Source organism: Podarcis vaucheri, assembly GCF_965113315.1.
Source record: "Podarcis vaucheri genome assembly, chromosome: 4".
Taxonomy (NCBI): domain Eukaryota; kingdom Metazoa; phylum Chordata; class Lepidosauria; order Squamata; family Lacertidae; genus Podarcis; species Podarcis vaucheri.
The window spans coordinates 28,809,944-28,882,032 of NC_138762.1; the positions used below are offsets into that span (position 1 = coordinate 28,809,944).

A 72,089-nucleotide genomic window follows, 5' to 3' on the forward strand; every position below is an offset into this window, starting at 1 on the left:
CTCTCTGGGTGGCCTTGGGCCAGTCACAGTCTTTTAGCTTAACCTTCCTCACAGGGCTTTTTGTGAGGCTGAAATGGGGAGGAGGAGAATCGTGTTACACCATCTTCAGCTCTTTGGAAGAGAAAGGTGGTAAAAAATGATAAGTAAATAAAGCAGAAGGCACCAGGTTCAATTCCTGGCATCTCCAGGTTGGGCTGGGAGAGAGGTCCAGTCTCTAATCCTGAAGAGTTGCTGCCAGTCAGTACAGACAATATTCAGCATCGTAGACCAGCAGTCGGTATAAAGGCCGCTTCCTATGTTCCTGTCTTGGGATAAATAGGATGTGCAGGCAATTCAGAAATGAGGGTCATCACTTAGGTGTGGGCTGTAAAAGCAGGGTGTTACTACACAGAAGATCAAACCTCTCCATTCTTAAGGAAATCAGCCCTGAGTGCTCACTGGAAGGACAGATCCTGAAGCTGAGGCTCCAATACTTTGGCCACCTCATGAGAAGAGAAGACTCCCTGGAAAAGACCCTGATGTTGGGAAAGATGGAGGGCACAAGGAGAAGGGGATGACAGAGGATGAGATGGTTGGACAGTGTTCTCAAAGCTACCAGCATGAGTTTGACCAAACTGCGGGAGGCAGTGGAAGACAGGAGTGCCTGGCGTGCTCTGGTCCATGGGGTCACGAAGAGTCGGACACGACTAGACGACTAAACAACAACACTACACAGAGGACAATGCTTTGTTTTGAAATGGCAGAAGATGGTCCATTGGAGTAAATGGGGTGCTGCTCCACTACCATATTCTGCCAACATCCAGTCCAGAGGGTGGCGCTACTGGCCACCTTCCTCCTCCTTAGATTTAGTGTTGCCCTTCTAGGACTCAGCAGGAAGGAGGACAGAGGCCAAGCTAGAATTACCTGTTTCTGTCTGTTGCTGGCTACACCTGCCATTGGCTCCTTCAGCTTCTCCACCTTCTGCCCCACCTCTCCCAAGGGGCAGTAGCCACCACTGTTTCAAAGGGTTGTCGGAAGACCCTCTTCTATCTGAAGAGGTCCACAGCAAGAGGCAGTTGTGCATCTGAATATCGGTTTCTGGAAACTGCAGCTTACACAGCTGCAATCTGAGGACTGGTCCTTATGCAGCCAAAATGACACCAGCCATGAAAAAGAGGGAGGTATTAGCAGGCTTGAGGGAGTCCCAAAGTTTGCAGAAGTGCAAACATTTTTTATTTTTCTTAAATCCTAAAAGGGAAAGCCAAACAAACTTCAAAACAGCCCAAAGAGAATAGTGACGTGTTCAGTAAATGGAGAATGCCATTGGACGGCATGGCTGGAAGCCTAAGCAAAAGAACTCCATGCGGCAACATTTTGTTGCAGCTGGTCTCATAATCACTGTCATGGAGTACTCAGCCACATTTACCCCCTTCCACCTCCGAACTCCCTACTTCTCACTGATATAATTTGTGAGTTTCAGGCTTTTACTACTAGTAGCAGTAATAATTCTAGACCCTCTTCACCACTTCTTAGGGTATTTCATCTTTAAACCAGACTTGGGCCAGGTAGTTCTTCAAACAGAGGACTGCCCTCTCTAAAGTAGACTACCCTACATTGTTACCCTGCCTGAAGGAGAAAGTGAAAAGGAGCCGTTAATCATCAGCAAAGAACATCTCCTTTCATACTTGCAAGGCTGTTTCTGAGGAAACATGTGAGAACAGACTTTCCCCCTCTGTTTCAGTCTGCAACTTTCCGCAAATCATTCTTCGCTCCTTGTAAATTACTGTTCCCTCAGGAGATGGTGGAAGCTTCACCTGTCACTGTGCTGTGGTTATATCCACCCTGTTGAGGTAGCCAAGCCCTGGGGAGGAGGTGTAGGCCAGGGGATAGACCCAGGAGGCTCTGCTTTTTCTCCCAGTGGTTTCTGTTCTAGGGTAATCATTATTACAAAGGTTTTGAGACAGCCGATTTTCAGTAGAGAGGTGCTTGCCACACAATCTCCTCCTCCGGTTGTTTTTAACAGCTGCTGTCCTTTTCCTACAGCTCTCCTGTGGTTCTGGGCTCATGTTGAGCATTTGGTTCAGTAAAGCAAAAGACATTCTGGCAGCAGTTGCTGTGTGGCATGACTACGATGCCCTAGCAGCATCCGCTGTTTGTTTGCCATTAGCATCAATGCCTGAAAACCCAGAAAATGTGTTTGTTGTATGTTTTATTCATCTGCTTTAAAAATATATCTGCAGGAACATATATGCCCGTTTCCCAGTCTGGTGAAACAGACTATTGGCAACAGATATTCCTGTCCTAACAAGCCAATGAATTATGAAAATATTGGGTAGTGTTTAACTAAGCTTTGCTCAGAGTAAAGCCATTGAAATTTATAGACCTAATTTAGTCATATCTGTTAATTTTAATGGGTGAGTGAAGCGTAGTTTAATGCCACCCAATTGGTACATTCACCACACTTTGAGAAGTAAGATGTTCCAGGGACACAGGCCTGGTTTCCTTTGGAAGGAAATCACTAGATTCTTCCAGCATTTTGTGATATTTTGAGTTTATTTACAAACTGAACATAGTTGAGGCACAGTTTAAATACACTTCAACTTATAGCCAAAGTCCATTGGTACCACGTCAGATTTCAAGATCTCAGTTCTAGCTTTACGGTAACAAGCAAATTAGGCAGCTGTGCAAGTTCAGCATTTGGTCAAGAATGCCAGGGCAGGCAATGCTCTCCACCACCACTTTTTTGATATATTATTATTGTGTTGTTGTTTGCCCACCCTTCCCCCTACGGTCCCAGGGTGGGTTACAAAATTAAACCACAACATTTAAAACAGTTTAAGACAACTTACAATTGCAAAAATAAGGGGATCTGAAATATATACACCTCAAGCATCAAAAGCCAGGTTAAACAGGAGTGTCTTCAGCATTGACTGGAAACTGTATATCATGTGGTATAACCAGCCTCATATAATGAATATGCTTAAGTCTAACTGATGCATGAAGGGGTTAACACCACAGGATTTGCTGTCCTTCTAGGCTTACCTCACCTTGGGGGGAAATAGACAATCAGACCTGTTGTCTGTAGCTCTACCTGTTTACTAGAGAAATTCAAAGTGTGAGGAGGTCTCAGCTGGTTGCTACAGCTGTAAGTTCCTAAACTAGTGGTATAAGAACTCAAGAGTGGCTTGTAAGAGCCATGCTGTCTGAGATGGTTGCCTCTGTTCCATCAGGACTCTGTTGCTTCTCAAGTCAATTTCCTGTTGTTGTTTCCTGTGCTGGCAGATGGGCCTTCTTGGTAGTTCCGCCGTCCTTCAGGGGTGTGTGGGGAGGTCTGGGAGAGGGCATTCTCTGTGGTGGCCTCTAAGCAGAGGGTGCAGCAGCTGCAAAAAAGGCAAATTCCATGCTTGGGATCATCAGGAAAGGAATTGAAAATAAAACTGCCAATATCATAATGCAGTTATACAAATCAATGACGTGATTGCATTTGGAATACTGTGTACTGTTCAGGTCAACTCACCGCAAATGGATATTATAGACAGAGGCCGGGGAGCAAGTCCAGGGTGTCCACCTATCCGACTATGGAATGCATGGCATATATACATGTAACAATGCCCCATTGCTATTGTGGTGATATCAAATGCAAGAGAAGCTTCCTGTCCTTCTGCCCCCGTGGCCAGCGGCAGAACAAGCCAATCAGGCGCTAGGGGGCGGGGCCAGCCACCCACGGGGGCACCGCAGGGCCTCCAATGAGTCTGCCTGCCTACAGCTGAGGGGGAGGCAGTGGGTGGACTGTTTGGGGCAGGAAAGGCGCGTGGCTGGGGCACGCTGCAGGCCCCATGGTAAGTGCCACCCACCATTTTGTCACCCCCCTCAGTGAGGGCACCCAGGGCGATCCGCTCCCACTGCACCCCCCTTGCTATGCCCCTGCCCGTGGAACAAAGATGTGCAGATTTTTTTGCCCTTCCTCCTCGCTTCACACTCTGGATGTTTCGAGTACAGTGGATGCTCAGGTTGTGAACATGATCCGTGTGGGAGGCACGTTTGCAACCCGCAGCATTCACAACCGTCAGTGCCGCGTCTGCACATGCGCGGGTTGCGATTCGGCGCTTCTGTGCATGCATGAGCACCAAAACCCGGAAGTAAACCATTCCGGTACTTCCGGGTTCGGCGTGGTGTGCAACCCGAAAATGTGCCACCTGGAGCGTCTGTAACCTGAGGTATGACTGTACTTGGGTCATGTAAAATATAGTCAATTGTAATGTGGCCATTGCAGTAAAGTGATTCCCACGCCCCCACCAGGGTGTGTGTGCACGTGCGCATCAAAAAACTCAGAAATTTTCAGCAACTAAAATGATCAAGGCGGTGGGAAATGGTACAGTGTTTGGGTCTTTTCTTTTCTTTTAGCAAAAAACAAAGTAAGATACAAAAGGATAGAGGAGTATAAAATTTTGCATGACATGTGTGGGGAGTCTGACTCCAGCCTTACTCATTCTGTACCCTTAAACCTGACACTGGAAGCAGACAATAGTGATTCCTCCCCCCGTCCCACCAAAGGCTTGAAGGTGGCATGGCAGATGAATCAGGGCTTGTACACTCATCTCACTGTTGCCTGTGCTCACATGTTTTGCAAGGTTTTGGAGTGCTTGGGAAATAATAACAGCTGCAAATTTTGTTGGACCAGAAATGAAAGTGGAACAAAAGAAATAAATGTGTCTGCCATGGCAATGAATGATGGCTCTGCCGTGTGACTCTCAAGTCTCTTGAAAACCATTGTCTGACTCCAGTCTGAGTCACAGTAATCTCTGGTGAGATTGTTTGTGTTTTTTGGTTTTCAGGAGTGCGGTGGCTTGACTCTCCGTGCTTCATTTTGCACAGGAGCCTGGAACTGAACGAAGGGCTCCGTGGGTTTAAAATGAAGGGGCACCAAGCTAGGGTACCCATTTTGTATCACAGAGTTGGAAGGTAGCCCAGGGAAATCTAGTCCAACCCTGCAGTGCAGGAATCTCAGCTAAAGTGTGGACAACAGATGGCTGGGTATGTTTAGTCTGGTAAAGAGGAGGCTGAGAGAGGATATGGTAGCCATCTTCAAATATCTCAGGGACTTCCACATGGAAGAGGGAACAAGCTTGCTTTCTCTTGCTCTGGAGGCTAGGACCTGAACCAATGGATTCAAATTACAGTGGTACCTCGGATTAAGTTCTTAATTCGTTCCGGAGGTCCATTCTTAAACCTGAAACTGTTCTTAACCTGAAGCACCACTTTAGCTAATGGGGCCTCCTGCTGCCGCCACCGCTCAATTTCTGTTTTCATCCTGAAGCAAAGTTCATAACCTGAGGTACTATTTCTGGGTTGGCGGAGTCTGTAACCTGAAGCGTATGTAACCTGAAGCATATGTAACCTGAGGTACCACTGTACAAGAAAGGAAATTCCAACCAAACATCAGAAAGAACTTTCTGACAGCAAGAGCTGTAAAACACTGGAATGGACTCCTTGAGAATGTGGTGGATTCTCCTTCACTGGAGATTTTTAAGCAGAGGTTGGATGGTCCCCTGTCATGGCTGCTTTAGTTGAGATTCTTGCATTGCAGGGGGTTGGACTAGGTGACCGTTGGCATCCCTTCTATGATAACAGGAGTGTTAGTTTCACCTGCAATTGTCTCCATGCTGCTAATACAATCATAGCTCCAGGTGTCTGTAAGGTAAAACATAAAGGAACCCTGGACGGTTAAGTCCAGTCAAAAGCAACTATGGGGTTGCGGTGCTCATCTTGCTTTCAGGCTGAGGGAGCCAGTGTTTGTTCACAGACAGCTTTCTGGGTCATGTGGCTAGCTTGACTACAGCGCTTCTGGCTCAACGGAACATCGTGACGGAAACCAGAGTGCACAGAAATGCCATTTACCTTCCCACTACAGTGGTACCTATTTATCTACTTGCACTGGCGTGCTTTTGAAATGCTAGGTTGGTAGGAGCTGGGACAGAGCAATAGGAGTTCACCCTGTCGTGGGGATTCGAACCGCCAACCTTCTGAACAGCAAGCCCAAGCGGCTCAGTGGTTTAGACCACACCGCCACCCACGTCTGTAACCTTGTGAGGGCTTGATGATCCTTAGTAGGAGGAGCACTCCCCTTTCTGCTCTGTGATCCTCACAGGCATGCGGTGGAACCTGGGAGCTGCGCTGGGTGGCGAAAACATTGGGCCATCACTCAGTGGCAGAATGCATAAGGTCCCAAGTTCAGTCCTTGGGTAGGGCTGGAATGTCTCTGCCCTGAAAGCCTGGAGGGCCACTGCCAGTCAGTGTAGACAAGACTGAGCCACATGAACCAATTGTCTGGCTCTGTCTGAGGCATCCTCCTATGTTCCTGGCATTCTCCGTTAGGCTGGCCTGCCAAGATTTATGCCTGGCTGGGGGCAGGGCATGGGGTGAGTGATAGCACTAAATAACCCTTAGTCTGTCTACACATTACCATTTACTATGGCTCCACTGCACGCCCCCTGCTGGCAGGGTTTGGGGGGCAGATGTTACACACAGAATTTATATCCCGTTCTTCATCAAATGTTTTCATTTCCAGAGCAGGGAACAAGGTAACAAAAATAAACAGAGAAAAACAAAAATGTCCCTATTTTCATTGGAGACATGTTAGAGAGTATGGAGTTATCCAACCCCCAAGCCGTCTGAAGGCAATCTTGTATAGGGAAGTTTTTCTAATGTTTAATGTTTTATTATGTTTTTATAGGGCTTGCCGATCGAAAGGTCGGCAGTTCGAATCCCCGCGGCGGGGTGCGCTCCCGCTGCTCGGTCCCAGCGCCTGCCAACCTAGCAGTTCGAAAGCACCCCCGGGGGCAAGTAGATAAATAGGTACCGCTTACCAGCGGGAAGGTAAACGGCGTTCCGTGTGCGGCTCTGGCTCGCCAGAGCAGCGTTGTCACGCTGGCCACGTGACCCGGAAGTGTCTCCGGACAGCGCTGGCCCCCGGCCAATAAATGTGAGATGGGCGCACAAACCCCAGAGTCTGTCAAGACTGGCCCGTAAGGGCAGGGGTACCTTTACCTTTACCTTATGTTTTTATATACGTTGGAAGCTGCCCAGAGTGCTTGGGCAACCCAGTAAGATGTGTGGGATATAAATAGTAAAATTATCATTATGGAATGGGATGTCCTTATTTTCATCAGAGAAATGTTGGAGGGTCTGAGATTGAAAACAGACTAAACAACCAATGATCTTAGCAACAGTTCCCACTCGCTCCCACTGTGTCTCTCACACGAAGAGGGTTCCACTCCATGCCAGCAGACTCCCGCGCTGTGGCTTTTGAGGAACTCAACATCTTTCACACCCCCACTGTCCAAACCATCCAGGCTCTCAACCTTAGTTGTTGCCCACAAACATCCATGGCAATAATAATAATAATAAAAATCTCCCATCCCTTATCCACAACAGCAACAGAGTGAAATAAAATAAATAAATAAGTAACAAAACTCACAAAGGAAAATGGGGTGGCAAAAAGTCACAGCTGCTGTTTCTCTCCTTTGCAACCCTGAGGAAATTCACAGGCCTCAAGGTCAGGTAGAGAGACACACAGATGGATTTGCAGACCTCCCCCATCTCCTTATCAGCTGGCTCAAACAGCATTCATGGTTCTCCAGGGTGTTTGAAGTTGTGGACACCCAATGTTAGTTAGGCACAATCCGTATCTGTCCTTGACGAAGTGCCGCCATTTGAGGCAGTAAAGGTAAAGGTACCCCTGCCCGTATGGGCCAGTCTTGACAGACTCTAGGGTTGTGCGCCCATCTCACTCTATAGGCCGGGAGCCAGCGCTGTCTGCAGACACTTCCGGGTCACGTGGCCAGCGTGACAAGCTGCATCTGGCGAGCCAGCGCAGCACACGGAACGCCATTTACCTTCCCGCTGGTAAGCGGTCCCTATTTATCTACTTGCACCCGGGGGTGCTTTCGAACTGCTAGGTTGGCAGGCGCTGGGACCGAACAACGGGAGCGCACCCTGCTGCGGGGATTCAAACCGCCGACCTTTCGATCGGCAATCCCTAGGCACTGAGGCTTTTACCCACAGCGCCACCCGCGTCCCGCCATTTGAGGCATGTTCCCTCAAACCAGCTTACATCCGATTTGGAAATGCAGGCCACATACGCTTCGCGGTTAAGCTGAGGTGTGTGCACCAACGAAAGAACAATGGCAAGGGAAACTTATGGAATATGCAGAACTGGCAAAATTAACAAATAAATTACATGAAAAGGATAACAAAGACTTTAAAAGAGAATGGGAACCATTTACAACATATATGAAGAGGCACCATAAAGAATTGGACTCACTGGCAGGGTTGAATAAACAAACACAATTGTATACAGTTGTACCTCTGGTTATGAACTGAATTCATTCCGGAGGTCCGCTCTTAACCTAAAACTGTTCTGAACCTGAGGTACCACTTTAGCTAATGGGGCCTCCTGCTGCTGCCGCACGATTTCTGTTCTCATCCTGAGGTAAAGTTCTTAACCTGAGGTGTTAAGTGACCTGAAGTGTTTGTAACCAGAGGTGTAAGACTATATGTATTAGGGAAATTTTGGGAAACAACACTCAGGGTGAGTAATATGGAAATAAAACAAAATGGGAGTATGAAGGAAGTCCAGGGGAGGAGCGGGGGTAATATGAAAATTGTTAGAGAAATATTGTTACAGGATGTACACATGGAAAAACCAATAAAAATAGTTTTTTTTAAAAAAAAAAGCTGAGGTGTGTACATTTGAGACCGCTATTGCACATGTGCATGCAAGGTAACAGACTCATGAAGAGGAGTTTCAGGGGTGGGGGTGGGTTAGTGTCCAGGTGTTAGGAAACCAAACAGGTAATGTGCATTGGGTGAAGACATCCCTGCCTCTCTCTAGTGTGTGTACAGGAATGTGCAAATGTGACTTGAAATGCCAGAGGGGGGCAGACACAACCTTGCTGTGTTTTAAACCCCTAATGTACTTCTGCTTCTACTGAATCTTAGGATACCTTTCCACAGTTATATTCATAGGCCCATCCCATATGTTGTCTTTTATGTAATCCTACCCCACTGTACTCTGGGAATGGGATCTTCAGGGCTACCAACAGGCCAGGGGTGGTGATGGGAGCCTGGCCTTTGTGCCTTGAACAGCAGCCTGATATGCTGAAATCAACAGCTGAAGTTTTTTCATATCATGACATGGAGATTCCCCTTGTCCTGGACTGGATTATCTGCTCTTGTCCCTAAACACTGGCAAATTGCGACTTGAAACCAGTTTTTGAATTCTGGGGGAAAGGGGTATTAAATTCACAAGCACCATCCCCAACTCCCCAAAATGATAGTAAAATAATGTCCCCTAAATTTCCCCTTCTGGCCTCCTGATAGATTCAAGCACTGCCTCCACAAGTCTGCAGTCCAAACCATATTTACTAGGGCCTTAAGTTAGCCCTCCTAGGTAGGGAGAAGTCTCATGGATACAGTGGGACTTAACAGGCGAAGGATTACACTATAAGGAACCAAGATGTAAGAGACTTCCCCCTCCCTGAACTAGGTGAATCCCAGCACAACGATTTTTCTAAAGCTCAAGAGGAACGGAATTTAAGTTATGACAGGTATATCCTGAGCCTGAAGGGGAATCCGTTAGGGAGATTTATTGCAGCACTCATGAAACAGGCAATGCTACTTTTGTGTAATTGGAAGGAGTCAATGTAATTGTCTGCCACGAAAATTAATCATCTTCCACAGGGGGGATTTTGGAGAGCATATTCCGCCCTCCAGGTAGTTTCCAAATACAAAGGAAGCAGCTGCCTCCAAATACCTTGGACATGTTCCCACCTCTTTATTCCAACCAGAAGACAGGGAATGGCATTCTGCATTGCTGAACTTTCGAAAGCACCTTCAAAGCCAGGCCCCACATAGAGGATTTTATACCAGCCAGTCCTTAGGTTTACAAAGGTGTGATTGATGACGGCCAGGAAAATGTCTTCAGCTGGAATATTCCATCTCTTGCAATAAGAATGGCTTCACAACATGGAGTTTTGCAAACTTTTAGTTTCCAAAAGAACAAAATCCTGCTGGTTTTGGATCATTCTTACTCCAGATTTGCATTTCGTACACCAAGTGATTGAGAAGACCGCGAAGACTTTTTGTTGACTTAACGTTTCCAAGGCTCAGTTTCCTCCCATTACGTTCAAAATATGTTGAATGGTCATGCTGTTCTTTGCCTGATTACAATACAACAGTTTTCTTTTTAGTAATGTGTATATTAGGTTTCATGCTGGATAGTTCATGGTGTGCCTAAACTACTTTGGCAGATAAAAGCCGGTTCTCTCCCTCTGTAATAGAGCAGCAACTGTGGGACTTGATTGCATTAAACCAGCAAGTCTTATAGAGAATGGCCTCATTAGACGTACATTATGGACTCATTCCCGGAGCCCCATTGATTCTCTGCTGCAAAACGGCAGGAGCCCCATGGGACAGGGTCAGTGGTCATGATGATACGATTGGAAAAAATTCATTTCTCATAAAAGAAAGAAAAATAGTTGTGTTTTTTACTTTTTGGAAAAGCAGGCCATAGAGTGACTTGGAAGTGGTGGGGGTGGGTCTTCTTGATCTGCCTTGAGATGTTTTTTTCATGGCACGATTCGTTTTGGAACTGTGAGATCATGACCAAAATCTCCTCGGTGTTCAGGGTACACACAGCTGATGGACTCCCGACCTCTCTCTCACACACACATCACCAGATTTTTCGTTGTGTGCATGCAGACACAGATTTAATGATATATCTCATTTGGGCTATGTTTTCTTGTGTGTGGTACCACTTGCATAGTGAGCCTGTGAAATGCCCCGCTACAAGACGTGGTGTTGGCTATCAACTCAGTTTCTAAACTGGATTAGACAAATTAATGAAATATATGATTACCAAAGACCTTAAGTCATAATGGCCACATGCTACCTCTAGGAAACAGCAGGGGGAGGAGAGGGCTGTTGTTTTTATGCCCTCCTTGCGGACTTCCCAAAGGCATCATGCTGGCCATTATCGGAAGCAGGGTACTGAATTACACAGGTCCTTGGTCGAATCTGGAGGGTTCTTTTGTGCTTATAAAGAGCAAGGTCGGTCCTACCATGAGCTACGTCTCAAGCAGTAGATTGGTCGGTCCTACCATGAGCTATGTCTCAAGCAGCAGAAAGACAAATGTGCTCAAACAAATGTTCCCCCTTGACCGCCACTGCCATGGCACTTGAGCACTTAACTACCAGCAGCTGCCTTGCTAGGCACTTTGGTGAAGTGTTGCTCAACTTGCAATGGTTTCTCTGAGACAGAGTAAGCTGCAACCACCAGTGCTGCAGTGGCAGGAGTCCTGGCTTGTTTCAGGCAGCAAAATGGCTCGAGCTGGCCTTGATTAAAAATCTTGGAACCAAAACACTGGCATTACCTTCAACAAGATAAGTCATCATCTGCCGGCCTCAGTTCCCTATTTGCAAAAAAGATGGTGATACAGGGCCTATCCTACAGAAGAGAGGAGGAATGTAAGTCGCAGAATCCGAAGCATCACATGGATTATTTGTAAGAGGCTCTCAACCGGCCTCTTCAAGCCAATTAGCTAGCGGCATTGGATAGCATTCCTAACATCCCTGCTTCAGAAAAAATAAGCAAGCACAATGCACATGCCTCTCTTTTATTGCTTTATGTTGGCTTTGCTCTCTGCTTTGCCTCAATCCCATTTCCTGTTTGTCAGCCAAATGCTACAAATGGAGAGTTGGTACATCCCCAATTGACACTTCATGGTGCAATTCAGCTTGTCCAAGATTAGCTACTGCCGATACTTATTGCCAAGTGAATGACTGCCCATCCCTCCCCTGGTTCCAGCTTGTCTGGGTACATATTACCATCTCATTATTCTGAGGTTTGAGGGCACTTATCAAGTCATTGATAGTTTGAACAGTTCTCCATCCAGCACCTTAAGCATCAGCAATATTCTTTCAATGACCCCTATGGATTAGGATGGTGTCCCTGTGACTCAGTGTCCTGCTTTCCATACAGGTAGTCCTCAGTCTCCAGGTAGGGCTGAGAAAAACTCTGGTTAAAAGCCTGGAGAGCCGTTGCTAGATGAACCAATGGTTTGGTTTCATATGAGACTGTTTCATAAGCATTGCCTTACTCAAGAAGAAACTTACTTGGAGCATGGGCCTGCCAAACCCTCCCATCAAACAAACATAGCAGACTAAGTAGGTATGAGGTTGCTCCCAGCTCATGTGCCAAGGACCATGTCAGAAGCTGTAGTCCTTATAAGGCACATGTGGCAAACCTGGGGAAGGAGGAGGATTAATAGGGGAAGGGTAGGTGATGGTAAATTAGTGGTCTTCAGTTTCCAACAATTAGTGAGGTTGGTAGCTTACTGGAAATAAAAGACTACTGGAAATAGACCATTCCACCTACTCACCTCCAAGCAGCCCGGTAACACACAATCTGCAGCATTCCTATGACCGCACTCAACTTTTTGGAGTACTGATGTACTGATCATAGAGCAGACATGGACAAACTTGGCCCTCCAGCTGTTTTGGGACTACAGTTCCCATCATCCCTGAACACTGGTCCTGTTAGCTAGGGATGATGGGAGTTGTAGCTCCAAAACAGCTGGAGGGCCAAGTTTGGCCATGCCTGTCACAGAGAAAGAGTAGAGCCAAAGCACAACTCTTTGTCAAAGGCAGCTGGTCTCCTTCCAACACCTGTACCAGATTTCAGGAATTCACAATCAGGCCAGAGATGTCCCCCTCCCACAGTTCATTGCTGGCAAAAAATTCCCATTCAGTGCTATAGCTTTAATTGAAAAGGTGTAACTTGACATGCGGGACGCGGGTGGCGCTGTGGGTAAAACCTTAGTGCCTAGGGCTTGCCGATCGCATGGTCGGCGGTTCGAATCCCTGCGGCGGGGTGAGCTCCTGTCTTCGGTCCCAGCTCCTGCCCACCTAGCAGTTCGAAAGCACCCCTAAGTGCAAGTAGATAAATAGGGACCGCTTTCTAGCGGAAAGGTAAACGGCGTTTCTGTGTGCTGCTCTGGTGCCGGCTTGCCAGAGCAGCGATGTCACACTGGCCACGTGACCCAGAAGTGTCTGCGGACGGCGCCGGCTCCCGGCCTCTAGAGATGAGCGCACAACCCTAGAGTCTGTCAAGACTGGCCCATACGGGCAGGGATACCTTTACTTTTAACTTGACATGCAGATATCCCTTTGTTTGAGGTTTTAATAGTTTCTATTAGGGATGGGAGGGAAGTGAGGGGCTGCAAACTTTAACTGGCAGATCACAGCTTCAAAAATATACAATATACCCTTCCTTCTGTCCTACCAACTGAAGTTTGCCCTTGCTGTTTATCAACCAAAGGTTGATTAAACAAAGCAAGCAAAACTAATTGATAGACATTAGAGGAAGGTCTGCTGTATATTTTTGAGACTATTTTGGCTCTGGTGGTAGTAGAGTAGGAAATGATAAGGTGTTTATTCCCCCCCCCCCCAACAGTTGATAGCTTCTTTATTCAATTCTCTCTGAGTTCAGTTTCTCAAAAATGCAGCATGCAAGTGTAAAGACCCAATTAACGACAGATAATGATTCAGCTAAATGTTCTTTAATCAGTCAGTAGTCCTAGAGGGAAAACAGGCCTCATTTCCACTTTAACACATCATTTTGTAAACTTGTAAAGACCAGTATTCTATCCAATAGCTGCTGCAAAATTTTCTCACCAACTTGTTGGATTATGTGCATTTATTTTACATGTTTGGATCTCTACTACTCCTATGTGGCCTTCTTTCCTGACAGCTTCAAATAAATCCCCAGAACTCAATTTGAAGTCATTCTAAAAATGAAGTGTACTGCCAGAGTTTTCAGGTACAATTAATGTGAAACTGAGCAAGTGTAGATAGCACCCAACTGAGTTGCTGCTTATGATGCTGGGACCAAACTAAAGGCATTGGATAAGATGAGGTTGCATTGCTAACAGTCTCTTCAAAATAAAAGCTTCGGGAGTAAACTGCTGCTATTTTAGAAACAGAAATGGCAAGGGGGTCTCTAAAGAAGCTTTTAGCGATCAGTGTTGCCAATAGCTGAATGTACACATTTTTTAAATTAACCGTTAAGTTTTTGAATGCTAAAATACTAAGATTTCTCATGCTCATGCAGTTTCATAAGTTAAGTTCTAACGGTGTTTTAAATATTAGCATTGGTTACCCAATCAATTCATTGACTCCAGGGGTGGGTAAACTCGAGTTTGTGGATTTATTAAGCCCTTCACAGTTGAGGCCAAGCATATCCAAAATGCCTCCATCCCAGTTCTGAAGCAAGTTTACAATCTTCCTCGGATTTCAACCCAAGTATTAATTTAAAAAGAAAATCAGGAAGGGATATTTCCATTGTACATGTTCTTCATGACTTTAAAACACTGATGCCCAATACAGATCAGGTCATAGCTTTCAAATCACAACCAAGTGCACTACAATATTCTTCTTTTATTTAGTTTAGAGAAGAATCTATCAGTACAGGTTGCAGAAAGAAAATGTTTAGTGCTATTTACAATTTGTTTTAAAACTCTGCTCTATACAAATTTAATTTTGATCATTATGAACAATATCTTTGTAGGCCTACTGCATATAAAGCATTTTGTCAAAGCAATAACATTGAATAAAATAACCTGATCACATTTAAATGAAGTTGATCATTCAGAAAACACAGAACGTTTGTAAGGGCCATGGACTCAAGTACAGAACACAAATGTCAACCTGCATTTTTTTCTTAAAAGCCTAGAGCTATTTATATGGATTATTGTTGTATTATTCTACACTCCAATCTATATTTAAGTTCTATAGTTATGTTTTTATAAGATTTTTATTAAATATATTCTACACATTTGTAATTTCAACTAGGAAGAATTTCTCCCTAGCGGAAAAATATAAAATCTTTTATATTTTTTTACAGGTTTAGATGAAACTAACTCATGCTTTAGTGCTGTGCAATTTTTTTTAGCATATCAATTTTTAAATTATATGAAGAAAACGAATGGCATCCTTTCTAAATATGTATGCTTTAAAAACAAGTTTTTGATTTCCAATACAATTGCAAGCACTAACACCAAATGCACATAAAATAAACAAACAAAATCTCATCATATGGCAGAGGTTTTTCTTTTCTTTTTTTCATTTTTCCTTTTAATTATTTGTTTGAAGTCACTAATGAGTAAGCATGACACTGGACACTAAGGTACGGATGAATAAGAATGATTGAAAAACATCAATTGCTGATATTCAAAGACATAAAATTGATTAGTAAATGAGGTCTTCTAATATTTATGCACATTAATAAAAGCCTATGAACTACAGGAAATTGCCCCTCCCATATTAAGGCTAGGAAATGCACTCTCTGCACTTATTTGTGCTGTCTGAACAAGCACTCAACTAATGTACGAGAAGAGTGCATATCAATGAAAAAAATCAGTTTCAACAGCCCTCTACAGAGTGCTTTAAAATTACAGGCACATAGTTTGTTGCAGTGAATATATATATATATGTCTATAGTCAGACAATTTTAGTTAGTATTTTGTGCCAGTTTGGCCACCAAGGTTGACTTAGGTAGAATTTACTTACTTAGTAGTTATCCTCCCCCCCCTTTCAGTTGGCCATTACTGAATTTAAAGAATAAGACTGCTGATAGTATTTTCCAGTGCTGATTCATTTCTCTGTGTTTGAAATACTTAAGAGCTTTTGATGATGAGGTCTATATATCGTCAACCATTTTTAGTGCAAATTGCATCTAGAAATCTTGATTGGTTAAAGTTCAGGTTAAGGATGATCTTATGGCAGCAATATGATTCCTGTTGAGAATAGTTAACCTTTTCTTGGAGAGAGAATGCATTGGAGAAGTGGAGAAGTGATGTATTAATAAGCTTGTTCAACAACCTAAAACGTAGAAATAAAAAAGTGTTCATTGTTCTAGAAAAAAAAAGTGACAGCGTTCATGTAATATTTCAGTTCAATGGATTCAGACAGGCTTGTCCTAAGGGTGTTTGAAGCAATGTTGGTCTCCTCTAGTCCAGTGGCATGAAAGACGAAAACTATTATACATCACAAGTAGTAGATACAGCAGAGCTTTTACAGGATCACACAGCAATTGCTCTCTCCAGTTTTTTCACGATTCCTCTGACCTGCAGAACAGAGAAAATGTTTTCAAGATAATTGGTGCAAAATATTACTCTCTGTGTGCAACACAAAGGAGCAGAATAATTCTGAATGAGCATTACGAGCTTTGGTCACATGCCCTTAAAAGGGAAGTTACATTTTCAAGTGTAAATATAAATTCACGTGTTCTAAGAACCACACAAAAACCTTTAGATATCTCCTCAGCACAACATTTTAATAAGTCACGATGAGACTGCAACCAAAGTGCAGATACTTTGAATATGTGTCCATCGAGTCCAAGTTAGAAGCATCAGCTTACCTTGAGAGTTTGGCTCTGGCAACGTCTCTCTAGCCACCAAATGCATCACTGTCGTCTTGCCAAAAGGAAGTTTTAATGCTGTGTGTGGGGAGAGAGAATTATTTGTTAATACTCTTCTTCATCTCTATAGATACAGCAATATACAATATCCAAACTGCTTATTTTCCAAAAGTGCAAGCTTTCACCATTTGATTTATTTCTTGTCACTTTAATTAGTCACTCTTCAGCTGGACCTCTCAGAACAGCAGCTTACAAATATAAGTTGCAGAAAGAGAGAATAAAATATTGTTCCCAGTCCTTTGTTGCCCCAATATTTGAAACAGTCAATACAAACCAAAATTTAAGTATTTGTTTGGCAGGTTTCTGATAATAAAGAAAGCCATGTTTCTTAAACCAATTATTTGTCACCCTAGGAACAGGGAAACCTGGGTTTAAAAATCCACTCAGTCATGAAGCTAACTGGGTGACTCCTACCTCAGCCTCGCCTCCCTCACAAGGGAGAGAACCTTACATGCAACCTCGAGTTCCTTGGAAGTAGGATGAGATGGAACTGGGATAACACAGCTGGTTTTAAATTCTCCTTGACTTATACCATAACACCATCAACGTATTTATATGTACTAAAATGCATGTTTAGTTTAAAAACAGAAGGCTGCAACACCATAGAAATGTGTATAAAAATACTGGCTAAAATTCAGAGAAAGCATGAAATGCTCAAGTAAAATCTAGCAGATTTGTATATACCGTCACAGATTTCAGTACAACTTCAGCACACTTCCCCTGAAGTTCCCTGCTCCAGTAGAAATTCTTCATGCTTACTTGTCATCTATTCCAACCCTCTATAATGCAGTGATCTTTTTGTTCAACATTTGGGCTTGAACCCACAACCCTGAGACTAAGGGTCTCATGCTCTACTGTCTGAGCTAGATGCAAAGACAGACAATGAGAAAGTTCATCTGAAGGAGTGTGAGCGGTTTAAATAAATCTTTATGATTTGCCAGACCCCATTTAAGGATAAGAAAAACCATCTGACAAACATTTTTTCTTCAGTGCTGAATAATCCTGGCCAACCACTTTGTGCTTACTATTTTGGGATACTTGCAGTCACACATTTGAAATTAACCAATAATGCAAATTGGCATACAGTCAAACTGGTTAGTTGGAGATTTGACCTGCTAGGAAAGCTAATCTCAGCAAGCCAGAACAATTGTTTCTAGTGTACATGCGTGCAAACTTCCAAGTATGCACACTCACACCCAAGTTCAATTTATATTCCATCTGAAATTTTATCATGAATATGAATACTGCAGTGAAACTCAGTATTCAAAAAGTTGACAATGAGTGCAGTTCACTATACAGTAAAAACCAGGTAGAAGTGCGTGCCACAAGGGGGCACAATTGAACTGCTTTTCTACTCCAAGTGATTCCAGTCTTTTATAACTAATCATTTGGAACCTCATGGCTATGCTAGACACAGCAAGAAAGCTTCCCCTTATTCCAGTGCTCAATCTGCCCAGCCACAGTGCTAAGATTTAGGTCACTGTTATGCAATTCGCATAATATTTAGAATACAGATTCTAAGGACTGTATGCAGTACAGGAGGCATATGAAGACTGAACTCAAATCACTTTTCCAATTAAGAGAGGACTGCTATTAACTACTGGTAATTAGTACCATCATTTCCAAGATGATATTTACTGCAGTAATACCTGAAGAGAAATTTAAAATGTGATACGCTGCAGACCACTGAATGATAACCCCTTCAAATATATTGAACCTTTGAATTTTAAAGAGTTACAGCCTAGTACTCAATTGCATGTGTAATGGAACACATAATTGCAACTTTAATTAAAAACATTGGTGGGATTGTGCTCAAAGCTGAGAACTTATTAAGTACCACTGATTTTAATAAGAGCCTTTGCTGAATTCCCCAAGTAAAAACCAACAACACCCAAAGTGCTCTAACTGGGGATCATGCCGTCTGTTTACTAAGAACAAACTTTTATTTTTGTATTGTATTTATATATTGCCTTTCTGCCAAGAAACCCAATGCCATTTTAAAAGAATGGACCTAATATATCGTATGAAATGTAGAGTGTTAAGGGTCCTCCTCTTGGGCCATCTGGTGGTCTTTTTAGAAGCCAATGTCACAAGTTCCTAAGCCTGGACATCTTTGCTTCCACCTTGCGTTGTCTTTCTTAAGGTGGAGAAAGGCTGCGCCATGTGTTCCCTCAGGTATATATGTTCCTGTCATAGGCTTCCTTGCTTCACCAACTATGCTAGGAAGTCCATTTCTTGCATTTTATAAATCAGACAAAGATCACCCACAGAACCACCGGCTCCAACTGAATTTATTTCATTACCTCCTAATGTCACGTTGCCATGAAGAAACCGTCCTTGATAAATAAGTCGCAGAATATTTGGACTGCTTACTTGCTCTTCTTCCCAGTCTGAAAAAAAGTAGCAAAAAGATCTGTCAAGTGCATTCACTGTCTTGTTTATTCTTTAAGTCTCCATTTATACCCTGCCTTATTAGACTATACAACACACTGCATAAACATAATTACAAGTATGAGAGCTTTTACTCCTTGCTATAAAGCAGACAAGATTTCCCTTCAATTCTACAAAGAGGCAGTGGGACCAGTTGGAAAATGAATAGATAAGGCAGGCACTTTAGCCAATATCAGCTAACAACAGCAATTCCATTTACAGATTTAATTACTGTAATAGTAACAAACTAATATTACGGGGGGGGGGGGGAATCCAGAACCACAGCAAGGCAATACCTTTATTAGGTCAACCAAACTGTCACAAAACAGTAAGTAAGCTCTCAAGTTCTCCAGTATGCTTCATCTTGTTGGAGGTTAAACAAAAGTGGGAGAGGTGGAAAGCTGGTTGATGGAGCCATGGAGCCTGTATTTAGTCACCAGGGCATACCTCACATTTAAACCATAGGTAAAAGCAAGCAATTGTTATAAGTTAAGTGCTTTGCTCTTTCCTTCGGGATGTCAGGGAAGAAACAAACCACAAGTGCTGCTTCCCACGTTCTTCTTTCTTCTTCTTTGGAGACCACTCATAGCCAAGTAATATTGTCTTCCATGAACACGGTCTTAACAGTATGTCCGTGACTGTGAAGGCCAATTATGGATCCACATGTCCTTCCACAGTGGGGACATAGGTTTCCAGGTGGGAGTTGGTCATGGTGTAAAAGTAAAGGGACCCCTGACCATTAGGTCCAGTCGTGGCCGACTCTGGGGTTGCGGCACTCATCTCGCTTTATTGGCCGAGGGAGCCAGCGTACAGTTTCTAGGTCATGTGGCCAGCATGACTAAGCTGCTTCTGGCGAAACCAGAGCAGCGCATAGAAACATCGTTTACCTTCCCACTTTACCTATTTATCTACTTGCACTTTGATGTGCTTTCGAACTGCTAGGTTGGCAGGAGCTGGGACCGAATAACAAGAGCTCACCCCGTTGCAGGGATTCGAACTGCTGACCTTCTGATTGGCAAGTCCTAGGCTCTGTGGTTTAACCCACAGTGCCACCCGCGTCCCTGGTCATGGTGAGGGTTTGCCAAACGTGCCTTCCTCTTAGCACGTTTCTCCCTTTCGTTCTGAGTTCGAGTGTCTTCAAAGTCCATGACATCTTTGGTAAAGACTGTTCTCCAATTGGAGCGCTCACAGGCCAGTGTCTCCCAATTGTCATTGTTTATACTACTTTTTAAAGATTTGCCTTGAGAGTCTTTAAACCTCTTTTGTTTACCACCAGCATTATGTTTTCCATTTTTAAGTTCGGAATAGAGTAATTGCTTTGGAAGACAATAATCAGGCATCCAAACAACATGACCAATCCAAACTAAGTTGATGTTGAAGAATCATTGCTTTGACATTGGTGATCTTTGCTTCTTGCAGTACACTGGCATTAGTTCACCTGTCTTCCCAAGTGATGCGTAAATTTTTTTGGCGACACTGTTGATGGAATCGCTTGAGGGTTGTGCCCTCCAGAATATTTGGACTACTACAACTCTCATCACCCCCAACTATTGGTCATGCTGGTGAGAGCTGATGAGAGTGGTAAGTTCCAATCATCCGGAGGGCACCAGGTTGGCAAAGGCTGCTCTAGTAGGTACCATGCAGATTTCAGGCTGCACCCGGGACCTCTCTGGCATAAAGAAATGTACCATGGTTGAGACCTGAGTTTTTGAAAATATAAAACCTAGTTGCTACCCAAAGCTTACTGAGAACAATTAATCAATAGCTCAGTAACGTAACCCAGTCCTACTTGTTTTATTAGACAGTGTGAGATTTATTACACAAATATTCAGCTGCATAATCCACATATAAACTCCCAAAATAACACTGAATTTACAAAAATGGGAACCTTGTCAAGTATGTTGAAACCACATACCTAAACATTTGTAGATACATCACATTCACCTTGTTTCTGTCTATGGTGTTAGCTACCCACCCAGTTTGGTGTCATTCTACACATTTGGTTAACATCTCCTCTGCACTTTTATTTACAAAGGTGTTAGAAGCAGGCCTAGTAAAGAATCGTGCAGCACCCCGCTTGTCACTTTGCTCCAGGGTTGACAAGAAAGTGTTGAGGAGCACTCTCTGCGTGGGTTTGACCCAACCAGCAGCCACATTTCTTTCAAACAGCAGCACTGTCTAAGCTCACCAACAAGAATATCATGGGGGACTTTATCAAAAGGCTTGCTGAAATCCAAATATACTACATCCACAGCATGCCCATGATCAACCAAGCAAGTTAACTCTATCAAAGATGGAGATAAGGTTAGCCTGGCAGGACTTTTTGTAAGGACTTTTTGCAATCACAGCTTCCACCCACCCCCAAATGCACACTGACTGACAGCTTAATAAACTGTTCTAGAACCTTTCCAGGTACTGATGTCAAGCTGACCAAAAACCAGTTGCCTAGGCATTCTTTTTGGAGACACAGACATTTGCCTGCCTCCAGCCTTGTAGTATTTCACTTGTTCTCAAAAAATTTAGGGTGGGGTTCAGTTGTTCCTCCTGCCCCTTTCCTTCCTGCACTTGCTTAGTCATTCTTGTTCCTCCATCCCAGGTCTTCCCACCTTCTCTTTCTCTCTCTCATTTCTTAGTTGCTTCTTTATCCTCCAGTTCCTCGTATATTTTTATCATTTTTTTGTATCTCCATTCAAATTGGGGCATCCCTTTCTGACCGGCTCCCTAGATCTTTTGTTTTCTTGTCGGTGATAACCTCTCAAGTTTCTTGCCTTGCTGCTCCAGACAAGAACACCTTGGTAAATTCTGCATTTCTATCTGTATGCTAGACATTTGTACCCTGACCTGATGCTTCTTTTCAAAAATCTTGCCCAAGCATAAATAAATATTTTAAATTAAATAATAAAAAAATAAAAATAAATAAACCCAGTGACACCAGTTCTATCTCCCTTTTATCAAAGTCATGTGAGGCAGACTGGCTGAACAAGAAGGGGCTCAAGGTCAGCCATGGAAAGAATGACATCTAATAAACTGAAGTTCAGTCCAGATAAGACAAAGGAGCTTTTGGTAGGCTATTCATCTGACAAAGGTGGCAGCAGTTCAGCCTGTTCTGAAAGGGGCTGCACTCTCCTTAAAGGATCAAATTTGCAGTTTGCAAGTAACATTTTTACTCCAAGCTGAGATTTCAAAATGCACAATTGCCAAACATTTAGCTCCATTAGAAAATTGAAGCTTTTAAAAAGGATATTGGGAGGGGTTGTGGGGGAGTAATCTAGACTGCTTCATATTAGAAAATGTCTAAGCTGGGGGGGGGGCGTTTCTCATACTGGTCTGTGGCATGCCTGTGAACTCTTCCATAGAATTCAAATTGTAATACTGTAAAGTACAATATAAAGAAATATAAGAAGCAACAAAAAATGCAATTAAAATCATATAGACTCTAGCATAGCTCATTAAAATTGCTACAACAGGCAGGAAAAAAATTAAATGGCCCACCAAGACCCGCAGCAATATTCAAGTGATCCAGGGTGGGTGTGTTAGAAACCATTGGTCTAAGTAATGTACAAATATACATATAAAAGCATAGAAGTCCGTAAGCACATAAAATACAAGAGTGTGGCACTTTTGGTTTCACCCTTTGAGCTATTACCAGCCCAGTAATATTCAGTGATATTCTGCATCAGAAAATAAAGATATTCTTTCCCACCACCATCCCATGTAGAGTCCCACCCAGGCCCATGTAGAGGGGGGAAGCCGGGTTCACTTGCCCCAGGCCTCAGAGGGCTAAGCAGGCGGGGGGCTCTGTCACGGGCCTGCTGGACTTAGACTGTTTGAGTTTATAACTTTATTCTAACAAGACTCCTGCCCCGGGCCTCAGACAAGCTTTGCACAGGGCTGATCCCATCTGAATACAAGGTGTGGGAGAAACTCGTCTGGAATACTTACCCATTGGCCAGTTATCATATACATGCTTTGCAATGTCTGCTGCTGAGTCATTGGGTGAAAACAAGAATTCTTTCGTTTTTCCGCTTACCAAAATGAGGCGCAAATTTATCTGCAAGAGAAAGCAAATAATTAGGAAGGAATGTCAAAATTACAGAACTGAATTTTTATGATTAATGTGGATAAAACTGTCATTATTTTAGGCCAGTAGCCAAATAAAAGAAAAACAAATGTCACATAGAAAACATAAACCCAGTTACTTTTTGGCTGCGGTACGAAAAAACAGCAAAGACATCAAGTAAAAACTTCTTGGATTACATATAGACAAGTGACTAAAAAAAGACTATTGTTTCATGGGGGATGGGAGGGAACTTCCATTCCCATCTTGCACATGCTCTTTTTAGAGATAAGAAAAAGCCTCACCCCACCCCTGCTTTACCACCAAACCAGCAAATAGGGTTTAGCAAGCACCCCCCTTCTTGTTTTGGCTCCAAGAATATTAATAAATACCGTATTTTTTGCACCATAACACTCACTTTTTTCCTCCTAAAAAGTAAGGGGAAATGTCTGTGCGTGTTATGGAGGGAATGCCTACGGGTGGCATGCCTACGGATTTTCCTCCTCTAGAAACTACGTGCGTGTTATGGTCGGGTGCGTGTTATAGAGCGAAAAATACGGTATAATGTAAAGGGAAAATGAACCCGATTTGAGGCAATAGCCAATCAATATTTTAAAAAAATAATTTATTATTTTGTGTACTCTAACCATCTCGCTGTGTTAGTGTCTTCTTTCTTGCAGACAACAAAGTGTTATTTTTAGAGAGCATTTTGAGATTTGCACCAGTACAATTTTAAAAAACAATTACTAACGTTTTTGCAGAGTTAGCAACATAGGCACAGCATGCCATTAGATGGCTTCATACAGCAAGAGCTTTTAAAAAACAAGATATTTGATATTGATCTTCCTGAGACATCATACCTTGCAGTAAACAAGCTCCTTCAGAGGATTTTAAAACTGAGGTTTTATTTTTGGTTATACTGTACAATAAATATATGCCTAACATATGATATAAATAAAGTATTTAGTCCTTTATTGGGAACAGCTGTCTCTCTGCATAGGAATAACATCTGTTTAAACATGTTGAGAATGTAGTATCATGGCCCTAGACATATTTCAAAACTAAAATAAGAGGTCCAGTTTTATTTGCCCTCCCCCATCTTATTTATACTGTATATATTTAACATGCTGCCATTCTCAGTCAAACACACATAACCCCTCAAGACATTGGAGCAGCTTGAAAAATTATTCTATGGTTAATAACTATGGTTTATTAGTTATTATCAAACTGTGGTTAAGAAGAATCTCACTTTCATAATTGCTTATCTTAGATTTATTGTGGCTTGTCTGGAATCCAGCAGTGTTACTTATATGAATAGTATTTTGAACTAATTCATTGTATCAGTTTAACTTATAAATATTGTAGTCTCATTTTCCTGAAACGTGCTCCTGATTTCTCACGTTTGTGCTTGTTTACTCAGGTCCAATTTCAGACACTAGATTACAAACTGGGTTTGCAGATCCAAGAATCAATCTACTATTTGACTTTGTTCATGTAACTTTCAAGAACTATCAGATTTCATTAGAGACCAGATTCCCACCTTGAAATTAACTTTGAAATATGTGATTACAAGTGGTGATTCAGAAGTGCAAACAAATCTTGTGCTTGCAGCTTCCATGCATAATGAGCAGATCAACACTGCCACACTGACCCTTTTGGTTTTCATGAAAGGTACAAGGAAGAGCTGACTGCACTATCCTGACAGCAAGTGGCTTCAAGTAACTTGCTCTAACTCACACAAAAGTTAATGAGTTTGTATGCTGTGGTCTAATGGAATGCTATCACAGAAATACCAAACAATTCTGAGGTAGAGCCATTCAGACTGGTTATTGCATTATTACTACATTAACATTTGTAAATTAAAAAAATAATAATCATGCAATTATTTCAGTATAATGCCAGCGAACATATTTACCATTCCCACAGTAACTGTTTTAAATATAATTTTAAAAAAACCACATGTGCATAAGGACTCTTCGGGATACTAAACCTCCTTGGAACCTTTGTGTGACAGATTATGCAGCAGAGATAGAGAGAAAAGAGGGAAGAAGAGAAGAGAGTTGATGGCTATATGAAGCTGCCTTAAACAAAAATCAGACCACTGGTTCATATACCCTAATGCATTGGCTACATGGACTTGTAGCAACTCCCAGAATCTCGGTTGTCTTTCCCATCACCGCCTGCAACCTGATCCTGGAGATGCTTTAAGAGCTTTTTCATGCAGAGCATGTGCCTGCTCTACCACTGAGCTACTCCCAGCCCCAAATACAGCGTTCTGATGCATTTGAAACAGAAAGCAACAGCACACACACCCAATCTAAGGTCTTGCTCACACAGAGAGTTTACAACTTACAAACATTTAGGGGCACAGATATGAATTGCACTTTTTATACTGAAAATACTCCAGGGTCTCCAGCTGTTGTTGGACTACAAGTCCCATCATTTCTAGCTAGCAGGACTAGTGGTCAGGGATGATGGGAATTATAGTCCAAAAACAGCTGGTGACCCAAGTTTGAGAAACTTTGCTCTACAGAATACCTAGATATCATAGTTACAAGGAAAAGAAAGAGATACTGCACTTTCAGGGCTGAAACACTTTTTCCCCCCTACATGGATAACCTATGGGAGGAAAGCATTTGTGCACTGTTACCTGGAATACAGTGCTTTTTTGCCAGAAATGTAAGTCAGAAAACTAGTGGCGCACACCAGCCTTGTATGTAAGCTATAGCCTAGTACCCATATGAGACAAGGGTTGCCAAGCAGGTGAGTGAGCCGTTGAATGTGCCTAACAGAGAAACCAGGAAGGCAGCCAGAAGAGGGAAGCCCCCTCTTGCCTCACCCAGCCCAGGAATGTAACTGCCGCAAATCTGTCCCTCCTCTGCCAATTCACAGCTGGCATGGGGGGAAAGGGCAGGCTAGTAATTTTGTGGGAGGGGGTACTTGCAAAGCTGGTGTAGACAGAGTATCTAAACATAAGAAAGTCTGGACTGCTCTCCATGGAAACATGGTGAGAAATAGACACTTATCACCACATAACTTGTGAACTTCAAAAATAAAAGCAAAACCTTTTACACTTGTTGGGCATGGATTACCTGGTGGACATTTGCTTTTACTGTGAAATTTGAAACAGCCTGTGCTAGACGTATTTTTATTTGGAAGGATGTACAAAGGAGGGTTGTCAGAGACTTCCATTCTTGAAAGAAAAGATCTGTTTTTATGTTGGTTGTAACCAGAACAATACCCTAGTGATCACACACTTACATCTCAAGGAATGTAAAGTTCATGCAAGATTAACAATGCTGTGGACTGCTTCATGAATTATGGGTCATCATGAATTATTTCCCCCTCCTACTACAACCATTATCTATTTAGGACATACCCACACCCACATATATGAATTGCAAACAGTAGGACATGAGAAAATGTAAGTTTTAATGTGGTTCACAATCCATTTCTGTATTTCTTCAGAATCACAATGAACTGTGCTATTATTTATTTATTCTTTTGTTTCTGCTTAAAATTCTCAAGAGCAAAGCAGTATCTTCATGACATACCTCTTGGGCTTTAAAAGTATTTCGTCTTTTAGTACTAATGTGGCAAGCTGGGAAACCACAAATACTTAATGAAACTAAAGGGAATACTCTTGAAGGGAAATGACCAACAATAAGACACAACAGGTTCAATTAACATTTATAAGGAGGGGAGGAATCTCATTTAGCCTGTATAGTAAATTCTCTTTCAACACCTTCTAGAAGAAGCAATCCAAAGCAGATTCAAGAACTCCCCTATTTACTATGACTATGTTTTTCTACCTCTTTCTCCCACTTCCTCAGCCCACATAACTTTCTTATTTCTGTTCTGGTTTCAAACTGAATGTCCCCTTGGTCAAAAAGGGCTACAATATCTGGTATTTACATGTGAAGTGAGCTTATGTTGCCAACAAGGACTAGAAACATGACTAGCTAACCCTGGTGAAAATGCATTGGTATAGCAGCAGCCAATCATTTTTAGGTCAGGCTGTCCAGCTTCATGCTACACTCAATTTATCTTCTGTAAAACCAATTTTAGCCATTTTAAATCCAAGACACTTTGTAAACCAGTTTTTCATAACTCCTGACATAGGGATATACATAACCTTTTTGCTGGAGAAGAAATGTCCAGGAAGAATCCTATCATTAAAATTATGAATATAGCCAAGATGTTGCTGAAGACAGACAAGGCAATGGGACTAGGAATATTTAAGTAAGTATTTCCTTGTCAAAAATCATATAGAAAACTATGGTAGTTCAAATCCAATGTATATAGTCATGCAGTCATTTAATTTAATTTTAAATGGGGTGGGTTGTGGGAAGGCAAGCTGGAGATCATGCTTTTTCATAGAAAGCTTCACATTTGAAATCTGCTTTTTCAAAGGTCTGGTATACCCAAAGTCTCATATGCTGTTTGAATCAGCATAGCCGAAATGATACTGGCTGGATAACAAAAGTGATGTGGAAGTTATACAGACTGCATATAGTGAAAGATGCAAAAACAAATTTTCTACTTGAAGTCAAGGAATATTGGATTCATTTTTATTGGGAATCAAAATAACAAATAATTTATCTGATTTATTAGTTATAATTTGAGGAATTTCAAACCATTAAGCCACTGAACAAAAACAGAGGTAGGATTAGGCTTGAGAGTAAAATATCTTTTGTATCAAAAATCATTTTCCAAGCCCAACTTAAACGCCTGTAGTGGTGGTTTGCTCTAGCAGAAGTAAGCAACCCAGGCATGAATGAAACACAGACCAAGAAGGCTCTCTTTTTCTTAATTAGTTGGTTGCGTTAAATATAGCTCATAGTAAACATTCAGCCACATGTAGCATAGAGGATCAAGGGTACTAATGCTGCCCATTTCCCTGGAGCAAAGCTCTGTGTTAATGAACTCTGACGTAGCTTTGCACAGCTGTTCATGGAGCATTACGTCCATCTTTCTCTCAGAACAAAAGATTGGTAAACACCAAGTTGACTTACGTGAGTACTATACCCACATTGGATATAGATATACAGTACATGAGTTTTACTAACCAGCATTTCTAATGATGCAGTCAAAAGCTTGGGTCAAGCATAAATTTAGCCAAATAGCTACAACACTGTGTTGTGAACTTCAGTGTCAAGCTGGAACCTGAATCTGTGGCAGCCCATATCCAGGGAGATTGCTCCATATATTGCAGCACATTATCCAGCCTCAAATAGCACAAAGACCTACAGGACCGCCTCTCCTGGTATGCCCCGCGGAGGATCTTAAGGTCCACAAATAACAACACTTTGGAGGTCCAGAGCTGCAAGGTGGTTAGATTGGTCTCAACTAGGGCCAGGGCCTTTTCAGTACTGGACCCGACTTGGTGGAAAGCTCTGTCACAAGAGACCAGGGCCCTGCGGGACTTGGCATCTTTCCACAGGGCCTGCAAGATGGAGCTGTTCTGCCTGGCCTTTGGTTTGGACTCAGTCTGACCCTTATATTTCCCTTCCCTTATGGTTTTGATTTATGGGCTACTACTAAAATGAGGCTGCATTTTAAATTGTATTTTAACCCATATTTTAATTAACCGTTTTTTTGTTTTCTGTTGTCCCCCCCATTACTTTTTATTGTATTTTATTAGCCACCCTGAGCCCGGTTCTGGCCAGGGAGGGTGGGGTATAAATAAAAATTATTTTATTCTTATTCTTATTATTGAGGTAAGCATTTAGGAACTAGCTGCCTTATACAGACTCAGCACATCCACCTCAATATTGTTCACCCTGACTGGCAGCAGCTCTGCATATAATTTGAAACAATGGCTCCAGAGCCAAAAGGATGAAACCTTACAACAAAGGTCCTCCTGGCAAAAGTTTCCACTTCTTATTCTTCAGGAATTACATTAGTGGTGCTGCCTGAATATTAATGGTGCAGGAGAGATATGCTACTATAGTACTCGTTAGAAAAACAACAACAACAAAAACCAAGTTTCCCCACCCAAATTCTCTTTTGTGAATTTTGACAGAAACATCCTCTAAGTATTCAGCAAATAGTTCGCATTCAAGAAATATTTTATCAACAGCATGCATTGACCATTTGACAGCTGCATGCAGCATCGGCCAGCATAGTTTAAAATCTGACATACAATATAGTACATTTTCACTGCTTCATTCAAGACAACTTTTTTTGAATCTCTGCCAAATTTCAATTCTGAAATTTCGAGGTTCAAACTGACCTCAAAATCCATATATCAGGATGTTAAAAGTTGCCAGGTTCCAAAAATCTTGTTTCTTTTCTTTTTTTTTGGGGGGGGAGAGACAAGTGTAAACCCACCACTTTTCACACACTTCTGTTTACACATATGCCATTTCTCAGAAAACTGTGGCACACCCAAACCAAGTTACATTTAGAATTTTACACCCACATCTCCTTTGAGGCCACAAATGCAACAGATACAACATGTATTCAGTATACAAGGAATAGCTGCTCTAAATGCACATGAAACTGAAAATAGGCTATTATTTTCAAAATTGTCTGTCACATACTACACAAAGCTGTAAGGAGATCTGGTGCTTTTAAAGGAAAGAAGGGTACATTTGTTATACAAGCATTTGCTATCAACCAACCTATTGTCTTGAGTTTTCCAAGGCTTCAGCAGCTATTTAACAGAATATGGCCAATTTGTATCAACCTGTGACAAGTGATGCTGTCACTCAGTGGTGCCACAGAGAGCTAGGATATCTAATTTATTATTAATGTCTCATTTATTTATTAGTATTGTAGAATCAAAGAATTCTCATGCACATGCACAAAAGATTCTATAAAGTATCACTATTTAACTTATAGGCTGCTCTCCATCCAAAGTTCTCAAGGCAGTTTACAAACAAACACACACTATTAAAATTATAGGATTATCACACTTCTCAAGTTAACACAAGTACGACAGCAGACATAATACTCCCATCACAGCAGTCTCTTAAATAAACCAACACCAATAAAGGCCCGGGTGAACAAATGTGTTTTAACTTAAGTGTCAGGAGTCCAATAGTCATAGAGCCATCCATGCCTCCAGAAGGGATTCCATAGTTGGGGAGGCACTACAAATAAGGCCCAAATATGCCAGTGAGTCCTTGAGAAAGGCCCCCTCCACTGATCTCAGGGTCTGGGTTGGCTAATAGAGGGAAAGATGGTCCACCTTACACGCCATCCTTAATATCTTAAATTGGGTCTGGTGATGTATGGGCATCCTGTGCAGATCTTGCACAGTAGCTGTAATATGATCCCACAAAAATGTTCTAATAAGTATTCTAGTAGCAGCGTTCTACACTAGCTAAAGTTTCGAGGACTATCTTCTAAGGCAACCCCACACAGACTGCAATGCAGTAATTAACACACAAGTTTACTAGAACATACAGCTCTGTGGCCTGACTATCTCTTTCCAGGAACAGTAGCTAGCAAACTAATCCAAGTTAGAAGCAACTTGGGCCTCCAATGACAATACTGGATCCAGGAGCATTCCCAAGGTACAGACCTGCTACTCCAGAGACAGGGAGATTCTGCCTAGAGCAGGCTAGTTACTCAATTCCCAAGACACAGGAGTCAGCTACCACCACCACCACCTTCAACTTGTGAGGATTCAATTGCAGTTTGCTGGCCCACATCCAGCCCGTCACTGCTTCCAGACAACAGCTGAGCATCATCACAGCTTCAATCTGTTTCAGGTAGGATGGAGAAGTAGAGGTAGGTATCATCCACATAAGTATGATGAGCCCACCCTGTACTATGGCAGTTGGTCCTGTGGCTTAGCCCTACTCCAGTTCCTATACTTCAGGGGTAGCCAACTCCCAAGAGACTGCGATCTACTCACAGAATTAAAGACTGGCAGTGATCTACCCCCTTTTAGGGGGTTCAGGTCAAAGTTTTTGAGTTTTTTTTAGGAAGGAAAGCCCTGTTGTGGGGGGTTCAGGTCAAACTTGTTGAGCTTCTTTTAGGGAGGAGGGAAGGCCCATTTTTGGGGGGTGAAGGGCCAAAATGTTGAGCTTTTTTTAGGGGAGCCAAAGTTGTTCAGCTTCTGTACAGCTTCTACCGGTAGATAACAATCTACCTGTTGGACGTGTCTGCTATACACTATCAGAGAACACATGAAAATTGGACCCTGAATGATTCATTAAATAAACTTTCCCCCCTTCAGTGCTGGCATCATCAAAACCAGCCCCATATTATGAAAACCACAGGCTTTATTTAACATGGGCCCCAGGCCAGAGTCTTATTAGTCTATTTGAGAAATCCTGTCATGAGCAAAACTGCCTCAATCTCCACTGTTGGAAAAATGAAATCTATGTATAGGATCAAAGAGACATTGTACACCGATATGTTTATATTTTAACTACAGAAGCATTTTTGGGAGACAGAGCAGGGTGGGGGGAGTACCTGCACAATTAAGTTGTGGGCACACTATAGATCTCTGCTTGGAGCCTTGAAAGCCATTCCTAAAATAGGAAACACCAGGTTAAGTGGGCCAATGAGCTGACTCCATATAACACAGCTTCAAATTGATTTTATTAGAACAGCAGTAAAGCATTATGGAATAACAATGTACTTTTAAAGCTCAGACTTAAAAAGAAATTACAAGACATTTACTAGAAGAAAATGAAAGAAATTGAGCCAAAATACTTTTAATATTCAAGATAGGGTTATCTATCCCAAGACTGTAGAAGTCTCAGCTACTGGACAGCAGATTACAAGACTCAAAACTCTAGGCATAGATCTTTAAAGGACTAGCCTCCCAACAACTGAGGTGTAGGTAGGCTTTCTAGGATCTCTTAACTCATTCAAATTAGTCGCCCTCAAGCTGTTTCATTCAAATTCTGGACCAATACAGTCTAGCTTTACCTGCTGTTCACAACCCTGAACAAAATAAGATGCACAACAAATTTTCAAGACTCCAGGGCACTCAAGAAGAAATGTGATATCATGACATAGTGCTTGGCCTGAAGTGGACAGGGGAGCAGATCACAAGGGCCTTCAATGATGCTATGCCATTTATCTTCCCCAAATGCTAGCTCATTTGAAGATTACTGAAGCAGGAACATTACAGATAATAATAATAATAATAATAATAATAATACTGGCCTCGGTCCAGTATACCTGAAGGAGCGTCTCCACCCCCATCATTCTGCCCGGACGCTGAGGTCCAGCGCCGAGGGCCTTCTGGCGGTTCCCTCATTGCGAGAAGCAAAGCTACAGGGAACCAGGCAGAGGACCTTCTCGGTAGTGGCGCCCGCCCTGTGGAACACCCTTCCAGCAGATGTCAAGGCGATAAACAACTACCTGACATTCAGGAGACATCTTAAGGCAGCCCTGTTCAGGGAAGTTTTTAACGTGTGATATTTTATTATATTTTTGGTTTTTATGGAAGCCGCCCAGAGTGGCTGGGGAGGCCCAGCCAGATGGGCGGGGTATAAATAATAAATTATTAATTATTATTATTATTATTATTATTATTATTATTGATGCATGAACTAAGCCAAGTGCCTTCACCTTCCTCCCTAAATGCGTCACAGAAATCACTCAGGGGCTATTTACACTGCAGAGGAAAGAACGATTATGATTATCTACTGCAGTCTAGACCACAGAAGCCTCAGAGTAATGCAATATACATACATATACATGCATGCATGCATATACATATGCATTATCATAATGCTACCTGAGATTGCAGCTAAGCCTGGCTAACCTCCACTTAGAATTCATACATCAGGTGAGGTAATACTGAAGTGATCATTGACACATTTCTAAAGTGCAGGACCTTCCACTAGGATGACCATTGTGTAGATTTTTTGTGTATTGGTCAGACAGGTAGAGAGAGAGACTCAATTAAAATAAGTACTGTGAGATTGTGAAGACTAATTAATGTGCCCCTTACTAGTATTGAATCACAAAACAAACACTCCTGTATCTCTGGATATTATCAAAAAGCCTATATTGTCAGGCAGATTCAATGCGGAAGATACCAACAATTTTCAAATGGAATATAAAATGAACCAAACCCAGACTTGCCTAAGCATGTGATATGTAAAAACTGGAACTGGTCAGGGGTGCACATGTAATTCAGATTGTGAGTAATCATATGGAATGTATTCACAAAACACAAATGGAACTAGCAACAAAATGTTGCAATGTGTGCCTGTTCAGGGTTCTAGCCAGCCAACTGTGCCCTCTTTCAGAATACTCCAGTCCTCATCTCCCACCCCCAATCAGACACTCAATGTTCTATAGCCACTAAGTATGCTCAGTGTTTACTGGGATGTTTGGGGGATGCTATCCCTATTACAGGAGGAAGAACGTTACATGAGGAAGAACTTTGTGACAGTAAGAGCCATTGGACAGTGGACTCTCCTTCTCTGGAGATTTTTAAGCAGAGGTTTTTGTTGGTCATCTGTCATGGATGCTTTAGTTGAGATTCCTGCATTGCAGGGGATTGGACTAGATGGCCTTTGGGGGTACCTTCCAACTTTTATGATTCTATGATTCCATCTGCCTCCCCACAAAAAAACAAACAAACATTTTTTCTGCATTTTGGAAAAGTCCAGGGGGTTCCTCCAGGTACAGTGGTACCTCCGGTTGCGGACGGCATCTGTTCCGGAGCTCCAGCTGGATCCCGAGGTTTCCACAACCGGAGGGACCACTTCTGCGCATGCGCGCGTGGCGGTAGAGCGCTTCTGCGCATGTGGCGAAACCTGGAAAAATACTTATGGGTTTGCCGCATTCGCATCCTGAAGGATACGCAACCAGAGGTGTGCATATCCAGAGGTACCATTGTATTCGCAAACCCTTCCTACTGCTTCCCAGTAGTGTCTGGATGGCTACTATTTTGTCAGTACTCACTCTTAGGAGCAATTTTGTTACAACAAAAACATATGCAGCAACTTGTTGTATGCACTAACAGAAACTTTTGCACGTTACATTACTTGACTTTGAAACTGCTGTGGTCTAGACTAGGGTTTAATTAAGCCTTGTTTGCATGAGGAAAAAAGTTGTGCATGTGGGCAAGAAAGAAGGCAAAAGAGAGTATGCAAATATGGTCTTCTCTACATGCCGCTCTTCTTTTTTGACATTCAGCAACAACAGCCACCATAGCTGTGTAGCAAGTGTGAGGGCAGGGAAAAGTAGTATGGCCCAGCCTTTAATGCCACCAACCTCTCCAGTTCCAGGCTTGAGACAGATAGAGTGGCTCTAGCCCCGCTGTATACAGTGCTTACAGAGTTCATAGCATGTCGTGCATCGGTCCCTGAATACCTAAACAGGACAGGAGAAGCACAGAGCATCAGATTGCAAATCTGTGGCCTAGCTAACATACTGATCTAATCCCAGAATAGCAGGCTCTTCTGTACCACCTCAATCCTTCCCATGACATTGGAAGAACATCTCTACCACTGACTAGAAAGTTTTCTACATACTTTTAGCAATTTTAATACCCATTTTCCAGTCCAGAAGACTTAAAAAGCAGGCAAAGCAGGCAAGGGAAAATAGCCGAACATATTAAAGAAGCATTTGGTGTATATAATGCTATAGCTTCCTGTTTTAATTTTTCAAGTTGTGTAACAGAACAAGCTTCACACTAACATAGGCCTCCAATCTTTTTATAAAATGGAGATTTGTACAGCAGCAGCAGCACTATGCAACTGTGTGCAACGAGGGAAACTGAATGGGGTATTGTAACAGCAGTATGGCTTGTTTTCCAGAGAGAAAAAAGCTACTTCTGGTAAATATCAGCCACATCATTGTTAAGAGTCATTTATTAAGTCACAAGACCCTGAATTCACAAGCTATCTTCTTCCCCATTTCAATTCATTTAAGTTTCTGAATCTCTTCCTGCACAAACTTGTCAAATGTATTACTGACTGATCCTATATAATTGAGGAAATGTAGCTTGCACATTTAAAAAAATGATGATAAAACTATAAACAACTTAATCAGAAAAAATTAAGTAGTGGACATAATATAGGCACAAATTAAGAGTGAACATCCAGCCAGAAAAATGGTAAGGCACAACACTTTAGTCTAAAGTATAGAGATCAAACATATGCTTCTAATACTTGAGTTTGGATAATCAAATTGAACCACTATTAGTCTGGGTCACACATAGAGCTACACAATTGTTTATCATTATGGCTGAAGCCTGTCCAGCAGTTTGTATAGCTTGTTTACAGCCAACAAACCATGATCTGAAGTCATGGTTTGTTGTTTGCTTACAAACCTTGGCTTGTTTTAACTATGGCATGCTGTTTCATGTGAAGACAGTACTCTTCATTAACTATGGCTTATTTGACCACTCCACCCCAGACACTCACCTAACTACAAACAGCAGCTGGAAAACAGAAGACAAGTTTGGAAAAACAAGTCATAGTTTGCTAGATCATCTGTGGGAAAACTTATGATTAACAGATAGTTTTGTTAAACAAACCATGGGTTAGCATTACAGGCAAAGACCAATTTATGTGAGTCCAATGATGTATTACTGCAACTGTGTGCACTGCACAGAACCCGGGAGTGACTTTTAAAATGGCTAAAATGGCCCTAAAAGAGCCCAGAAAGGGTAAAAAAAAGGTGTGGACACACAAACCTTTACAGCTGCAATCCCAGAAGCCCTTGCACTGACTGTTGAAATCTGTGGAGAGCTGGAGTTTGAGCAAGTAGGTTTGGAGGGAGCAACTGTGGTGGAGTGTGGCATCTGGTAAGTGCTTTTGGTTTATTAAAGGGTTTTTCAAGAGCTTCCAGAGGTTTAGAGGGTGTTTGCAGGCTTTTCCAATGGTGTTTCACCTGCATAATTAGGGAGTTGCCTGCATTTGCTAACCAGAGGAAGTGTTACAGTTGAGTAGAGCGATTTCCTGGGAAGTACCAAGCTAACTTCAAAGGGGCAGTATCAAATACTATCTAACTACATAAGACATGAAAAAATTGAAAGGAGATTCAAGTAGCCAAAGCTTGAAGAACTATGGCAAAAACCCTAGAAGATATTGATTAGGATAATTTTAGGGACAATGATCCGCAATAAGATAATGCTGACTATAGTCCGAGAACATTTACCATCTTCCATTGCTCAGTAATGCCCAACAAAATACAATGCCCAAATTGCACCTTTTGGAGCACACCACAAACAAGAATTTATGCTACACTGTGGTGTAGGGAAGTTAGACCAGGACAACAGCCTGGTTCAGAAGGAAATTCCTTGGCTCAATAAACTCTTGGAGCACATAATTTGCCCCAAAATAGTACATTAAACATAGAAAAGGAATGATGAATTGCTGAGGATGATACACACATGACCCCATTGTGTTGATCTTAAGATTACTAAAAAAATTAAAGGCTTTTCAGTGTAACTGTGTCAGTGAAATTGTAGTTATTAATATTCAGACAGAGCATAACAGAATGTTTTAAGTGTTGGAACACAGTTTGGTTTTCTTAGCTTATTCATTTGAAGTCAGTTTCCTAGACCCCAGGCATAAGAAATCTGGGTCAGAAAGCACAAAGTGTACAGCTAGCTTCTCCAACAGAACAAACAGCTACAAGCAAAAAAGCTGCAAAAGGGTCTTTATCAAAACATTTTAAATAAATGCAGTCAAGCATGTTAGAAATTCTTAGAACTCCAACAGGTTAAGTTATAGTCTCTTCAGAAGGTTCATACAAGTTTAACAGTTTTAGCAGGTGTTGGGTTTTTTAAAAATACTTTCTCTGCACCTTTTGTTATATCCATTCCTCACATACAAGATCTATTCCCACATCCACTCTGCTGAAAAAACAGCTTGCTGCTCTGTGTTTAGAGGGGGGATATGTGGCAAGTTATTTTTCTGTCCTCACTGGGATAGCTCAGTCAGTAGAGCATGAGACTCTTAATCTTAGGGTTGTGGGTTCCAGCCCCACGTTGGGCAAAAGATTCCTGCATTGCAGGGGTTTGGACTAGAGGACCCTCGTGATCCTTTCCAACTCTACAATTTTATGGTTCTGTTATTCCTCCCTCCTTACCACGGTCAGTAACTATGTTCTTGAAATAGAAGAGCTCAAGGAAGAGAGAGAAGGGCTGTTGATCCATGGTTCTCAACTATATGCTCGAACCACATGAGGTTGCATTCTTCCTTCATATGGTATAGAACTATCAATTGCTACAAGATATGATGACTATATGCCAGCTCCAGGATCAGAGCTGAGTATGTCTGCATATAAGTTACTGCAGAACAACTGTGGGAGACAGCATTCATGTCTTGGGGCTTCCCATAGACATCTGGTTGACCACTCTGGGAAACAGGATGCTGAAGAAGACATGGTACAATGGTACCTTGGGTTACAAACACTTCAAGTTACAGACTCCGCTAACCCGGAAGTAGTACCTTGGGTTAAAAACGTTACCTCAGGATGAGAACAGAAATTGTGCGGCGGTGATGCGGTGGCGGCAGTGGGAAGCCCCATTAGCTAAAGTGGTACCTCAGGTCCCAGATTCAATCAGTGACACCTCCATTTTTTAATAAAAAGACTCAAATAGCTGGTGTTGGGAAAGGCTTCTGCTTAAGACTTTTGTAAGCTGCTGTCTGAAGAAGTGAGAAAGGTGAGCATCATTAGCTCAAAGCAGCCAACCTGGCAGACTTAATTATGTCTCTGAGTTGCAGCCCCTCCTCCCCCATTCCAAACAGTAACTTTCTGCTTCATAATTGTCAACTGCTTCAGGGCTACCCTTAGAAGCATTAAAAGGAGTGCTATAGGCCATCTAATGCAACCCCTTGCCCTCTGCAGGAAATTCAAAGCTAGAGAATTCCCAACAGATGGCTACCCAGCCTCTGCTTGAAGAACTCCTGCAAGGGAGAACAACCACTATCTCATGTAATTAGTTCCATTATTTAACTGCTCACCATTAAGAAGTTTCTCCAAATGTCCATTATTGAATTTCAGTCTTGAACTGCAGTCCTGACCCCTCAATCAACTACTTAGGCAAGGTTGCACATAGTTCCCTTTATCAGAGAAGACAAAATAGGAGTTGGGCAGTTCTGCCTTCACTGAATAAACTCTCTCCAAACCATTTGGCTGCATTTTTTGATTGTGTTGTGAATTTTCCTGCAAGGCTGATTGGGCAGAGGGGCTTTAAGCATCACAGACAAATGGGAAATGAAACATTGTGGCGAAAATATAACAAGGCGGCTTATGGGGAAATAAGTGGATGTGAAGGAGGAAATGCTATATTGAGAATGCTTCTTTTTATATTAGTGTTCAGAGTTGGGGGTGGGATTGCTTCCTATATGTGATAATAAAATATTTTAGCTTTTCAATGATTACTGTTTTTCCACCCCAGATATAGCCATTATTTGAATTAAAGGTAAAGGTACCCCTGCCCGTATGGGCCAGTCGTGTCCGACTCTAGGGTTGTGCGCCCATCTCACTTAAGAGGCTGGGGGCCAGCACTGTCTGGGTCACGTGGCCAGCGTGACGAAGCTGCTCTGGCGAACCGGCACCAGTGCAGCACACGGAAACGCCGTTTACCTTCCTGCTATAAAGCGGTACCTATTTATCTACTTGCACTTAGTGGTGCTTTCGAACTGCTAGGTGGGCAGGAGCTGGGACCAAAAGATGGGAGCTCACCCCACCGCGGGGATTCGAACCGCCGACCATGAGATCGGCAAGCCCTAGGCGCTGAGGTTTTACCCACAGCGCCACCCGCGTCCCGTATATTATTTGAATTAGACATATTCAATTATGAAGTTATTTCACAGCCAGAACAAATTTACAAATTTTCTTGCATAATATTGTTCATCTATTTCAAAATACAGTTATTAAGCAGAATCAAGCACCCAGTGGTTTCTTTGTACCTCTTTACCTATTCAGGTTTTTTAAAGAAAATTTCTCTCAAAGCTCAGTATATTCAAAATATGGTACTGGACCTTTGGCAACTTCCATGTTCCAAACAATCTTTAACCAGCATCAACCAAGCACTTTACATTGACTTATTTGCCTTACATTGCCTTATTTCTGAGGTTTTGTTTTTTCACTCACCATTATGCAAAAAGCAATCGAAAATCCATCTGAATTTCCAGTCTAAGTTGGAAAACACAATTTCAAGACTGCTTCCCGTTCTGTTAGAGTAATCATTCAAACTACAAGGTTCTAGACAACAATATAGAACAAGCACTGCCAGGTTACACGGCAAACAATTCCAATTCCTAGTCAGATTATTTTAGATCATTGTTTATAGCTGAAGTAAAGAAGCCCAGAATATAAGGTCTAGTATGACCACAGTTTTGACAGTTCAGTGTTTACTGTTAAAGAAATGCTCTCAACTTCCATGTTTCCAAGATTTGATCAAACAGAGATCTCAACAGATAACTTGATCGAAATCTTTTAGAAATCTTTTAAGGTACTGTTCTGTAAAACTTGAGAGGCCCCTTTTTAGAAAGTGACATTAGTGGCATTAAAATTTAAGATCTCTATTATTGAAGCTATATTGAAGCTATTTTCAGGTTACCTTACAAAACAGATTCTTTCAGTTAAAGCCCCAATGATTCCAACAATAATTAAACCATAAATTCAAGATTTCTCAATAATTCTGCAAGGAAAAGCACTTGAACAAGGCATTGACACTAATCAAAATTTATACACAAGCACAATCCAGCCAAAATTAGGAGTTTCATATCTCAATAATTTCAGTTACATTTATTTCAAAAAGAGTTAACATACATTACAGTGGTGTCCAAACTTTTTTCAAAGAGGGCCAGATTTGATGAAGTGAAGGACCATGAGGGCTGACCAAAGGGCCAACCAAAGTAATTGAGCTTTTCTTTGGAATGAAGTTATTGAGCTTTTTGGTGGTTAAAGTTGTTGAGGGGTTTTTTAGGATTTCACCTCTGGATATAAGCTGCCACAGGGGCCAAATTAAACCGACCGGCGGGCCAGATTAGGCCCCCAAAATGAACTTTGGACATGCCTGACATACAAGCTTAACTCTTAAATCAATTGGGCTTTGGCTGGATTGCATCTTGCTTCATTTTCAGTTAGTAAATGTTTCAGTACATACAGCCAACACAACTATATAGTAAGCTTGAGTGTGTTAGTGCATGAACACACCCAACCAACAAAAGCTGGCCTAGTTCACATAACACCTTAATTCAAAATATGGTTTACTGTGACTATGCGAAAGTGTAGGCTCCTGGAGAGGTTCCCAGTCCCTGTACCAAACTTTGGCTTAGTGTGCTGTCTGAACCCAGGGCTTGTAGTTAGTAAGTAAAGAGATCAACTACAAGCCTGGGTTTGGACAACATGCTAAAGCATTGGGGTGGTGGGGAAGACTGCTGCAAGAAATATGTTGTGTAAATTAAGCCACATGACATCTGATTCACTTTAGCTCATTATTCAGGTACCTGAAGAGTACATCTGATCTCATGAGAGCCAGAAAGTCCTCTCAACATCATACAGAGTGCAGCAGTATTTATACACTGATTATGAATCAAGGCAATCAAGAGTCACGTGGTTTTATTTCCACAAGTCTTAAATAAAAAACAAGCGTAATTCCGATCCACATAAAATCTTATCTGCTCCACTAGCCTTAAGAGAAAAATTGGTGTGCTGTGCCAGCTTGCGTATACAACTACAATAGCTGCCGTCCAACAGTAATAAGTCTGGGTTTTTAGAACATTTCATTATGCATATACTTATGTATTATAGTACACAATAATTCAAAGAATTGTAGAGTTGGAAGGGCTCACAAGGATCATCTAGTCCAACCCCCTGAAATGAAGGAACCTTACACCCAAAGTGGAACTGGAACCCATGACCCCGAGATTAAGAGTCTCATGCTCTAGCGATTGAGCTATCCCAGCTTGCTCTTCAGGAAAGACAAGATGAAAAATACAAATACAAGAAAAAAATCACTATCAGATTAAAAGGGATCTATGACAACCAAGATGAACCATAAAAGTTCATGTTGCTTCAGGACAGAGGATTTAATGACATGTGGTCTGAATGACATGTGGTCTGTCTCTCTCTCCTCTCACTCTTTAAAAAATCTACTTCTAAAACCAACTGAGCAATCATATACTTTTTATTCACACATTTTACAGACTCTGTTCTCTCAGGGCCAAGCACAAAAGGAATAACCTGCAGGCAGGGCATGCTTTTGTCCCACTTACCAAAGCGCGCTCACCACAGGGGGAAAACTGTAAGCAGAAAAGGGCAATGTCACTTCTATATGGCATTAGGAAGGTCAAAATACAGATAGCAGTAGCTACATGGTTTTGAACAATTAGATGTCTCAAGAAGGCTACAAAAAAGCAGTTCCAGCCACAGTCTTCTTTAACAGTAAGCCTTGAAAAATAAGAGCAATACCCCTGTAGATCATTTATTACTTTGCCACAGCCATAGGACAATTTTGATTCCAGAGCTGTATTAATTTCTCATAAGGTTCAATGGCTGAGATCATGATTCTAAATAGACAAACCACTGATGTTAGTGCAACTTACTTCCAAAACATGTTTTAAGACTGCAACATTAGCGCTTTGGGTTTACCATCCCACACATATACTAGTGTCAAGGAACGGCTGGTGAAATATCCTATTTACTCATTTGGAAAGAAAATTTCTTCTCCCTAGCAAGACGCTGACCTTTCACAATTACCATATTTGTTGGCTGTTCATTAATGTCAGTGCAGATAGCTCTAATGGAGGTAACTTGCTGAACAGTTACAAAGTACAAACCATATTGCCAGATTTAAGCAAAATTTTCAGTGCAGTCTTTCCCACTAATAAAAAGGTATTCAATGCTTATATGAAGCTTTTAAAAAGTTCCAACACACTTGATGAAAAGCAAAGATGAAAAGTTATAATGCCAATAGAAATATTCCATGTAAAATCTGTGGAAACAAATGGAACTGTAGAACATACTTTGACTACTACAGAGATACAGTGTAATCAAACAATGAATAACAACAGAACATTTCAAGGGAATATGCTTGTTTATTGAAGATTAATCAATAATACAACATACACAGGGGTTATATTCCAGGGATTGCGCATAAAGCCAAAATTGTGTTTAGTCAAAACACATTGGGTACAATGATGGGTAGGATGGCCAAACTCGTTTCCCCCACTTTTTTTAAAAAAAGTTTTTGGCCAAATGTGCAAATGTTAAATGCGCTAAGTTGCAGGCTTACTGTACTATGTTCCTTTTTGGCAACTTTGCTAGCTATGTTTGGTCTGGAAATGCAAGTTCTCAAACACCGAATACTTGTTTAAGTCCTGTCAAAACAAAGGATACCACTCTATGTTTGATAGCATCTATTCTACAGGGCCATCCATGCCACCATTCATTATGTTAGTTAGAAGGAGACAAAGGCTAGCCGCATATCAGTCTAGGCAAGTTCAGGCATAGACTTCCCAAGACTGTTCCTGGAGAAGCTAAAATTACATTGGTCTTAGACCTCATGAACTTCTTTCTTTCTTTTCCCAGGGTTTTTTTTAAAAAGCAGATTTCCCACAAATTCAGTCAGAAACTTTTTAAAAAGCCAAATGCACACAAATCGTTTTTTCTCTTTCCTTACATCCTATTTTAGTGGCCATTTGTCCATAGCAGTTATTATCTACTATACAGTAACTAACAGGTCAATCCAATGGCCTTGCAACAATATAAATCCTAACTCACTGACAATTACACCAGTGCAAAGGTCACTGGATCATTCTGAAAGTTATTATCTATTCCTGCTGCTTCATCAAACTCATGCTTCTATAACTGGTAGCTGTCAGTTTTCACCAAGACTGGGGGTTAAGCAGAACTCAACTGGTGGCTTATAGTAGTCCATGTTACACTGCAGTCAATAGGGACTGCATGGCAGATTTTCAGTACAGTGGTACCTCGGGTTAAGAACTTAATTCGTTCCAGAGGTCCGTTCTTGACCTGAAACGGTTCTTAACCTGAGGTGTGCTTTCGCTAATGGGGCCTTCTGCTGCTGCTGCGCTGCTGGTACGCAATTTCCGTTCTTATCCTGGGGCAAAGTCCTTAACCTGGAGCAACCACTTCCTGGTTAGCAGAGTTTGTAACCCAAAGTGTCTGTAACCCAAGGTACCACTGTACTGCCTTCTGTTTGCTCACAGAGGAAACAATGCGACTCCTGACACCATACAGTATTAAGTATTTGGTTATTTGTGGCCTCAGGGGTGAGGGGCATATATATGGGTTAAAAAGGAAAAAGAAAACCAGGATAGCTGCTGCCACCTCTGTTGCTGCTAAAAACATCCCAGTAGAGTGCCAGACACAGACCATGGTTTGTGCTTGTCCTAGCTACCAAGGAACTCTGAAAACTGTCTCCAGCACTTACAGTTTTCTGCCCCAAGAGTCTTCTGGCTCAGTCCTTCAACCCTGGTTCTGCTAGGTTCATGCAGTAATGTTTCGCTGTTAGTTCTCTCTCAGTTTAGAAAAATATAACTGGATAGACCCCAACTCTTTCTTTAGGGACTGCAGCGTTCTCATCCTTCCTTCTCCAACCCAATTTCTCTCAGTTTACAGCAGCTGAAGCAAAAGGTTAGTTAGGGACTCTTAGACTGACAGGAAGTAGGCCCAACAAACTGAACTAGGCAGGCCGAGGTGCACAAGGCCTCTAGAAAAACAAAAATACAATAAGATATGATTTTATATTTTGAACCTTTTCAGATTTTTCCAGGTCTACCTGAAAACATCTTTGAATGAAACAAATTACTGATACTTGCCCTTGCATACATTTAAATAAATTCTGCAAGAATAAACTCTGCACAAGTTGCTCTTTCAGCCAGGTGATCCAGTGGAGTCAAATCAATGTCAGAGTCAGACTGGCAGCCATGTTCAACATGCTTTGCAATTGGCAAAATTGTCTGCTCAGTCTCCTCAGCCAGAGTATTTTGTACTGTCTCTTCAAATTATGAATATTTACTTACAGACAATGAGTTGGATCCATACTTAGTCATGGGTCAATTCCAAGAATGATTATGGCTGCAACCCTATACTCACCTCAAAGTAAACCCCACTGAAGTAGCGCTTACTTCTGGGTAAACATGAATATGCCTGTGCTGTCAGTTTGGTTCTAACCCAGTATGCTTCCTATTCACCTCCTAAAAATAAATAGCTCTGTTAAATAACTAGCAGTTCTTCCCTCAAAGTTACATGCCCTTAGTTGTTTCTGCACAGGAAAACTTGTATCTCTGTTCCAGCCTATTAATAAAGGGAAAGGAGAGATGAAGAGGAAAGATGAGATTTACTAGGTTTTAAGAACAGCCTAAGGAACTCAGAAGTCTGTAATAAATATAAGAAGTTATGTGTCACATCTAAGCAGTTTAACAAGAATATACATAGTGAGAGACTTACGTCTCTTCTAGTTAACATTCCAAAAGCACTGTTGCTTCACTCATACAATGACCAAAGTTACCCTTTAACTAAGCAATATATATAGGAAAACACAAATTCTATATTATATAAAATATAGATGCCTAGATATTGTAAATTTACTGAACAAAATTTATGTACCGCTCAATTGTAAATAAAACCTCTAAGCTGTTGATAAAGAATGCTCTGTTTTTCTGTTAATTAACATATTCTAGTGATTGGCAAAGCAATCCAAACCGTAGCTGATCAGCATTGGGAAATGACACAGCAGCATAGCCACTGCCACATCTGCAGCCCCGTCCCTTATGCCAGTCAGGGCACAATGCAAGGTGGGAGCGTCCTGAAGCTGGTATAACAACTGGGGTCAGATTGGGCCTGATGCCATCAAGTGGAAATAGAGATGGGCCCAAAACACAGAAATGGACATGGAACTGACATAGGACCACCCATTGAAACAAAAGAAATCAGCTGAGTGCTAGAGTTTGTCTGGTGGCTTTAAAAATGAAACCAGCAAAAGTATTACCTTAAGTTAGCAATGTTTCTATTGGAGAGATTCACAAGTTCATTAAAATTTGGCCTTCAGAATGCAGTAAGAAAATAGGCTTGAATGCTAGCATTCAGGGGTGCAAACTTGAATGCATATGGGGGGCAGGTAAGGCCTGCACCATATAATCAATCACAAGACATGACACACAAACACCATTTGAATGGCAATGCCCATAAACTTTGGGGAGCCCAGGCCCCCTCAAATATTTTATTGGGGGGCCAAAGGGACCAAGGCCCCTAGGATTTGGCTCCTATGCTAACATCTATGCTGCTCACCGAATTTGTCTTTTCAGCGTCCCTTGCACCTAAATTTATACTCTAAAGTTGGGAAACTCACTGAAACAAAATTGCTACAGAAGGACTGTAGCCATTAAGCAAGATCAGCAAAAAATGTTATTTTTTGCATGTGTAGAAATGCCTTATGCTTGTGCAAAAAGAGCAGAAGTATCCAACCCTAAAAAGAAGTAAACTAAAATGGAAAGTTGTTTGAAACTACTGTGAAATAAGCACTTTTCTACACAATGTATCTAGATTTAATTCCAACTATTCAAATCTAAATCGCAATCTATGATGAAAAAATAGCCTTCACAAATTTATAAAAGTATCATTTCTCACCACTTAGCTATACAAAATGCTTTACAGAAAGGTTCCACATTTACAGATGATTTAACAGCACAGACGGTGAAACACTTAATTCTTGAATTTTGAACTGATCAATTTTTATACTCTATATTTGAGGTTTAATGGCATGCCTCTTCTAGTACCCAGCTGGTATATTAGCCTCTGCCTACTCGCAGCTTATTCTGCCAACTTCATTTGAATTTAGATGGCAAACCAAAGCTGTTTCTAAAGCCAGTCTACTGGTTTCAAGTAATATCAAATTAGTAGTGTACATTTAATCAGGTCCATGGCTGCTCACACAGGTAAATATTATCAGAAACTTCCTTCATTTTACTCACATACAGAAAACTGACATAAAGTGTTTTTCTCTAGGGTCAAGGTCGGAAAATTAAATGTTTGTCACTAATTGAGGAACTTATAAGGGACATGTTTGTTTTTATGAAAATCTGCGTTGGTATAGGTAATAAAGGGGGCTGTTTTAAAAGGTTTAATGCAGAGCTTTATTTTGCATGAATATTCATCAGTATTTTGTGATATAAAAACAAAAACCTAGACCTCTAATAAACTCTGTTACCAAAATTTGCCTGTGTTCTTCCCAACTAACTAAAATCCTCAAATCTGATATACCTATATAACCCAAGACACCTTGACTACTAGGAAAATCTAAAATGAAAAATTCATATATAACCCTCAATAAAAGATAATTTAGGGGTTACTCAAAAGCAAAGTTTCTCATACACATAACTTAATGTAATGAAAGTGCCTCTATTGGCTAGATTTCTATATTTTGGCCAGCTTCATCTGGATAGCTTCATCCAAGCTCCACTCTACCCCAAACCAAAGCCCATCTAAAGTAGCCTGCTTAACCAATGAACAGTACACATATGCCATTTCGTGGAATATTCCTTTCGTCCCAGCCAGAAGGGGACCAATTACAGAGTTTCACTCAATCAAGCCTTGTCTAGAATGGCTATCCATGCTCTCATTGCCTCCACTTTCCACAGATACCACTAGTGATTTAAAATCACCCAGTGACACCCTCATTGCTGAATTACACCATATCCACTTGACAACCCCACCCACAACTCCCCTCTTATTACATTATCAATTACACAAGATACCTCTTCCTTCAACTGCTGCACACTGTAACTGTTTAATAAAATAGGGATGTTTTGCTCAATGGGTGAAGTATGGATGGGGAAATGGGTGGCTGAGAAATGTGTTACTGCTCCTTAAAACAGTTACAGTTCCAAGACAGAGCAAAGTTAAGGAGATGGGGCTAGTGGGAGATGTGAAAAGGCAATGATGGATACAGCAGCTGAGCAGAACAGTGGTAGGAAAAGGTTAAGAAACTCTTGGCGACAATGAATTTTGAGAGCCTTTGATAGGGAAACAGGAGGCAATGTGGAAATGCTGGGCTGTTGCAAAGAGTTGGTGAAGAACTCTGAGATTTCCTCACTCTTACAGCTGGCCAGTGGTAAGGAAGATAATAACACAGTGAGGAAATGCCAGTCACAGGGTGCCACAAAGGAGTTCAGAATATTGGTCAGGGTATGAGGAGTCAGTAAGAAATAAGACAAACTTTGCTTGATCATCTATCTGTGAAGCAACTTGAAAATTAATTGTGGATTTGTTTGTTTTTTAAAGTATGATTTAATAACCAGTGACTGACTCGAGGTCACCTGGTAAATTTCTGAAATATGGATCTGAAATAGCTGGTCTCCCCTGCCCTAGCCAAACATTAACCATTACACCACACTGGCTTTCAAAAGTGTTGCTAACCACATACATAAGCATATCTAGTTTATCCAAATTAACTATAACTTTGATATTTAGGCTATTTTGCAAACTACAGCAGACCAGCAATTCCAGTAGCTTTATCACAGTTTGACAGTAATTTGCTTAAAGTTTTAGAGAAGAAGAGCAAAAGAAGTGGGAGTAAGAAAGTAAAATTGATATATAATTCTAAGCAAGCAAAGTAGTGGCAAATTACAAATCCCTCTCTTATCATATTTGAGAAAATTATGACTGAGAAGAAATCATTGTTATAGCACTGAGCACTGTTTTGTAACTAGCCAAGTAAGAGGACCTTCCATATGAGAAAAAGCTAAAGCTCTTCAAGCTTTTTAGCTTAACAAAAAAGATACAAGGGATGACATGAGTTTATACATTTACAGAGAATTCTCCCAATCTCAGGGTCACCAAATCAAATTGATGGGCAAAAGGAAAGATACTACAAATGGAAGCACTTCAAACAACAACTACAACAAATTACTGTAGTTATGGATTTCACAACAGCAACAAATTACTGTAGCTATGGAATTCACTACCAAGATGTTGTGCCACTAGCTTAGAAGGGTTTAAAAGTGGCTGAGAAACCCATGAAGGATAGGTCTAAACAGAAACTAAGTTATGGGGCAGTATGCCATTAAGAACAAATTTCTCTTCAGCGACAGCAGGGGAGGACTACTACTTTCATGCCCTGGTTTTCCAGAAGCATTTGGTAGGCCATAGTGAAAAACAGGATGCTAGATTAGATGGACTTTGGTTCCATTTTCAAATAAGTGAGAAATAATATAGTCACTTCCTATAAAACCTTTACATTAATTATTTCAATTCATCTTTTAATGCTTCCTCTTCAATGAGTCCAAAAAATAACACTATGCCAAAAATAATTAGTGCTGGGTAAAATACCTGAAATTGACAAAGATGCAATTTCAATCTTCATATGCAAGCGTTTGTATTCTAGGTGCTTTTCTATGAAATCTTTAAATTTCATCACTGCAGCACTTTTAAGTACCAATAGACAATATGAACAATCCCATGAATTCTATCCCTAAATCTTCCCCCAAACCTTTACAAATAACAGCCCAGATATGAAGGATTTTCTTGCCACATATGAACTACATAGCATACATCCAGCTACCACATCAACTTAGCAACTGGTAATAGTTCTGCTCATTTCGCTCTGAAGGTGAGTGAGGCTTACAGATTACCGACGCTCGGCTTTAAATATTATATACCAAAACTAATTACTGGGAAAAGGGGAGGGGGCTACAGATGATACCTATGTTTATAGCACCCCACTCACATTTTAAGAATTTTCCAAATTAATAGTTAATTCATCAAGACCACTGAAATAAAGATTTCCTTCTATTGCCTATCTTTGACACCAATAAATTAACACCCAACACACTTCTCTAGACACCACAGTACTGCAGATAAAACTATAATTTGCATGGTATTTGGGTAAAGGTGCTGGCAGCTTCCTTTTAGTGGTTGGAAGCATGCCTCCATTGAGAAAATGTAACTGTCTTTCAGTATAAATGTGCAGACACAATAATGAAGTTCAGGGAACTTCAAATGGAATCAATTCAAGTTTTGCTAGGCTCCTATCTTTTATCAACATCCTCTTGCTACATCAACAATACACCATATATTAGGTATGTCTGGAATTTAGTTTACAGCAATCACGATATGTAAATAAAATGTAAATGATAGAGGATTACATTAATCACTAATGTTTTGAAATATTTAGCTAAATAAATGACTGCAGTTGAAGGAGGAAGTCAAACATGATTGAAAAGAAAGATAAAAGATTTCAGCATACCAAAGCCATGCCCACTTATTTTTAAGCAAAATTATTAAGAGTCCATCACTGCAATTACATATTAAATGAGGGGATAGAGTAGTAGAAGTGTGAAGCATCATCCACCACAATTTGATTAGATCAACTTATTTGGTGCCCTACAACAACCTCTGACATCACATCATGGGGAAGTGACAAAAGCACTGTGGTAAAACATCTGCTTTATGTGCAGAAGGTCACAGGTTCAATCCCCAGCATCTCCAGGTACAGCTGAGATGGAATCCTGCCTGAAATCTACTGCCCATCAGTGTAGACAAAACTAAGCTAGATGGACCAAGTCTGACTTAGTGTAAGGCAGTTTCCTATGTTCTGTAATGGTCATGTATGTGTATGTGTGTGCATGTGTTGATTGGGTCATCCATATAACCTTTATGATCTCAAGTTGCTTTCCCTCCTTTTATATGGGGGAGGGGGGGGAAACCTGTTAGTATACATGATATGAATTTCCCTGTTTTATTTCACATATCTTCACTCTTACCCAAGCCTGAAAATATGTAGGTTTCAAAAACTGTTTTAACAATTGCTTTACATTTCCTCATATGATAAAAGCAATGAGATTTTATAAGACAGGAGCTCTCTGAATGTGATGTAACCTTGGTTATGACACTTCTTTCCACTGCAACTAACAGGGAAAGACTATCACCTGCATTCCAACCATTCATTGGCTGAAGCTATGGAAATGTAAACTACTAAAGTTCCAAGCTTCAAAGAGAAACCCTAGAAGCAATCACTTCCAGTTGTGGAATTTGAACTTCTAATTTCAATATGAGCTTGTGCAATGAGAGTAATATTTGAATTAGTATTCTATTTCAAAGGTTCTTTCTAAGTCCTTTCTAAACAATTTTCCTATAATTTACAGTCTGGCTTTCCAAATAAGTATACTTGCATGTGCATCTCTGCAGAATTACAAAAGTTGCGAAACCCCCCAAAAAACTGCTTCAAAAACCAGAAAGCATTTTTAAGCTTGAGAACCAGGAAGTGCAACAGATTTAAAAAGGCAATTTGTTGTTCTCATATCAATGACCAAACTGACCACCAACCTATTTATTAAGATACAAAGCCCTTACTGAAAGCTCAGAGCCTTCAGCAGAAGTCAACAAAACAGTTGAAATCAACAAAACAGAATTGTTTGTTCCAAAACTAGATTTTACTGACGATGATGTATTAGCAAACCAATATGGCATTCAGTCCTCATTAAGTACATATAAGTTCCATTGATTTCAATGGAAGTTAAATTTAAGTTTATGCTTAACTTTCCCAATATTATCAGTGTATGTCCACTGTGAAACAAATCCCACTTATGTCAATGAGAATTACTCCCAGATAAGTGTGTACCAGACTGCAGCCTAAAAGGTTCTTTTTCTTGACTGGATCATAGCTACAGCTTTTAGTGATTATTTTATTGTTGTTTTATTACTGAAGACATTTTTAAAAATGCTTTGAAGCTGAATCAGAAGGAAATCAATCAGAGCTAAGAATCTGCTACAAGCCCAAAAGAAAAGCATCAAATAAAAGGATTAGCACATGAGAATCAACAATATGCTTTATATTGCTTGTGATTTCCCCTCCCCAATATTTTGCCAAAGTTACTTGGAGCAAAATGCTTTATTAAGCTACAGATAAACGTTATTAAAGTAGTGCCTTTGTCACAAATTACTGTTTTCCTGTTATGCAGAGCCAAAAACAACCATGTTAATGCCAAGCATAGACTGTGGCCCTGAAAGCTTAATTAGACACATATACAGAGCATGAATGGCACATTAGGGCTCAGAAACCATAACCGTTTATCTTTAAATGGCATGACATATATAGTTAGGACATATGACAAAATTCACTCATGCATAAGAAAAAACATATATGCAGTACATAAAGGAACAATCAAGTTAACTTTATCTCCATTTCAAAATAATTCACAGATCCAGAGTTGTTTGTTCTTAGTATACATTGTAGGCAGTCCCCTCTCAAATCTATATTCTTTCCTCTTTGTCTCGATTTCAAAACAGTCCAGATAGGTTACTGGCATGACACTTTACTGAAATAGGGTGTCCGATATCAATTCAAAAAAGGGCCTGGCATAAGAGGTGCTGGAGTGTAGAGAACTCTTGTCCCCAAGATACAATGTCTAATGATGGCCTTCTGGAACTGTTAAAGAATATTAACCCATTTCAGCCAAGTAGTAAAAAAGAATGAAGGGAAGTTGAAAGAAAATGGCAGGATTTAAAACTAGCTTTAAGTGCAGAACCACTGATAAAAAAGAAGTTTCATTTCATGTTGTATCCCATTTTTTCCCTTGCTAGAATCTAAAACATTTTAAAAAGTCAAATACAGTAATGAAACTGATAACTCACTCTAGTACAACAGAGATGGTTCTCACTCTCACATCTATCTTGCTCCAAAAGGGCATCTCAGTTCCCCACTATAATTCTGAAAACAAAGTCAACGTGAACTTACCATATCAGATGGAACACTGCTAGACATCTTGATATTACCCTGATGGTTTCAAAAAGTACAGAATAATATTTCTTTTTTAGAAAAAAGCCAGCCAGCCAAGACGATCTTCCAGCTAACCAATCTTTGGTGTGCGTCTGTTAAGTTCTGAGATTTATTTTCGCCTAAACTACGGCAAGGAAACTGTGGATCGAGGGGATCAAAATCCAAAGAGGAACTGGTGTTGAAAGGCTCGATCGGAAACACCAGGGAAACCAGAGATGGCAGCAGATCCTTGTCGTCAGCAGCACAAACACCAACACCAGTGGTGCCAGGTAGACCAGAAAGAAATACACAAGGGCATGAATTGTGTACAGGCTTTTTCTCTCTTCCCCCTCTCGCTCTTCCTCTCCAGCCTAGACCAATAATGAATGACGAGGATGATTCAGAGGATAGTTCTGCGCCCGAGTCACCTCCTCATTAAAACGAGCGACAGGCAGGCAGGCACTCCGAGCAGAGAGAGAAGTAAGGCGACCTTCCTCTTTCCCTGGAGCCGAAGTTGTTGGGGGTGGTTTTTTTATTTTATTTTATTTCGTTTCCACCCACCGATTCTCTCCAAGTGAAGGAAGGCTGAGGGAGAGACTGGGGCGGGCTCTTCTCGGTCCTCTCGGTTCCCTTTAGACGTTTATTCTTTTTTTGCAAAAACACAACCAGAACAAAACACCCGAACGGGGAAGGAGGGCGGAGGTGGGGGGAAAGGAGGGGGGCGTCAAAAGAAACGACACTCTCCCCCCTCAAACTGCAGCGGCGGCGGCGGCGGCAGCAGCAGCTCAAGGGGGGATTTAAACTGCAGTCGCCTCTTCTAGCAGCAGCAGCAGCGCTCGCCGCCCCCTCCGCCTCTCCTTCCTCAGGTCTCTGTTCTCCTCATCGCCGCCGCCGCCGCCGCTCCTCTCTCTCCAGACCCTTCGCCGCCTCTTCCTCGCCGTCCTCCAGGGGCTCCCTCGGCAGCAGGCGGTTAACGGAAACCCCCCTCAGCTGACGCGGCGGGGCTGCTCGCCCTTCTCTTTCCTCCCTCGGAAGCCGGCGCTTCTGAGGAAAAGAGGGGCGAAGAGCGAAACAGTTCGGCTTCTCTTTTCCACCCCTCCCCGCCCCTCAGAGAGAGTCGCTCTCGGCTACCCTTCGCCGCCCGCCGCCGCCGCCGCTCCCGCAGCCGCCTCTTGTCATCTTCCTTTCAAACCAACATGGCGTCTGCGCCGAGCTGAGAAAAGGGGACACGGCAGGGGAAAGACGGACCTGGCAGCGCCCCCATCCCCCACTCCCCCCCCTTCTCCGCACACACAGACACACTCCGGCTCCGCCCCTTGTTCTTTTGCGGAGCCGCGTCAGAGCGCGGCTCCGCGCAGGCGCCGCGCGCAAGGCATCATGGGGGTTGTAGTTCGAAAAGGCGCAGTCAGGGTCTCCTCCACCACCACCACCCTCCCCTCACAAAAATCGGCGGTGTGACGCAGAGCTTTTTCGCTTTGGCAGCTGCTTGTTGTTATAGCAGCCCCGGCTCCAGCAACTGTTGCTAAGGGGACGGGGAACTACCCGCTGCTGAAGAGGCAAGGGGGCCTGTGGCGCTGCTGGAGGAAGGGGTTTCGCACGGCTGGCTCGTGACTTGGCGCTTCCCCTTTCTCCTCGCACCCGAAGCGGTCCTCCTCCCCCCCCCCAAATATGTATGCCAGCCCCACCCCCCACCCCCATACTGTACTTCAGTTTTAGCCAGGTTTAAATAAATGTGTTGCCGGACTCTAGATGGAACTGGTTCTTGGGCTGTCATTTATAAAGGAGGGGAGATCAACGACTGCGGAAACCAAACTGAAAAGAAATGGAGCAAAGGTCATCACCACACGCGCCGAAAGTACAAAGCCGTGGCAGGAACGAAACGTCACACCAACATATCTTCGTATATTTGCTTTTAGAAATGGCCATTTTGGAGGGCGCCTGAAGCCGCTGGACATTATTACATAGCTGTAAGCGCGCCAAGGATATATTTTATATGAACCCTGATTTTTGGTAAGTGACATAACGCCATTGGTATCCAATCTCTTCCTGTCAGCTCAAGTTTCAGGTGCAGGTAAGTCCGAGGCCAACCATTCTTCATCCTGAATATAGTGTGTTCTACTTTTGGGTGTGGATCTAAAAATCATGATCATCCAGGAAGTAGGGCAAATATTTGTCATTCAAAAATTAATACTATCGCCTCGTTTAATAGATTTTGAAGGTCCTGCACGCGTAGGTTTTGGCTTTGCTCGCTGTGACTACTTAAAGAAAAAGAAAAAACTGGCCAAACGAGGAAACTGTCAACAAAAGAAAGGGCCTTCAGTTGAGTATTCATAGCCATGAGAGAGCCATATATAATGAGCTGGATCCCACACCCAGACTAAGGTATATGGAGAACAAAGTGTCCTTTCTTGACCTAGTAATAGTCCTTTCCATTTCCAACAGGAATCAGGCACCTTTGACCTTCCAGATGTTGTGGCCTCCAGTTTGATCAGCCACAGCCAGCATAGCGAATGGTAAGGGATGTTAAGTGTGATAGGTACTGAAAAGCAAATGAGCAGCAGAGGAAGTAGTAGGGGATGTGGATTTCTCCTTAACCAGGCACACACACACACACACACACACCCGGTTGGGAAAAATGCTGATGACAAGGGAAAAGCGGATTGGCTTTGGGTGTATTTTTCAATATCTGGATTATCCCTGGATAGGGGAGATCTGAAAAGAAGTGAGATAGTGGCTGGTGGTGGAGACTGTCATGTGGGCAATGGTTAAAAACTTCAGGGACAAAGAGCATTAAACACACAGTAAATGCTACTGTGAACAAGCCCAGAGTTGTAGCCTATCTGAAGGGACACAGGCTCCCCATGCCTGGTTTGCAATTTTGTATTGTGCTTTTGTGTGCTCAAAGTACTTCACAGGCATTAAGCCTGTGAGGTAGATGAGCTTTATTCTCCTCATAGTGCAGGGTGCGGGGTAAGGCTTGAATGACAGCGACTTCCCTTGGGTGTTGTGAAGGGATGGCTCAGAGCCAGACCCTAGATCTCTTGCCCCTTTCCTCCCCCTTTAAAAAAACATCTTAAAAATAATTGTTTACCTTTACCTACGGGACAACAAGCTTCAGTCAGTGACAAGGTTGGGCATGGCAAACCCAAGACCAGCAGAGGGCCCACTGTCCTAACAGCGCTCCCATTTTCACATTTCAACAAAGTATCTGAAAGGGTCATATGTAGCCTAAGAGAAATCTCAGTTTGCATGCCCCACGTCTTCCAGGTTGGATGTCCCCACTGTGGGTGATCTGTCCAAGGGCCCCAAAATCCTGGAGCCAGGACTGAGTAGGAAAACCATATTCCTGGGGTTACACTAGAGTGTCCTCAATTAGACAACTGGCCTGCGAGGGCAAGCTACAATATTTAAAACACAACATTAACATTAAAATACAATATTACACAATATTACAAAAAAAGTTTAAAGTGACTTAAAACTGCAAAATTAAGGTGGATCCTAAAAATATACACCTCCAGTTTCAAAAGCCACGGTAAAGAGATGTATCTTCAGCTTTCGCCAAAAGCTGTATAATGATGGTGCCAAACACACTGTTCTAATCATTCTAATCCTCTGAGCTCCTTTTTCTATTCCAAAAGCCCTCTTTCTGATCTATAGGTTTTGTGACTGAGCTACAGCTCCACACAGGACCCTCAATTATTGCTCTCCTCAAGCCTTGAGGCAGCAGGATTAAAATCTGCTTAAATGAGACTTGAATCTACGCCTCCTGTTCCTAGTTGCATTGACCCCCCATTAGCTACAAAGCCTTGTGCACGGTTACCTGCTGTGCGCTTGCTGTTATCTTTTCCATCCGTCCCTCATGCATGTGCCTCTCTGCCTCTGCAAGTATTGGTCCTCCTCAGAGGGCAGTGGCGCTGTCAGGACAGGACATCGGGGCAGAGGTCCAGGGCCCTGCTCAGCCGAGCTGGAGGACTTCCAAATTCAGCACAGGGCTGGCTGATCACATTTTGAAGCAAGTGAACCACCGTCTAAAGAGGAAGCTCCATTAAATCCAGAGTCACAAATAACCCAACTGCACCACTGCCAGAGAGACAGCAACGGAGGAGTGTGGTGTGTGCAGCATTATAGAAACAGCGTCTCCGCACAAAGGCACCGTTCCCATAGCAGGACTCAGAACCTTCTCCTGGGATGCCATGGGTTCTCCCTGCTGGCTTTTCGTTATAGCACGGTGTCAGCTAGTACTGTGGAAAGAGCTGTAGTCTCTTCTCTACTCAGTGGTTGTTTGGCCACCTTTGGAGGCTGGATGGTGCTGTCCATGCATGTATAAATTTATCATATAGAATCATAGGACTGTAGAATTGGAAGAGACCATGAGGATCATCTAGTTCAACCTCCTGCGATTTAGGACTCTTTCACCCAACGTGGGGCTCGAACCCATGACCTTGAGATTAAGAGTCTCATGCTCTACCAACTGAGCTATTTGGGGGCCTTAGCAACAGGCTGCAGAGTTTCCAGCAACACTGTGTGAACACTTCCTATTATTGCTGCATTAGCTTTTGTTTTAACAGGTACTGTTTACTCTGCTGCCCAGAGAGCGTAGGATCTTGACTGCGCTATCCTAGCATTAGCCCTGCCAAAGCTGCACTTGCAAAATAGCGCTATATGATCTGCCCACCTGACTTTTTACCACACAATGTAGTTTTTAACCAACGGGCATTAGAGTAGTCCTATTGAAACCGTTATTATTGGCCTCAGTTCATAGGCATCAACTCTTAAGGAGCCCAGATCCCAATAAAATATTTGAGGGGCAGCCACCCCACATTGAGAACAATTGGGGCAGAGGAGGCTCAGCGTGAAGCTGAACATGGCACAGCTTCAGTGGCTGACGATTCCTCGTCCTCCTCTTGCCACAGAGAGGAAGGAGTGGGGAAGCAGTTCTGGGCTGGTGGCAGCAGAAAGAGGAGGAGGTGGAAACTGAGTACCAGAGGGGAGGAGCCGTCAGCCACTGAATCCATACATGTTTGGCTCCACTCCCTGGCACCTCCCGGCATCCCTGTGTCACACACACGTAATGTGTGTGCCATCACCCCCCTCCCAATCTTCTGCTAGGTTGGCAACTCTGCTTCAGTTAAAGTTTTGCAGACACAGTTTTCTTCCCCTCAACAGCGGTTGAAAGTCCAGCATAGCTTTTCCTGCTCAGGCTTGGACAGTGTTCTTTTGGAGGAGTGTCCACTGTAGATTTATCCTTTGCGAGATAGTAAGTGACACAAACTAAAAATCAAATCACACATATATTGGAACTGGAGCTACAATTTCCATATTCCTTCATACCCTTCCTACAACCCTGGCTGAATGAAAATCATTTACAAATTCTGCTGTTTAACTGGTCAAAGAGGTCATATGACGCATGGACACCATTTTCCATTGTCCAGAAAAACTCCTTGCAACTATTAGGTCGTGGCCTCCATGTTAACAGGACAATAGTTTAGTGTTCTCTGGGATATGGGAACACCACCATTTTCATTCCTGTACATTTATTACTATAGATGGTTGGCACAATCAACAAAGACTTTCCCAAGATGAATGGTGTTACTATAAGAAACACTGAATAAACCCTTTTGCTTTCCTGTGTACCCTGCTTTCTTTTCATTTTGCTTTGTTAAAGGGCAAGAAATCCAGCAAAGGGGAAGATTAGCATGGGATGTGGAGAGCACAACAAACATACATTTGTTTGATGGAAGAATCTATAACTAAACAATCATAACTACCATGCTCTGATTATTCTGGTAGATTTTTTTTCCCTCTTGAAGATACTGGCATTGATGCAATAGGAAAATCCCATAAATCAGATTTTCATTCTGGTTTGTGCTTATGGGTGTAGTAGTTTTATGTGTACATAAACACATCCCTAAGCCCCACAGGAAGCGTTAAAAAAAGAAAGAGGGAAACGTCATCTGATTGCCTCGAAGTCAACAAGCAGTTAATAGAGGCTGCTGCAATATCTACTTGTCTGTTTCTTAATAACAATATTTGAGCTGGCTGGGATTTCTCATAGCTCTTACTAGCAGGAGCCCATCTCTAAAATTTATTCGTGAAGCTTAATTATGAGCCGTGTTGATTCAAAATTAAACAAAAGATCAATTCTGTGCACACCCGCCTATGTCAGCATTCTTTTCTCGCTGATAGTATATCTGAATGTCGCAGAGGATCCTCCTACACAAACCAGCATAAATATTTTCCTGTGCCAAATGCCTGGGTTGGATTCTCTTTGATTATTAGTCTGCACATGTTTTCTTCAGCGATAACGCAAATCCTGTGTTTTGCTAACTTTGCTGTGTTTGTATGGTTCCTCTGTTTGACAACCTATTTGTTAGCCACTCTGCGCTACCCTTGCAGCTATCTCGCAAAAAGGCACACAAACAAAAAATCCCGACAAGGGAAATGCTGCAAATAGTAAATTGCAACTATTTGCAACTGACATGAATGGGAGTGCGAAAGTCCCAGCACCCTAACCGACAAAAAACAGACCTTCCCTGCCGCTACCCACAGGAAGAAGCATCAAGTGCCTAGCCCCTTGCACAGGAGACCTGTAGGTACAGGTGCAAAATTTGATAAAATTTCAAGGATGCCACACATGCACCACAGAATATTCAATTGGCCACAACAAAATGCTTCTTTCAGGCTTAGTTTCAGGAGGAGGGGACCCTGCAGGAGTCAGCGAAGTCCTCTGTGGGCACATATGGGCCCCTGGGCACCATGTTGGTGACTCCTGTCCCAGTAGACTGGGTGTGAGAGAAGGCTATGGAGACACCAGACATTCCTGCAAATGGGAACTACATCTGTCATGGCTGGGGACCCAGGCACAGAAGATGCATTGCATGCATGGGGGGGGGGATCCAAGAACTCCCTCTACCCTGTACCCTTCTCAGTACAAACCGAAACTGCTCTGCCACCCACCAGTACGTAGCAAAAGTGGGGTGAAGGTGGAGAAGGGGGATCTAAGCCACCCTGAGGGCAGTGTGGGGTGCATACAGATGCTGCCCTGCTAATGCCACTGGGCCCGTGACGTTTTGCTACCTGAGGCAAAGCAACAAATGTTGTGTTCTCCACTGCCCCCCACTGCCAAACCGTGGTGCCTTGCACTCATGACTCACTTAGGATGCTCAAGAGGGACGTGAGGGGCTGTCACATTGGTCACCTGAGGTTTCCACCTCACGCTGTCCAACAGTAGGGCTGGCCCCTTCCTCTAAGTTGAGGAGCTGCCCATTTATTGATCTGGATAACATCTGACATCAGGAATCACAAGACAAGGAAACCAGTAGGAGAACACTTCATTCTCCCAGGACATTCTATACAAGATCTCAAAGTAACTGTCATATTACAAAAGAATTTCAGAAATAGACTGGAAAGAGAAGTTGCTGAATTACAACTTACAGTGGTGCCTCGTAAGACGAAAAGAATCCGTTCTGTGATTCTCTTCGTCTAGCGGTTTTTTCGTCTTGCGAAGCAAGCCCATTGACGGATTAGCGGATTAGCGCTATTAGCGGCTTTTAGCGGCTTATCTGCTGATCGGATCAGCTGATTAGCGGCTTAGAAAAAGGGGGGGAAGGAAAAAAACCCCGCAGGAACTCGCAAGGCATTGTCGACTTGCGAAGCAAGCCCATAGGAAATTCGTTTTGCGAAGCACCTCCAAAACGGAAAACCCTTTCGTCTAGCGGGTTTTCCGTCTTGCGAGGCATTCGTCTTGCGGGGCACCACTGTATTACCAAACTTAAAACCATGGAGAGACCTGGTCTGACTAGAGACATTGGGTTCTTATCTCATTATACATGATAAAGCTATTTTTGGCCATCTCATCCCTTGCTTTTTTCTGTAAGGCCAACTGCAGTCGTTAACAGTTGTCAACAGGTTTATCACACCTATCAGCCAATCACCCATTCCCACCACCCTTCTGAGTAATACCCCTCCCCACCCTCTCACTATATATAAAGGTCTGGTGACTTCTGTTTCAGTGTATCTGAAGAAGTGTGCATGCACACGAAAGCTCATACCAAGAACAAACTTAGTTGGTATCTAAGGTGCTACTGGACAATTTTTAAATTTATTTTTATATATTTCTACTGCGTCAGACCAACACGGCTACCTACCTAAATCTGGATAACATCCTGATTGAAAAGAGGGGGAAATAGGACCCTAGGCATTTTTTCTGGCTTGAGGCAGAACAGCAACTAGCACCCACAAATCCCACACAGCAAAATACATAGCTCCCAAGGGTGATCAATGGCACTTAACACTGAAAAATCCCTCTCCCCCTTCTCTTCCTCCTTGGCAATATTAAATAAATAAATAAATAACCTTTTGCTATCTTCTAATAACACCCCAACTGACCCCATTTCTTTGCTCTGTCTGTGTGGCATGGATGTATTGCTGAATCCCCCTAACAAGAAAACGAATGGAAAAAGATTTGTGTCTGAAAGCCACTCCCGACCTAAGGAGGGGGGGCGGGTTGCGGGCTCACACCCCGGACTACATTGTTGCGGGGCTGGCGCCAGCCCCGCGGGACTCAGGAATTCCCCAGTCTGATTATTATTCATTATCCCACAGTGCCGGCCAATCGGCTGGCGCTAGGGGCGGGCTTACAATAGGGCACTTAAGGTCGGGGAAGCCCTGGCTCACCCCTTTTCTTTCCTTACAGCAGCTGCGGTTTTCTCCACCCACCCACCCACCCTCTAGGTTTGCATTTGGACTTTGCTATGGGCTTTGGCTGGTCGCCGCAAGGGGCCTGGTAGGAGTTTTTCCATTTGGCTAATTGGCTGTAGAATCATAGAATAGAATCATAGAATCATAGAATCATAGAGTTGGAAGAGACCACAAGGGCCATCGAGTCCAACCCCCTGCCAAGCAGGAAACACCATCAGAGCACTCCTGACATATGGTTGTCAAGCCTCTGCTTAAAGACCTCCAAAGTGGGAGACTCCACCACACTCCTTGGCAGCAAATTCCACTGTCGAACAGCTCTTACTGTCAGGAAGTTCTTCCTAATGTTTAGGTGGAATCTTCTTTCTTGTAGTTTGGATCCATTGCTCCGTGTCCACTTCTCTGGAGCAGCAGAAAACAACCTTTCTCCCTCCTCTATGTGACATCCTTTTATATATTTGAACATGGCTATCATATCACCCCTTAACCTCCTCTTCTCCAGGCTAAACATGCCCAGCTCCCTTAGCCGTTCCTCATAAGGCATCGTTTCCAGGCCTTTGACCATTTTGGTTGCCCTCTTCTGGACACGTTCCAGTTTGTCAGTGTCCTTCTTGAATTGTGGTGCCCAGAACTGGACACAGTACTCCAGGTGTGGTCTGACCAGAGCAGAATACAGTGGCACTATTACTTCCCTTGATCTAGATGCTATACTCCTATTGATACAGCCCAGAATTGCATTGGCTTTTTTAGCTGCCGCGTCACACTGTTGGCTCATGTCAAGTTTGTGGTCAACCAAGACTCCTAGATCCTTTTCACATGTACTGCTCTCAAGCCAGGTGTCACCCATCTTGTATTTGTGCCTCTCATTTTTTTTGCCCAAGTGCAATACTTTACATTTCTCCCTGTTAAAATTCATCTTGTTTGTTTTTGCCCAGTTCTCTAATCTGTCAAGGTCGTTTTGAAGTGTGATCCTGTCCTCTGGGGTGTTAGCCACCCCTCCCAGTTTGGTGTCATCTGCAAATTTGATCAGGATGCCCTTGAGTCCATCATCCAAGTCGTTGATAAAGATGTTGAATAAGACCGGGCCCAAGACAGAACCCTGTGGCACCCCACTAGTCACTCTTCTCCAGGGTGAAGAGGAACCATTGATGAGCACCCTTTGGGTTCGGTCAGTCAGCCAGTTACAAATCCACTGAGTGGTAGCATAGTCAAGACCACATTTTACCAGCTTCTTTACAAGAATATCATGGGGCACCTTGTCAAATGCCTTGCTGAAATCAAGGTAGGCTACATCCACTGCGTTCACTGTATTTTGAAGCCACTTGTTTTTTTCGCCTACCTCATAGCAAAACGTCACAACTCCTCGGTTTTGGCGGTAGGCATTGGCAGGGGTATTGTTATGCAAATGAAGTTGGGGGGGAGGAGCGCCATCACCTCCCCCAAATCTTGAAGGGTAGTTTGTTAAAGGACTCCTGGGGGCGTCGCCTCGTCCGAAACCTACGGAGGCTAGGGCCTAAAGCGCGCTCCCGAGCGGTAACCCCTTGGGGAGCGCCTAGGGATGTGCATCTCGGGGGCTCCCCCTGTTGGTGCTTAACCCTTCCCGGTTAGACCGGATAGTCTGTTAGGGCCAATGCCTAAAGCCAATACCACTCTTACCTGTAATCAATAAAGTTGTGGCCATTTTCGCCCATTAACCTAAGTTCTGGTTTCCGGTGTCTTTATTTATTCCATCTGTGGGAGGGGGCGGGAATCGCCACGCAATATACCCTGAAACTGAACTGGTAAAATACATCAACAAATTGTCATCATTAGACCTCTGTTCCACTCCCTTGATTTCAGCAGCAAAGCAACTTCATAGACTGTTCTGTTGCTCAATCTGTCATAATGAAAAGACAAACCAATGTTTCACTTAAAATTCAATGCCCAGGGCAAAACAAACAAACAAATGGTCTCTTGTGGAAATGCCATACGTAAACAGCAGGTCTACAGATCTGGATTTATTAAATAATGATAAGTATTACTGTGTTTCATTCTTGTATTGTTTCTGGAAGTGTGAAATAAGTAGGTTTGCCATTCGATGAAAACTGAACTGAATTTTCCCCTCCTCTCCCTAATGGTAAGTCACTTGGAGTTTGGCCTGAGTGGGGAAAACTTTGTTGCCTCCATTAGAATGGTCTGTGCATCTGTTTCAAAATAGCTCTTTTGCAGCAGGTATTGTATTTTTGACTCTCCTTAAAGCTGTGTTGAGTCTGACAACATCGTTCTTAATGTGTGATGATGATAACAAAACAAGAATAATAATTTATAGGCACCAACCTTTTTCGTTCTGCTAGGATTTTTATTGGTGGCAGTCTCCAAGTATTATTAATGACTTACCCTTCTTTTAAAAACCCATTAGCAGATGTTTACCTCTTCATCTGGGATTTTAAGGGACCATTTGAACAAGCTCTGCTTTACTGCTTGAACTTCCTCCTCCTCTCCAGAAGATTAATGCTCTCACAGCTCATATTAAGCAGCTGAACTCCAGCTAGCTTCATAATGTGCACACATTATTTTTAAGCATTCAGATCTCTCTGTTGGAAGGGTGGTCTGGTCTTCAGAACTTTAAGAGAGTAAAGCAGGAAAGGCCTCGAGGTTGTCCATCAACAGATGGCATATGGACTGCAGACTCAATAGGAGCACGTGACTTGGGTCTCAGACCTCCACCCTATGGTGAGATGTATTGGGTTGTATCCAATGAAGTTAGAACCACTGAAATTAATGTATCCAATTACTCATCATGTCCACTAATTTCAGTAGATCTGAGTTGGACTAACATGGAGCCAATGTATTTCTCTTTATAGTAATTTTTCTAAGTTTTCATCTGCACATGTAAATTATCATACATAAATTTTATTCTAATCTGTTTCCTTCCTTGTCCTCCTCTGGGGACGCATTTTCCTCTTTCTTTTTTTTGGCTGATGCATAAATAGCCATTCTACTCGTTTTAGGCATCAGGGAATGTTTTATTTGCCCATCCAATTGTATGCTGAGAAACTGTAGTGTGGTCACCTCTTCTTTCAAAGAAAAACAGGCAAAGCAGAAACCCTTTTATTTGTTTTCTGGCAATAGGTATGCTTCTTCTTTTTAAAAAAGAGCTAATTACGTATGCAATTAATTGCTAATTGCTTGTGCAGTTATATTTCAGACTGTTTCATTATTAAACGTTTGATGTTTATGTTGCTCCTAATATGAGATGCTAATCTCTCTGATAATCCCTCTCACCAATTCCCAGACTCCATGCTCAACGCATAACAAATGAAGATTCAACTACTACTTATGAATATTTTTAATTGATATTGAATGTTTAAAAAATCCACTCAGGTTTTACAGATCAAAGTTTGCTGTTTCTGGGCCACAATCGGTATGCTGCCCTTTATTGTTCAGAGAAGCTGTGGAGGCTCCTAGCACAGTCAAGGACTTGAAACCCTGCCGAATGCTTTGGCAGAACAATTAGAAAATAAAGCTTACAAATCATCTCTTTTCTTCACTCTGTTTTAACGGCAAAAAGGCTTTGGGGGACCAGACATCAAGCTAGAGCTGGTTTCTATGAATGCTTATGCAAAGTGGCCCTGTTCTTCCAAAGGTGTGTTTCCATGACTTATGAATCCTTCCCAGCAAAAAATGAACTACTACGGTCTAGTAAACTCTTCTCTGGGCTGAGTAATCAGTAGTTTTCATCAGTAACAACAAAAAGACACATATAGCACTGTTTTTCTTACCTCACTTCACACAGGATGTGCAAAATCTGCAACCTTCCAGGAAAGAAAGGAAATTAATGGTGTATTAAAATAGTCATCTTAGAATAGTCCTATTGAGGAAACTGTGATTCTTTTTCTTTCTTTTTTCTTTTAAAGCTAATAAGCAGGGACAAACCACTTCCTTATAGATTGGCTGGTCCCTTAGGCTCAAACTATGTGAGATCTTTATCAACCCCCCCCCCCAATTTTTATTTTCTACTTGAAGGACCCACCCAAGTGGAGATTTTCAGTTGGAGTCCAATGTGTAAGCTGGGGAGCATCTTAATCTTTCCCTTTCTACAGGTTTTCCACCCTCAAACTGGACCTGCAAGATGATATGCAAATCTAGTTTTGGTTGACTCACTCCCCCCCCCCCCATAATATATTTTAACAATGGTCTTTATTATTGGTGAATAGCTGCCTCACAGAGCTTGTTGGCCCCAGAAAGGTGGGATATAAATTTTTGTTTAATAAGGAGTGGGGGGGAAGGAAGAAAAAGGTTCAGGGGTCTCACCACCAAGGTACTAAATTACCTGGTTATATAGTTTATTGTGTTTTTTAATTGCCTTCAATTGGAAAGTGCCATTTGAATCTTCATCCTCAACTATCAAAATGGGCCACCTGTGCTTCCAGGTCAAGTCTCCCCAGCTCTCAACATATATCAGGATAAAATTGGTCAGCTGCCACTTGCACAATACTGAAATGACGTGTTCCTGACAGCAAAGAATGAAATGTTGGCAACAGCCTCTCCTCAACCCAGAGTAGCTTCTAGCATTGCAGCTGAAAGCCTCCATCCATTTCCAGCAGTGTGTCATGCAAACGCCAGATGTAAAGAAAAAGTTCATTAAATTAGTGGTCATTAATGCACAGGAGGAAGGCTAGTAATGCAGACAAACCCTGGGATTACTTCTTTTTCTCCTTAGGGCTTAAAAAAGAAATCACTCCTGATTACATCTGAGCCCAGATAAGAATTTCAGTATCACTTTAACATGAACATTTCTCAAGTATGTTTTTACATTTGTGCCCGATATATTAAACAACCTGCCTGATGTTGCAGACCATTTGACAGTGGTGTGTTTTGCTATGAATGCACAGCCCAACCTGCAACATTAATTAGGCGAATCTTGTCTTTGCAGAGCTAGCCCATCCATGAGAGTTCTTGGTTCAAATGAAAACCCAGAGGCATTATTTGTGATGCTCCTGTAAATAGATTTTGGTTCCGTAATCACAAAATAGCTAAGGGGACTGTGCAAGGTAAGTAACATTCATTAACGAAGTGTGAATTGTCAGGTCAAGGAAAGCAGCAAGTGAAAAGAAATGGAAAATACAAAGGATCACCAAGGAAACTGGTGACATCATTCACTGTACCTCTCCCAGCGTACATGTGCCATATTCATAAGCAATGAATCTTCCATTATCCCTGACTCCCAATTATTATCCAAACTATTTGTGTAGCCAGTTCTGTGTCAAAGTAACCTTGCATAAAAACAGGACTCCTGGTTTCTAAAAACTCTATTATTTTGTGGCTGTTCTCTAAAGCTGTCAAATCTAAAACAGAACTGAAACTATCCATTTGTTGGGGGAGGGGGAGAGTCTTTAAAGAAACTTCCAACTTGAATTTGTTTTGCAATCTATGTCTATCTCTATCTCTATTTCTATTATTCCAATTAATTTCTTCTCGTCCTCCTCATTGCCAAATATTAATACTGCTCATTAAATGTGTTAAAATTATGACAACAAAGATGTAAACACACTGAACACGCCTGTGTTTAAGATTATTACCTTAACATTAATCAACAAGACTGAAGATTTAAGGTTTGGATGCCACCATCAAAATTATTTTATTTATTTATGTGATGAATTACCTTCCCTTCTCCCTCAGTTCCCAGGGCAGGTTACAACAATTAAAAATGCAACATTGGACACAGTTTAAAACAGCTCACAGCCGCAAAAATAGGGTGGGACCTAAAAATATGACAAAGCAAAGGCACTTAGAATCATAGCATTGTAGAATTGTAGAGTTGAAAGGGACCACAAGGGTCACCTGCAATGCAGGAATCTTTTGCCCAAATGGGGCTTGAACCAATGACCTTGAGATTAAGGGCCTTATGTTCTACCGGTGTGGTTGTCACAAGGAGCCCTGTTGGCACATGCAAAACTACAGATGGGCTGACAGGTGGGAGTTTGGGCAGGCTGTCCTGACAGTCCCTTTGAAAAGCATCCCTCTTGACTCAGTTTTCAAAAGCGAGACCTGAAAAACTTTGAACTCTAAGTCAGAAGTTGCTTTCTGTAAATGAGCAAAAACCTGTGTGAAGCTCCACCCCAACTCTACTGGTGGACCTCTCTTATAATGAGATGTACTGATGCTAATTCATGCTGAATGGCCTAAGTTGGAGACTTAGAGGCCGCTCATACAGCTATGACGCTTTCCACCTATTGATGCCTAGAACAAACTGCCTCCATCAGGTAATCAACAACAGCCGCCTGCTCCAAGCTGCTCCCTCTGGACCCGCTCCGAGCTTACCATACCTTATTTTGTTTTCCCTTCAAGTCAGGCTCTGCCGAGGGAATTCCTATGACTGCCACCAGCAACACGCCATGACTCAACCCGACAGCACTTCCTATAAACATTGTCACTCTTTCCATACAAACAGACACGGTGTATCTGCGTCTGCGTGTGAACTTGAAACACAAGCGGAGTCATGTAGCAAAACGGGGGGAAATAACGCATGGCCTCAGAAGTGCGGATGAAGCTATGCAAGAGATGTGGGGTTGGAGTTAATTAGCCCTTGAACTGTCAGGCCTGATTACTTCCAGCTGGCTCTGACATTTCCAAGATTAATTAGGGAGTTAGCTGTCACATTTCACAAAAGGACCACCATCGCACAAGCAACTTCTACCTGCCTTCTGCACACAATGCTGCGACTCCGGGAGATAATTGCGGGTTCTGCGCAGGGAGCCTTGTTGCATTGCTTCCTGGATAAAACATCTCCATATTTAAGAGTGCAACTATATCCACATTCACTCAGGGGTTAGTCCTGTTGCATTCAGCGGGTCTTATAGAAAGGAAGCATACATAGGATTGCAGCCTTATGCAGTGTTGGGGACTGGCCGGGCTCATCAAGGAGTGGGTGGAATGGGTAGTCGGGCCAGGGGCTGATCCAAGAGCGATTTATGAGGTTTTGTGCCTCCTGTGAGGCAGGAGCCAGAGCTAGAGGATGGGGAGGGGTCTGAGCAGTCAGAAATGTGGGAGGAAGGACAGGATGTGCAAGGAGCAGAGGGAGAAATGGTGCCTCAGACCAGGGGACTGGCTAGGACTGGCTGGATGAAGAGGAGTGGTGGCAGGCTCCAGACAGGGAACCCCCAAGGGAAACCCCCAAGGCTCTGAGGCAGGGGATTGGTGGTGGGACACAGAGGAGCGGTAAGAGGGAGAGAATTGGGAGGAGATGTCAGCAGCTGAAGGGGCAACAGTGTTTAGTGAGCAGGAAGAGCCTGTGACATGGAGCATTTCAGACTCCGAAGCTGGAGCAGAGGAGGGGTGTCCAGAGGCTGCTGAAGAATCCCAGGAGTCTCCCTCTCCTGCTATGACCAGCTCCCCTCTTCCCTACTTTCCAAGAACATGCAGAATAACAAGGAGGGCAGAACAGAGACCAGAGGTGCACAGATGTAGTTTGAGGCTGCTTGGGAAATATCCAGGAGAGGTGGAGCCATAGAAAGAGACCCTCAGTCCTGGCAACTGCTCCATAGGGGCAAGACCTACTGGGAAGGGTTGTGGAGGCCACTAGGCAGAGTTGCATTTTGTTCCCTTGAATGAAGAGTTAACATCACTGGCATCAGATATTTGCTTCCTTTCTTGCTGACCTGTGTCTGACTCCAGCCCTGACAGGTACTTAAGGCTGGGTGTGGGCCATTGCTCCAGCAGTCCAGCTTGGAGGGCACGCCTAGGGAGGGGCACCAGCTACCTAGCCACCAGAAGAGTGTGCGTGTGTGTTTAGTGCACCTCCGAAGTTGCTGTAAATTCGTGCTTCGTCAATAAAGAATTAAACTACTGTCCATTTGTCCTCCTTGGGCTGCGTGTGCTCAGGACATACAGTGGAAAGTGTTGTGTGCAGAATGCATGGATAGGGATCTAGTCAACTAGCCAGTAGCATTGAAGCCTCCGAAATTATCCATGAACTTCTTTTAGTTCATTTGAAGTGGCAGTGATTCACCCTGACTGGTACATTGTTACAGAAAGGCAGGATGAATGAAATGATTCGATATGGGCTCATTTAGCCAAGTAGGTGCAATGAGGCGAGAGATCAGAGGAAAAGGAAGAAGAAGAAGAAGAAGAAGAAGAAGAAGAAGAAGAAGAAGAAGAAGAAGAAGAAAGCATATAACGAACCTCAGGCCTGGGGGACGAATGCAACCTGTCAGGTCTCCCACTCTGGCCCTCAGAATTCTTCCCACACATATCTCAGGTGTTTTCGCCTTGCACAAATGTGTATTTGAACTCTGATCATGCACCTTTCTTTCCTGGATGGAGGACAGGGAGGGATGAGGTTGATTATGTGTAGAAACTGGCCCGTTGCACAAAGGTAAAATGTATATTTTTTTGTTCTGCCGGTTTCTGCCTCTGGTGCTATTCGCCAGTGGCATGTTGGCCCCACAAAGTTTTGCAGAAGTGAATGTGGTCCTTGGGTTGAAAGGGGTTCCCTGTCTCTGGCACAGTTCCTCCAGATGCGTTAGTAAATTCCAGCAGCGTGCACAACTGAAAATGCAGGAAGATACAAAATGGGTGTCTCAAAAGCAATCTCTTCCTGTAGGCTTAAACTCTGAGGATGCCTGCTGTCTTGCAAGCTGCAGACAGGATAACAGTGCAAGAGGTTTGAAATGTGTGCTGAATCCACACTCTTCCTTCCAAACAACCATGAGGACATGCATTTTCAATGACAAAGGACTTTGAGTAATCCAGGGATTTGGATAATGAGTTGGGATAGGGTGAAGGTCTGTTCTTTAGAAATCATAACCAAATTTTTAGAAAGGTGTCATATTTGTCTCTGGACTTGTAAACAGCTAGCATTAATAGTTACGCTTGGGCAGAAATTGTTTAAATGTACCATTTCATTTTTTTAAAAAAAATATTTAGTTATAGCATCTTTTAATTGTGTCCTGTTTTTAAACTGGCGTGACTCATCCCAACTCCTAGAGATTGGGATGGACAAAGTTTTAAAAAGAGTTAAATAGTAGAATGACACACAGGACAGATTTGTATTGGCCCCTGTTCATTTAGCATCCAGATATTTATTCATTTAGCCATTTGCATTTTTCAAAGGAAAAACAACCTATTTTAAGCACATTTATCTAGGAGTATTTTCCAGGGTGTTCAGTGAGGGCTTATTCACAGGTTAGTGTGCTGGGGGGGGCAGATCCTGTGCATGCTCACTTTTATGCATAACTAACCGTGTTTTCATCCCAGATTAGTGCACACAGGATTGCAGATTTTCAGTTTAATTGGGAGCAAATGCCCTTGGCTCTTACTCTACAGTGTGTGTGAGAGAGGTTGCAGGAGTGGGTGTCTTATGCAATGGAAGGGGACAGAACGAGACTGCATCACCCTCTTTACTCAGTTTGCCACGTGACATGATGCTTGCGGCTAACATCGACTTTATGCAGACTTGTCCGTCTGCACCCAGGATTACAGCGGCTATGGCATTTCAAAGGAGCTATGCTTCTTGTGGTTGCTGCCAAGCATCTGGTAGACTTCTAGCACACACCTGGTAGACTTCTAGCACACATTCCCCACAGGGATTTTTCTGCATGTTTCGGGAAGCAAAAAGTAAAACACTGAAAGGAGGGAGCAGGATAATTTCTCACTTTTTAAAAATGAGAAGTAGAGCGCTTGTCCATTTTGACTCATCTCACAAGTTCTGCAAATGCTAGAAACCTGCACTTGGGTTTTACCTCCTGAACAGTCTTCTTCCGATTGCCTGAAACACACAACAAATGCTGTGAGCTGCATCACCTATTTTACCCAAGGAATTAAGGGGGAAATGTTCCGATTTTGCATCCCTTTTAGATCACCTCCCCCCAGCTGTTGTGGGAAGAAAATAAGCTTTTGACGGATAAAATGTGTGCCAACTGTATCTCTGGAAATTACATATATAGCTCATCTGTGTAAGCCTCTTAAATAGACAAAAGGGTTCCTGATTAATGAACACTAGACATTGTCTGGTTCACTGCATGGTAGTATCAGTCTAAAAGCAAACATAAATTAAGTACAGCAATGCCTTCCACCTCCCACAGCCTGATTCTAATGCTGGCTAGCTAGTACGCTTCATGTTCTTTGGAAACATGAGTATAGCTCCTGGTTATCTGTTTGTTTGTTTGTTTGTTCTAAATTATCCTTGTCCATTTAATTAAAAAAAGAAAGAGGAGTGCGCTGTGCAACTTTGATTTAAAGAAGCATTTTGAAAATGGATCTTGTCTCACAGCTTGCTTATAAAACTGTGCGCACATTGCCATTTATTCTGGACCCAGTGTGCGGCCAACACTGGTATTAGCCACTGTCTATATATATCCTGTAGTTCCTTGATGGGAAAAAAACCTGCTGTTTGATGTGTTTTCCATCTGATCTGAAAACATGAGCCACATTCACTATGCAGTTAAGCGGAGGTGTGTACATTTGAGACACCCATTGCGCATGTGCAGACAACAACTTCGTAGATAGGAATGCAGGGGATCCAGACAGATAATGTGCATTGGGTGGAGGCATCCCTGCCCCATCTGTGGTGCACTCAGCAACAGGGAAAAGCAACTTTTAAATGCCATGGCAGGGGGACGGGACAATCCCACTGTGTTTTAAGCTGCTAATATGAACACAGCCATAATACACTCTTGTGTAAAGTTGCCAGATTATTTTCAATGAATCTGGGGACACTTTTCAACTTTAGTCGGAATGAATGGATTTTGTCAGGGGGCTGATTTGTAAATCTGGGGACTGTCCCCAGGAAACAGGGACGTCTGGTAACCTTATGTTAAACTATTCTGCAGTGCATTTTTTAAAGCCTAAATCTTTACATCATGGAATTTTATATTAAGCTTTGTGCAGTGTATATGCGTATTAGGTTTTACTATGCTAGTTATCCCAAGCTGCAATGTTTTTCAAGTGATTGACAAGGCACACATTTTTGTTCTGGATTAAAGTTGGAGACACGACTCACAGAAATACATGTATTTTGTTCATCAGCAGTACTTGAGGGAGCACCTCTCCCTACATTTGCTTGCCTGGGTCTTGAGATCTACGGAAAAGGCCCTCTGCATGGTTCCACCAATGGCTACAGCCTTTGCGACAACACAGGATAGCGTGTTCCCTGAGGTGGCACCTTGCCTGGGGAACTCCTTCCCTACAGAGATGAAGAAGAAGAAGAAGAGTTTGGATTTGATATCCCGCCTTTCACTCCCCTTCAGGAGTCTCAAAGCGGCTAACATTCTCCTTTCCCTTCCTCCCCCACAACAAACACTCTGTGAGGTGAGTGGGGCTGAGAGACTTCACAGAAGTGTGACTGGCCCAAGGTCACCCAGCAGCTGCATGTGGAGGAGCGGAGACGCGAACCCGGTTTCCCAGATTACGTGACTACCGCTCTTAACCACTACACCACACTGGCTCTCAATCATTCATGAGGGAGATATGGCCGTCTCCCTCATGAATGATTTTCTGATGCCAGCTTAAGACATCCCCTCTGCCCAATCACTTGGAATGGCCAATCTTTTGTGGGAAATGACAATGCTGGCTACATCAAAGAATTTGAAGCACCATTCCCTTGGAATAATGTCATTATTCATATATTGGCAAGTGGGGGTGGAAAACACACCAATGTTTCATGGGGCAGCCCTGCTCTGGGAACTGTCAACTGCCCAATGTTTTAGCTTAGCTTCTCAGCACAATCCAGGCTTCCT

At 42.4% G+C, this 72,089-nt stretch overlaps 1 protein-coding gene across 2 annotated transcripts; it reads right to left on the reverse strand.

The window, feature by feature from the left end:
• Positions 1 to 13,579: 13,579 nt before the first annotated feature.
• UBL3 (ubiquitin like 3) lies at positions 13,580 to 52,868 on the reverse strand. 2 transcript variants are annotated; one of them, XM_082220364.1, is made up of 6 exons: positions 51,655 to 52,868; positions 41,171 to 41,197; positions 22,889 to 22,997; positions 18,820 to 18,906; positions 16,457 to 16,534; positions 13,580 to 16,163 (listed from the first exon to the last, which is right to left on the reverse strand). In XM_082220364.1, the coding sequence occupies exons 1-6, from the start codon at positions 51,679 to 51,681 to the stop codon at positions 16,111 to 16,113; spliced, it is 381 nt and encodes a 126-aa protein (XP_082076490.1). In that variant the 5' UTR covers positions 51,682 to 52,868; the 3' UTR covers positions 13,580 to 16,110. The 2 variants fall into 2 exon arrangements, with proteins under 2 accessions (XP_082076490.1, XP_082076491.1); XM_082220365.1 differs by lacking the exon at positions 41,171 to 41,197 and having other exon boundaries at positions 51,655 to 52,851.
• Positions 52,869 to 72,089: the final 19,221 nt, after the last annotated feature.

Coding starts and splice junctions, on each gene's coding strand:
- UBL3 (XM_082220364.1), bottom strand. CDS start 51,681: ATGTCTAGCAGTGTTCCATCTGATATG. Junction 22,998..41,170: donor CCTGTGGTGAGCGCGCTTTG/GTAAGTGGGACA, acceptor TTTCTCTTGCAG/ATAAATTTGCGCCTCATTTT. Junction 16,164..16,456: donor GCCAGAGCCAAACTCTCAAG/GTAAGCTGATGC, acceptor TCTGTTCTGCAG/GTCAGAGGAATCGTGAAAAA.